The 71,920-nt window shown below is 38.8% G+C and overlaps 2 protein-coding genes across 3 annotated transcripts; one reads left to right on the plus strand and one right to left on the minus strand.

Moving 5' to 3' along the window:
• Positions 1-2,315: 2,315 nt before the first annotated feature.
• FBXO15 (F-box protein 15) lies at positions 2,316-59,510 on the plus strand. Of its 2 annotated transcripts, none has more exons than XM_009101688.4 (10): positions 2,316-2,397; positions 37,190-37,303; positions 39,113-39,217; positions 43,183-43,425; positions 43,683-43,892; positions 45,727-45,856; positions 48,136-48,218; positions 49,356-49,501; positions 55,020-55,144; positions 58,284-59,510. In XM_009101688.4, exons 3-10 carry the CDS (start codon positions 39,114-39,116, stop codon positions 58,551-58,553), a joined length of 1,311 nt encoding a protein of 436 aa, XP_009099936.1. In that variant the 5' UTR covers positions 2,316-2,397; positions 37,190-37,303; position 39,113; the 3' UTR covers positions 58,554-59,510. The 2 variants fall into 2 exon arrangements, with proteins under 2 accessions (XP_009099936.1, XP_018763827.2); XM_018908282.3 differs by lacking the exon at positions 2,316-2,397 and adding an exon at positions 33,607-33,787.
• On the minus strand, positions 26,397-32,430 carry TIMM21 (translocase of inner mitochondrial membrane 21). Its single transcript, XM_018908190.3, has 6 exons — positions 31,896-32,430; positions 30,613-30,675; positions 30,419-30,516; positions 29,053-29,126; positions 27,162-27,267; positions 26,397-27,067 (listed from the first exon to the last, which is right to left on the minus strand). The coding sequence occupies exons 1-6, from the start codon at positions 32,182-32,184 to the stop codon at positions 26,975-26,977; spliced, it is 723 nt and encodes a 240-aa protein (XP_018763735.3). The 5' UTR covers positions 32,185-32,430; the 3' UTR covers positions 26,397-26,974.
• Positions 59,511-71,920: the final 12,410 nt, after the last annotated feature.

Below are 71,920 nucleotides of genomic sequence, written 5' to 3' on the forward strand. Positions count from 1 at the left end.
CTTCCCTGATTTGTGGTCATCTCATCATGAAGCTGTCTCACTTGGCCACTGCTCCATGGAGAGAGCATGGAGTGAGCACTCCATGGAGTGCTGTGTCAGGGGGAAGTGACCTCCTTGGATATGCTCATTCTCTGCAGGCAGTCTGGCTGCTGCTGTGGGTGTAGCGCAACACACAACCCCTGAGATGAACAGAGCTGCCTGGACTAGGTCTGTGCAGTGGGGGCCTGGGCCTTGATCCTGTTTTATTTCCTGCTGCTGATGTGCTGTTGCTGAGGGTATAAGAAGCTAGACAAAAGTATTGCCCAATGTCCAAAACTAAAGGTCCTAAAACCCATCCCTAAGTGCTGCCTCTAAGTATCCACAATAAACCTTTCCCATCTGACTTTAGTTTTCTGAATGACTGCAGTAGCATCTATACGTGTTTCCAGAGAATTCCCAGGAATTACTCAGTCTGAGCAGATTGACACCTTGGTTATAGGGACTGTAAAATAGATGTTCTTCTGCATAAAGTCCCTGAGGGCATGATCTGGAATAGCCTTGGTATAAACTCGGCTGAACTTGGGATACACTTGGCTGAACTTGGTTCAAACTTGGCTGAACCTTTCTTCTAAGAGATGAGAGGCAGGTAAAGGGAGGAGAAATCTGAGGAAATCCTTCATTTGGGGAAAAAATGCTCTAAAGCATACTGCTGATCCTAATAGCTCTGAAAGATAGGGACTGGTGGGTTTATCTCCCTTCTGCTGGAGGTGTCAGCTTTGTGCCATGTTGGTATATAACCCAGTTTACTAAGCAGCACATTAGTACAAGACCATCTTCATAGGTGAGAATTTTGCAGTGGCATCCATGACTGTGATGGATGAAGAACAGAGACAGGACAATGCCTCCAGCAATCTTCACTGGTGAACTATCCACCTTTAGCAGGATAAAGAACATCTGAAATGAGTTTGACATAAGTTACAGCAGTCTTTGTTTTCCAGTCTCATCCTATATTTTACTTGGATCCTACCTGTCTGAAAAAATTAGCATAACTATTCAATATTTAGTGTGTTTAAAACATTGTCTGTGCTAGTTTTTTCTCAAAACAATTATATTTTTAAGTAATTATATTTTTTAATGTAAAGTACCAACATTTTGCATAGCTTTCCAAAATAAATGTGCAACTGGTCAAATGCCTCATTTTGAAACTTACCTTGAAACAAACATATATTTTCACTAATTGATTTTATTGGTTTGCTTACTGATAACTCTGAGGTGGTGGAAAAGACTTTTTTCCCCAGGTAATTTATTAAAAAGCCTAACTAATTACATTTATAGCTCTCTGAAAAGGTTTCATCATTGAAAAAGTGCAGAAGAGTTCAGTCCTGCCAATAAAACTTTGGACTGTTTGATTGCCAGAATCTATTAATCAGTAAAAGAAGTGTTTTAGCTTCTGTCGGTGAGAGAGAACCTAAAAGGAAATGTCTTGATGCAATTTTAAGTTTAACCCTTAAATTGCCAACAATGTAATTAATTTTTCCCCCAAGGGGAAAAATACCTATGATTTTTATGATATTAGGGAGAGAATAAAACACTGGAATTGAAAAAGCAAAATTAATCATCAGAGCAGTAGGTCATAATTGAAGTCCAGGTCTGGGTCTAGTGAATGGAATGAAGTGTTTATGCTTTTACATGATCCCCTCCACTAGTGTCCTTAATTTATTTTGCAGATAAACCCCAAAAGCTCAAGTCCTTGAGCTGTCTTTATTCCAGATCTAAGCCACTTGTTTGTTATGGAAAGAGCATATATCTCCATCCTTGGAGATAATCAGAACTTGACTAACATGACCCTGAGCGATCCCATCTAATTTTAACACTGACTCTAACTTCAAGGTTGGCCCTGCTTTGAGCAGGGATCAGACTAGATGAGATCAGGAGGATCCTTCTCACTGAGGTTTCTCTGTGAGTTTGTCTACATGTGTATGCAAACAATACTGAAAGAGCTTACACCTTGGCTCCAGGCTAAGGATATAAGTTTCATACTGAAAGCATCACTATGAAATTTGTCAGAGGGCACTTTGGCTGAATCAGTGAGTAGAGAAAATTATTTATTTTGCTATTCTTTAAGTTTTAAATTCTGAATTCAATTCTAAAGCATTGAAAGCAATTAAATCAGATACAGAGCAGCCAACCCATGGGAATAAAGGGCCACTATTCTAAGATTTCTGCAAGTTAAATTCCTTTTTCCCAAGATACTTGTTTTTTGAAGGGAAAAATCTAGAAACAGTCCTGAATTCTTTTTTTTTTTTTTTTTTTTATTTCTCACTCCCTAACAGATAAATTTAGAAGTCCTGCCTGCCTGCACAGCAAAAAGTGACCTGCAGCAACAAGACAGAGGTGGTGGCCTAAGACAGTGTGGAGGTAGGTTGTTGGTGTCTCCACCAGTGTGACTTCATCAACTGTTGCTGGTTACCTGATTACAATCTCCCTCTTTTTTTTTTTTCTTTTCTGCCCTCTATTCCTGTTCTCCTTCATCTTGTTCTTCTCTCTGCTAGTTGCTGTTATCTAGGAATAGAACCTAAAACCCATCTAAGCCATTTTAAAATGGCCATAATATGTCTGCTGAAGTATTTGTTCATAGGAGATGAAATGCCATTAGGAGAAAAAGCCCCCCGGGACACATGATGTATTGCTGCATGTTGGTTTTTCAACATGCAAACACAGAGCTGCTCCAGTTTTTTGGAACAGAATAAGAAACTGTGAAAGTTGGATGGATTTGGACAGTTGTTGGAAACTAGAGTTACAGCAAGTGTTTCTTCAGTCTGATCTCTGAGGGTTTAATGAGGCTTAGGTTCAGGCAGTCATCTGTGAAGCCTGAAAATTTTGTAATCTAATCCTCAAATGCATTCAAATAAAGTTGTGTAAGAAGATGAAAATGACTTTGCAGTGGGTTAAAGGAACGATATAATTGGGAAATTACATGGAAGCCTGATCAGAACTTAGGGTGATCCCAGTATAAGTCAATGTAACCCTGTGTCAATCCAAAGATTTATTCCATCTTTCAGCATCTGTGAGTAGGATGCCAGAGCAGCAAAGTAGTTACTGGTGTGTAGTACTGCAACAGAGAGGAAAGCAAAGCAAAACAAAAATCCTGAAAGCATGGATGGAAAAGTAAAGATTTCTCCATCAAGAAATCACTCAGAAATCTCTTTATTATTTCTTTCATTCATAGCATCAAGTTCAGGATTTGAAATATCTTGATAATTTGATTAAATATTTGAAGGTTAAGGAACACAAAACTATTTAAAAAGGAAAAAAAAAGTAAGAATTGATTTGTGGCAACTCTCCCATTAAAAATGAGTATTTGACTGAATACTTAATGCCAGATACATTTGCAATACTTATTTCTGTAGCGCTTCACCTAAGAAGATCACTGTAAAAACAGTGAAAATTATGTTTCTGGAGACAGAAGTCAAAATTATCTTGAAATTAAACATTTACACTAGAAATTCTCTCATTGACTCACTTTGACTTCTGCCAAATTAAGTCAAAGGTAAAATGTGCCATAAATCCCAAAGAGACAGCACTGAAAATCAGGTTTGCTCCCTTGTTAGCATTTCTCTTTCATTTCTCTCTGTGTCATAGGAATGTAGATCACCCTCAGGGATGTGAGGGCTGGAGCAGGGCCTGGGGCAGGTGCTGACTTTTGCATCCCAACTGAAACCTGTTGCACATTTTGCAGTTCTAGAGAACAGTGTGCCTACCAGCATTGCTGAGAAGAGCACTGTAATGATTTCCCTCTAGTGATGAAATATGTCAACTACAGATTATTCTACTTATCCAAAGTGCTGGCACAGTACAAGTAGCTGTTTCTTCCTTCTTTTGAACAGGCACTTTGGGAGGGGAAGAAAAGAGAATCAGAAGCTTATTGTTGTCTGGAGCTCTATGAAGTCAAAGTGTAAATAACAGCACTCTCTGCCATGCAAAAAAAAAAAAAAAAATCCCAGCAATCAAACAAACCCAATCAAGCAAAAAAAAAAAAAAAAATCCAAAACCACCCAAACAAAACCAACAAAAACAAAACCAGAAAAAACCCCAACCCCAAAACAAAACAAACCCACACATCGAACATCAAAAAATCTACCCTCAAAGTAACTCTTTAAAGTCAGAAACACAGAAACAAGGTTTTGCACTAAATACACCTCTACATTTAGTTTGGTATTTTGGATAGAAAATGGCTGCCTCTTAAACTGAGTATCATACTTAGGCACAAAATGCCTTAACCAACCTTTGATTATTTTCTAAAGAACTGCCACTTTTGGCATCAGAAGTCTGTATTATTCCCCCTGAATAATTCTTAAATTATTGGCTATTGTCAAATGAATTTGGCAGTGGGAAAAAAGGTTTTGGAAATACTAAGTCTGACACTATTTGTAAAAACAACTGGATAGCTACAAAGGAAAATTAATTAAAGAATGCCCTGAAGGGCATTAGAGTACTAGTGGAGTCTGTGTGGACACAGAATGCCTGTGGGAGGCTGACATGGAGAGAACCCAGCCACACTTTCACTGGTGTCTCACAGCAGATTAGAGAGCAGGTAATTTACACCTAGCTCAAGGTGATTTTCTTGGCCACAAGAAGATGTGAGCAGAGGGGAACAAGGTTAGAATTAAAAAATGTTGAGAAATTTGAGACAGGGATGACTTTTATCACAGTGATAAAAAAAAAAAGTGGTACAGTTGGGCAGGAGTCACAGTGCACTGTCACTGCACAGGGGAGGATCAGAGGACATTTGGGCACTGCAGGTCCAGCTGTGCTGCAGTGACATCCCAAGGATATGAAGTGGTGGAAGAGCCTGCATGGCTGGTTGTGGAACTACAACAGCCAAAGGTCTTCAGATTAGGCAGTTTATTTTTACATGTCATTTTCCCTGGCCTTGGTGCAGGGAAAATTACATGTAAATGTAATTTACATTTACATGTAATTTTCTGACCTCTTTAGATTTTTTACTGCCTAATGACTGCACAAATTATATTTCCTGGGGTTAAATCACAAAGTTTGCTGCCTGAGGATGAGGTGATGGCATTGGGATCACAGAGTTTTTCATGTGAACAATCAATCAAAAACGAAACGTAAGGAAATGGGGTCTCTCTAGTCCTGGTTAATCTGACAAAGGCAGAGAATTGGGTGATTACGTGATTAGATACTAAAACTTTTAATGAGTTAATTTCTGAATTAGTCACAATTTATTAAAGTTGAAACACTGGATAGACAGCCTGTAAAGTGGTTTGTATACCATACATACTAACAGGCCATAAATGGCTTGTATCCTGGTTAGAACCACTTTCTTATATGTTATCTTTAGTTTTGCAGGAAAGGCTTGAAGCAAAGAGTTAAAGTGAGGTGAACTGTGGCAAATTTTTGGTTGATCCTGACTTGTACAGTCACTTACAACCCCTGCCCTGTGTCTGTGTCCATCAGATGACCTAAGATATGGGGACAATAAGGGGCAGAAAAGATAAGATGCTTTCAAATAGTCATTGGGGACACAGTTTTGGAGGGTTGCATTGCCATAATGTGCAGCTTTGGAGAGGGAGGTTCATGCCCTTGTGTCCAGTTTCTTGGAGAGGGAAGCACCCCACTGCCTCCAGCCATCTGGGCTGTGGGTGCACGGATGCAATTTGCTGTGTGTGAGGTGACCAGTAATACTTTAGGCATTCTGGTATTTATGAGCCCCAGTTTTTCAAGATTCAACTGGACAAAGCCAGCAGCAGCTAAGTCTGACCTCAGGGCTGTGAGGTTGGGCTGAGACCTCCTGAATGGTGCAGTGAGCCTGTGGCCAAGCGCTGGGCTGCTCTGCAACTGCCTCCAGGTAACATTGTTCTTATACATAATCTTCCTCTCTCTTATCCTCCTTTTGTTTTTGCTTTCCTGATCACCTTTTTAACTTCCCTCTTATATCCCTTTCCCTACCTCCCCCTATCTCCACTCAGATAAACAGCCTGCCCCAAAACTACTTTTCCTCACTGCTCCCAGTTTTCTGCATCCCCCTCAACTCTGCTATTGGTGATATCCTCAGCCTTGAAGGGCATTACCAAAGTGGATCCCCAGGTCCTGGGAGGTTTAATGTACCCAAAAGTCCTGGCACATCCTTCAGCTGTCATGTCTTCCCCTTGCCCTCAGTGCCCTGTGAACTCAGTTTGTCCACTGTCATCTGTCACCACCAGCAATTTCTCCATGTCCTGCTGAGAGAGATGGCATCAGCTCAGGCCAGGGACCAGCTGTCTACCTGCAGCCATTAGAAAGCATCTCCTTAGCATCCAGCAGAAAGCATCCAGCTTGCTCCTTAAGTCATCTGCCTCTCCTCTGCCCCTGTCTTCTTCCCCACACATTTTACTCTTTATTATTTAATGTGGGTTTCTTCACAGAATATTCAGCATGTGCGGAAAGACAGTGTTAACAAATATTTAAAGAGGTGGAGGAAGGAAGGACATTATAGATGCCAGATACTCTGCATAACCTGTGTACTGAGGTCATCACAATTGGAAGAAACCCCCATCATTCTTTTAATTTTAAATTTCAGTCTCAGTGGTCATGAGATATCTATGTGAACACATAACACTCACAGCAAAAATGTCTCCAAAAGCTGGAAGGCTGCAGAATCTGAAAAATAATTAGTATCACTTTAGCAAGACCTGCAAATCACTAAATATTTGAGCAAGTTTCTCAGAGGATTTTAATTATATTTAAAGAGCAATTCTTCTTTTGCACAAGAATGGTGTCTTCTGTGCCAGTAAATTTGCATCTAGTCTATATTTGAAATCAATTATGCATATTTTAGAAATTAAAATAAATTATTTCTTTGTTTTAGAGTTGTTAGCATCACAATACTGATGTAAAAAAGCCATACCTATAATTAGATCTTTTACCTTCCCTCTAATGAGATCACATCTCTAAATGTTAATTTAGGATATATTGCCAATACAAAACTTAAGTGCACCTCCCTTTTTTCAACAGCACATTAACTATGTATCTTCTCAGTTTTACTTGAAGTGACTGTGGATTTTTGTCTTAAAAAATCCCTACTGTAGGCAAGACCCATAAACTAAGGTGCTCCCAACAAATTATTTTTCCACTGCAAGTGCACTTGGGACAGGAACTGATGTTCTTTGTGATCAGGAAGCCAGTCAGAAACCCTCGAGCCACTTCACAGTTTTCAGGATAGTTTAAATGGCTTAATAAAGAGCAGGATACAATTGCTGGTGCTGAAAAATGGAAACCTTTTCTCCTGTAGAAACTTAATTAATGAAGATTTTTAAAAAATTAAAAAAACCCAAACAAACAACCAACAACAACCACCCCCCCCCCCCCAATTTGACAGCTCTCTGGCTAGGCTTTGCAGGGCTGGCTATGTAAGAACTGTCTGACCTGCTGTAAACTCAGCAGATCCAAAATGCATCTGAGAGACAGGGTAGGTACCAAGCTTCATTCTCATACTTGCTTAAAACCTATCTGTTCAAACTTACATCTTTAAGTACATATAAACCCTTATTTAAAAAAATAAAAAGAATTTAAGTGGATTTTGGCCAAATTAACTTTTTTTGCCTAATGATACCCAAAATACCTATTTTGGTATTTTGTAGTTACCTTTCTGTAACTACATCTATGCAATGCTGCATGATTTCAGTCTCTTTAAGGCAAGAATTGTTCTCCTATAGACATTTTTACTTAAGGCTCCTTAAATCAGGAAAGTTGGATCAACTCCTAAGTACTTTACAGCTTTACATTTCAGCAGCAAGATGTCAAAGCAGCTTTGCTTGGCACATTGATTAACTCCTGTGACAGGGAACAAGAACAGACCACAAAAGCTTTAGATATATACAAGAAGAAAGCTGTTAAATGTGTTCAGTGGATCTTTATTTACCTGTGTCAGAGTACTACAAGGCAAGGCATACACAACTGTAAAAACCAGGAGCTCCAATAGATGAGGAGCGTGTCACTGCATGTCACGGAATCAAAGGTATTTTGGAGAAGGGTGAACACATCACGTGTGTTTTGGAGGAGAGTCTAAAACACTAGCATGCTGAAATTTCCCAAAAGCATTAATCATCAGCTAAGGTTTAGGATCCAAAGTGATTCTCATCTAAACTCATTCCTGCTAATTAAGCTGAGAAAGTGAGCAGAATCCATGAAGCAAGCACCTAATGCTCTTATGGCAAAAGAAAGGGGCTATTAATTTTCTGCTAGTAATACACAAAGGTTTCTGTGTTTCAAACTATCAAATCAATCATGTACAAAAAGTGGCCAGCAATTCTTCTTCTTTGGGATTTATTCTCTTCTGAAACTGTCCTCCCAGGCCTTGGCAGGAGCTCAGAGTGAACTAGGACAAGCCATCACCTCCCAGGGACATGGATGAGAAAAATACCATCAAACTTTCTTTGTAGTATGGCAGCAGACCCTGCAGCAGTTCAGTCCCACAAATGGCTCATTTATAAGCTGCTGATCAATATGACCTAATGGCGATTTTGGGAGAGTGTTTCCTCTAAAACCCAGGGGGAAAACAGTCTGAACCTGCAGATGAAAAATGTTTAAAGTAACAGCAATAAAAATACGTGGGTTTTGTAGCAAGAATGAGTTTCCTTTAATACTGGTACCTCATTTTCATACACATAAAGCACTTCTGGAAACACTTTTTACCATATCAGAAGTTGATATCCTGGATGAAACCAAGGCAAGCAGTGAGGTTGCTGGCATTTGCAGAAGACAGATTCTGATGTCTGTTCCACACTGTGTATGTCCTAGAGAAGGTACAGAACAGCAGTGCTGTTGTGCAGTTCCCTTCAGGTTTCTGCAGGAAATCTCTCTTGCACCCTTGGAAAGTACTTATTTTACAACATTGCTGTGGCCTTTGCTATTGCAGCTGATGATTTACTGATTAACTTTAAATTAGTAGAATTTAAAAGCAAGATGTTCTTTCCCTATTAAACATGGCAGTTAATAATATGGTATGTGATGACAAATTTTGTAAGGGTAATTTTGGGTGAAAGATGATTCGCCTGCATTCAGAGGTTGTTTAACAACTTTCCCTCTGCTGATAAAAAATATTTTTTTTTACATTCAAATTAAATAATTTCCAGTGACCTTCTACTGTATCTTGTACATAAGAATCCTCCAGCATTTCTCTGCCCTTGTTCATTAGTTTCTTCAGGAAAAAGATGATCCTGTTTTACGTTTCTGGAAAATCCCTAACTGTTGTTTATAAACAATCTTCAAATATTTCACTTACAACACACTTCCCTTTCATTTATTTTCATTTACCATTTGTTTGGCCTTGGCAGTGCTGGCTTTGGGTGTGGGATGTGTTAGCTTCAGATTACTTTCATAAGAGCAGTCTCTCCCTTGACTTCTCAGGTGCAGAAGCAGTTGGCAATATCAGGATACAGTGGAAGCTGAAAGGGTGGGTGTGCACGCACTGGCTTTCCATGACAAACCTTCTGTCGTGCAAGCATAGCAAAAGGTCTCTGGGTTTGAAATTCTTGGCAACCTGTGCAGCTGAATACACACTGAGAACAGATGCTCAGGAGAGACTGAGTAATTGCTGTGGCTGGTGCCTGCAAAGCAGAGAAGTGGAGTATGGAGATGAGTATGGAGATAACCTGATGTGTGCGTGGGCAAGTCCCACACATTTCCAGATTTCCAGATGGGGCTACGTGTTCTGGTGAGTGCACAGATGTGTTGGGTAGCTTTGCATATGTTTCTCTGACAGAGTTCTGTTGTGCTGACCTTGTGCTGTCCTGTGGGTGCTTTACCCATAAATATGAGTTTAGCAAATGGAGATCTAGGCACTGAGGTCAAAGGCAGTAGGAACAAGAGAGCAAAAGTCAGCAATGAAACTATGACAGGTTGTAGCAGGCAGTTTGAATCACAGACATTCAGGTAGTCTGGCCTGTGAATTTAGAAAACATTGTAGGTTGTCCTCCCCGCACTGTGCAAAAGTGACAGGTCCCACACAGGGTCAGCATGGGCTTTTGGGCAAAGCTGAAGCAAAGCTGTTGAGCACAGTTTCTGTGGGTGCTGATCACTTCTTAAACTGAAGTAAATTATTTTTTTAAACAGAGCTTTTGTCTATACACTATGAAGTGTTTGTGGGCTGAGGGTGCATGATATCTGGCCTGAGCCAGAACATGCTGCTTCAAATGTCTCAGCTATTGCAGATACCTCCCCAGTACCATGCTGTAAAGATATATCCTTAGTTTTTCATGCTGCCACAATAATCCTGGAAGGATCTGCCTTCAGCACATATGTGTCTTGTGTTCTTTCTAACCCCCAGTGTACAGAAGTGGGGCTGACTAGTTTCAGTACCTGTTTGCTGCAACTTTCTGCATGAACATGTTTCAATGAAACAACAATTTACATTTTCTAAATACTCTGCTCCTGTGCTCTAGCAGCAAAGCTAAGCAATTCTTACAAGTGTTTAATCATAGAGGGATAGGGTATTCCCAGGTACTACTCTGGAAAATAGACATAACACATCAGCCACAATTGTAAATAAAATATTGAAATGTATGGTATGAAACTATCCAGATGCCTGTTCAGTAATTGGTAGTGTAGAGTTTTCGTTTATTACAACTGCCAGGTGGAAGTTGAGGTGAAAAAGTTAATCTGAGTGAGCCCCATAGTAATGAAACCCAATGCAATATTCTTTTTTATGATGCTGCAGCCTAATGAGCGTCAATCTCTGTGTATTTATACAATGCCTATCTAGATACTCAGAGGGTGAGAGGAGATTGAATTTCATCTTTTTCTGGTGGCCTCCAAGGAGCCTGGAGCCAGCAGGAGAACAGCAGCATGAGACCAATCACTTCACTTTCCTGCACACTCCCCTCTCCCTCTGCCTTGCAGAGGTACACAGCATCACAGACAAGGGCAAGTGACTGCTGGCTGCATGACTTCATTGTGGAAACCAAGAGCAGTTAAAGTTGTGGGTGTAAAAAAGAATTATGTTTGTGAAAAATACTCCAGTTTTAGTATAGTATTTACCAATTGAAAAGATGCATGACTGTGTTTCAGGAAATTAGCAGGTGACTATACAAGAGCGAAAAGCTACTGTGATTTCCTTTAATAGTCTTAACATTTTCTCCTTAGTGAATAAGAATTGCACTAAGAACTATTGCATAGCTTGTAAATTTGGTATATGGTAATTTAAACTAGTATACACTTTCTTTTGAATTTTGTGATGATACACTAAAATATTTTGCAGCTACACTAGAAAAAAGGTGTGTGTCCTGAACTATTAGGCTACTTCTGCTTTACTGGCAAAACAGAGAAAGATTAAAAGTTGTTAACTCTCAATAGTTACTATGGTTTCATGTGCATGTTCTTTATGGTTATTGTGCAATGTAACACAATTTTATTATTATGCGTGCAGTACACAACACGTACTGCATAGCCAATGTAGCTATCGCAAATTCTTCTGTGTTATTCAGGATCAGTGCCTGCAGGCTGACCTGTCAGGATGAGTTCCAGGCAAGTCAGCAGTTAAATATCTGGGAACATCCATCCAATCAGCAATAGCTCAGTTAATTCAGTAGGATTTTTGCCATGACCTACTGATTCTGTGGTAATACCCATAGGCTCTGAAGGACATTTTGTCCGTTCTCAGAAACCATGAGGCATATCCAACCCAACAGCTCATTTCTCTGCCTGCTGTAGCCACTTCATTGCTATGTTAATCTAACAAAAATTTGTGTTGGATCTGTTTCCTGCTCACACACAAAGACTTTGAGTTATTTGGCTTCAGCCAGAGTTAATATTATCCTCTTAGGGGCTATGTGAATTTGGTACGAGTCATAGTTTGTTGATGTATGGCACTGGGAAAAAAAAATCACTAAACATCCAGCCATATTTGCTGGTTATCAGGGAAAGTTGGTAAACTTGTGAGCATTGTTTGGAAGTTATCTTCCCATTTACAGTATGTCACTGAAGCTATGTAAGAAGTGATGCATGATGTACACAAGAACACTATGAAAACTTATACCCGCTCTTTGTAAAGATCAGCTGAACAACTTAGGATATGAATAGAGAAAAAATAATGATATTGTTCAGGGAAAAAAACCAAAGAAACTGCATTTCCAGCTACTTTTCATCTATTTTTCATTCAGGGTAAAATGTCTGTCATTGCAACACTGCAATACTGTACTGGGAAGCATTAGATTACCACAAAACAGTTTTGAAGCAAAGTCATAATTCACAGGACTGATTTTTATGTGGTGATCAATCCCCCTCAAAATGGAGCATCAGCAGATCTGAGGCAGCAGACATCACTGTGTAGGGTTGTTATGATCCCTTCTGCTGTCATTAAACTCAAGTCTCCTTCTGAATGTTATAAATTCTAAAGACACAACCAAAGGGAAGAGACTTTTCCATTTCCAGTGAAGTAAGTTTAGGTTTTCTGTACTTCTGCCTGAAGTAAGAAGCCTTGCTTTACTTTTTTTTTAGGAATTGCCATGCAATTTTCCAGTGTCCTCCAAGACATACATGTTTCATGGCCAGCACATGTGACTAGGAACTCTTAGTGGAACCACAACCGGGAAGATTAAACAATTAAATTATACTTTCAAATGTAAACAATCCTCATCTTATCTACCAAGAGTTCTGACAGAAAAAAGAGAAACTTAAAGCCTCTAATCTAGTTTTCCTCCTTTATTTTCTTGTCTACTCCTTGAATTTGATTAGAAACAGGTAATAAAATTTTCTCTCCCTTTAGTTTATAGGCTTTTACTTGCAGTGCTACTTTTTTTTAACAGATGCATATAAATCTTGAATTTCTAGAGTCAAGTGATTTATCCAAGATTCTCAGTTTATGAGTTTGTAGGCTTTGTGACTGTGCTGAAAATCAGAGCCTATTGGCATCTAATTCAAAGCCTAAGTAGATCAATAAGGAAAAGGATTAAAAATGTTTTTTAAGAGCCTTAAGCCATAATTAGTGAATGGGCAGTGTTTGGTTGTGATAAAACAAAACAACCACTTCATAAAAGATGTGGTTGATAAAGCTCCATTTTCCTAAAAGTATGATGCTTTTTCAAAGTCTTACATTCTGGGATTGTAAAATCTTGAAATGTCCTTTGAAATGTAATATTTATTCCTTATGAAGAATCTTCCTCATTGGAGTTTTTATTGAAAACACTGAAGACAAGAAGAGTTCTTATATGCATCATGTCTCAAAGAGTCTTCAGGGACCCAGGGAAGACACAAAGACATATAGGGACACAAGGATTTTTGGAATAGGTAAGGTTGGACCTCAGAATTCTACTAACACTTTCAAAGTCTCAGGAGAACAGATAATGAGAGATCCATTCATATTTATTAAAAAGTTTAGTGAATTACTGGTCTTCTAGAGTAGATAGAAAATAGAAACGTTTAGAAGTTTTGTATTTTACAGTTCTTTACTAAGTTCTGAAATGCTAATCAGAGGTAATGACTTTAAAAATAATAATGTAAATATTAATAATTTTAATAGCTACTAAGAATATTATTTACAGAAGCCTGAAAATAAGTTTCACAGGCCATGGAAGTTCAGGTAGTAGCAGAAAGACAAATAGCTGTACCACTGAAACAATTAATGAATATATATTCTGAGTGAGCACATCAGGTGCTGATATTACCATTGGTTACCCAGGCAGGGAAGGCTGGCTCTTACCAGTTCTGCATGGAAGGAGTAACAGGGCAAGTAGTAACAGAGCAGAAGACAGAGAAAAGAAGGAAAACCAGTTACTCAGGGCATGTGTTAGTCTATTTCAAATTTAGACTGAGAATGTTTACAGCCTTCAGCACTGGTGGATGAAGAATTCATTCACACATTCAGCATACAATTGCTGCTGCTCATGAAGGATAAATGCTGAATATGGCAGGAGCTGTTTCCAGTAAAGCAATTAATTGTACTTTGTTGAACACGCAATTGCAGACAGGCACCAGGAGGACCAAAAAGACAGAACCTGGCAGAATATGACAAAAATTTTATGAAATAAAAACTCTAATTCTTTACTCTCAAGTAAATTCTCTCTAATACCTTCATTTTTATACCTTGACTTTGCGTGAATGGGGAGCTTGGACATGGTGAACTCCAGAGCTCCCTTCCAACCTCAAATGCCATCTCAGAGCCTTCCCCTTCAGTGACAAGGGTCAGGAACTTCTACCCCTGGTGAAGGCCTTGGAAGAGCTGAGTTGCTCCATTGGCACTCAGGAGTTCACCAGGGCTCCCCCACCGTAATGTGGGGCTGCCTGTTTTCCAGGTCTCAATCTTTGGTACACTGGCCCCATATCACACATTGACCCTGAGGTTCAAACCCACTTCCAGCACTTCTAGCTCTACTCAGCTGTGCAGGGCTGTGCAGAATCCTTGGTGCCCTCCCTAGGACCAGACATACCAGGAAAAGTGCCAGGGATTTCAGCCGTGCTGAACATTGCCCAGATTTTCTGGCACCTCCTGAAAGCGCATGCCCTGTGCTAATCCAGACGGTGTCTGGTGAAGAGCACGGTGCTTTGGGGGCTTGGAGGCTCCATCTCTCCTCTCAGGTCCCCCCTGACAGCTCACCAGAGTTTGCCCCAGGCATCTCGCCCCAGGTGGCTTGAAAGCAGGGGATTTGCTGAGGAGATCCATGTGGGCTCCCCCCACAGCTCTTTGGGCTTTTCTCTCCTCCTCTTTTCTCAGCACCAGAAAATCTCCAGCCCTCTGCATGACTCTCTTGGAAGACACAGCATTGGGCACCATTGAGCCAGACCTGCAGGAGCAAGGAACAGCAGCACAAGCCACAGGCAGGCCTGGAGGAGCCATCAATGCCCCCTCTCCCTGGAAGATGTTGAGCACTTAGCCTGTGTGCTCTTCTGCTTCCATGGGTTCTGCTCTGCCTGCATCCAGCACTGGGCCAGGCAGAGTGCCATGCAGCTCTGCAGGCAGCCATTCCAGCTGCTCCTGTGCTTGGTGCCAGCAGCCAGCCACTCTAAAGAGTACATGGTCCCTCCTACACATCCCCTACAGCACCACTGCCACTGCACCAGGCCCAGAGGGGAGGCACAGTGCCCAGCTGGAAGCTGCACTGGCAAAGCACATCTGCCAGCTTGGTGTTTTGCTGGCTCTTGCCCTCAATAAACATTCAGATGCTTTCCAAGGGGTTTTTTTTTTTTTTTTTTTATTTTATTTTCAACACCAGAGACCCACCCACTCTAGGCAATGTTTTCCAACACTGGGTGGCAGCGAGCTGCCCCAGGCTGGGTATTTTTCAAACTGAGAACGAGCATTAGGAGCAGGGAGGTTGCTCCTCTGTCTGCCACCAGTAGACACAAACTGGGGAGAGCACAGTGCATAGTTCTGACTGAACTTATCTGGCCCCTTGAAGGTGTCATTCCCTTCACTGCATCCAAAAAGATATAGCATTCCATTGGGTTCTTCATTTCTTTGCTTAGCTCCACTATTTTGTACCTTGCAGTATTTTTACGTTGTGTTTAATAGCTGTGGACACAGAATGCCATGGAGCTAAAACAGACACTGAGACAAGAATCAGGTTTACTCAGATATCCTAGAAATACGATGTCATTTTAATTTTTCACTCTGAAATGAAAGCGTATTCCAAAGCAGTCACAGTATAGCCCCTCTTTCTCCCACCACTCACCCTAAGTCAGAAGATGTCTATAATGCTTTTTACAGCTTGAAGGAATGACCCAAAGCCACATTTAAATTTTGTTGTGACAGACCAGGAGAGACAAAGAGCATATCTCCTGCATCTTACTGCACCTGGCTCTTTGATGTCATTTTCTGACACTTGTTTTATAGCTATTCAGCACTTTTATTGCCCTGCAATTCACAGAAAAGTTATTCCCTGCTGCTGGCTATAAATGCTGTAGGAAAGGGTGAGATGTTGGAGAAAGGCTATTTACAAAGCCCCAGGGGATCTCCTGCTGCCCAGCAGGACATCCACATGGATATGACCCAGCAGCATGGGGCATGGTCACCCTGAAATGGTTGGGCTTGAGTGCCCCAAGGCATTTGGTAGCTGCCCTATCCTGGGGGTGCTGTGGAATAACCACAGGCAGGAATAACAGACCAGGCTTTGGCCTTGGTCTGTTCAAAGCAGACAAATACAATCATCACTTTTTTATTTATTGGAAACATTTGCCTGGATTTTCATGGGAATAAAAGTGCAGATTTCTGCTGCATAAACTACATGAAGGAAAATCCAAATCCCTACTTCAAATCTGAGGTTGCTGGAGCTGGTGGAAGGTCTTGGTACTTTACATCAGCAGAAGAAAAAGTGACACATTGTTTTCCTCAGCCTTGGCCCCAGAAATGGGCAAAGTATCTTGACTGAAGCTTTTGGAGTGTGGGGGAAAATCAACTGATAACAGATGCTCCTTGTGTAAAATTTAATTCCAAGTTGTTAAAGAACTGTAAGCACAACTTTTTCAGCTTTAATAGCTGGTGCTATCACTTTGTATTCATCAAACAATAATTGCTAATTCTGTGTGCCTTCTGTTCTCTCTGGATGCTTTTTGTTCTGTTCAAATTTCTAACAACACACAATGCCATGAAATTTCAAGTGCAGCAGCTGGAGACAAAGAGAGCATCGTTAATGGAATGATTTTCATGCAAATACCATGCTCAGGAGCTAATTGGGAAGTTCACTTACCTGAAAGATGGAAAACTGCTTGGCAAACAAATGTCTTCACCAGGCCAGTACATTTGAGGCAAAAATATCTCACTGCTCACAATAGTTTGACTTCCTCATCTGCCATTCATGAGAAGAGATGGACTGCACTGAAGAAAAGCATTAAATCAAAGTGACTGAAGTCCATAACTCCTGCTCATGGGCAGCCCACAGATCCTTCTCCAGGCTCCTCTTTCACAATACCCCAGAGTCCCCAGGTGCTGCTGGTATGTGACCTCTGGCACTGCCAGCAATGCTATGTGTGAAGGAAGATGGGGAGGAAGATGAAGTACTTACTACCAGCCCAGGATGGCTGCCTACTGCGCTGGGTGTGCGCTTGTCAGAACTGTGACTTTTGATGGACTACAGCTGTAAAGGGCTTTTTCATCCAGTGCCAACACCTCTGAGATACCTGCTGGCTCACTTACAGAACTAATGTTTTGCAAAGAGAAGCCAGAGCCTACCAAAATCATCTTCAGGAACTGGGGATACAAATCTTATGACTGGAAAATGCCATGATGCTCAAGTCCTCCCCAGGGCTTTTTTGACTAAACTATCTGTCCTACACTGTGGCTGGTCTGCATCTGATACTGGAGAATCTCAGAGGGGTTTTAGAGATAATGATTGCTGTCTGAGAAAGTCTGGACAGCCAGGGAATTACAGACAACTAAAACCAGTTTCTCTGCTGAATAGGAGCTAATCTGTTTGCATAGATATGAGTAGTTCCTGCAAAGGTAAATATCGTATACAGTTGAAAGAATACTCTTCTATAACACATTTTGTATGCAAACTCCAGGTGCAATTACAGTAAAATTCAAATTTTAACAGAAGCATCAAAAATATGGGCCATATGAGCCCAGAGCTGCACGTGTTGATGTACTTGCCTCTACTGAGTAGAAATGTCTGTGGAAATATTTGTAGACTCCATTAACTGGGACAAAAATTAATATATATTTGTCTAGCATTGCAGATTATCATGATATTCTTCTCAGTAATGCATTTGGTGTTTGGCTTCTCAGGGCTGCACTGGAAAAGTACCCCCAAAATATTAAAGATGTGAATTTGAAAAGTCAAGAATTAAAAAGTATTAAATCATGCATTAAAAAGTATTACATGGACACTCCTAGCCAGAATTTTGGTTTCCTTAATTCAATCTGCTTTGCTTCTCCTTGGAAATAAATTAAATAAATTAAATTAAGGCCACTTTAGGATTTTTTTTTTTAATTCTGAATGAGAATATCCAGATAAAAGTATAAAGGAATTAAACTAATACACCTTAAAAGACTCATTCACATGCATTTTCTTGAGGTAGCCTCCAGAAACCTTACCTGATTCACGTGTGGAGTTCAGGGAAGATTTTTAAAGGCTGACACCTGCAGCTCCTTTCTTATCATTTACTTTTCTCTTTGTGTTGTTGCCCACAGTCAGCAGATATTCAATGAGTGTCCATTTCTCAACTCATTACCTTAATTAAAACTGCCATCATTTGCCACTGAGGTACCGATTTTGGGAAAGTGAGAATGTGATAGAAGGATGGATACCTAGCAGGGGAAATGTTGCTTAATATGTAATATCATGGGGTTTTTTCCTCCCTCAAAACCACAAAAAATGAGGGGTTGTTTTATATTCACAGCCAAATTACACTTGAGTGATTGCATAAGCAAAGAAATGAAGGAACAAAATGCCAAAGAGATCTCCCCAAAAATAAAAGTGTTTTCTAGTTGGTGAATAAAGTAGAGAGGGAAGCAAAGGCTTAAGAGGGCATGGAGGTTGAGTATCCAACATGGCAGTGAGCAGCTTAGCCACAGGACTGTCCTGAGAAACATGGGGAGAATGGTGATGGGTCACTCAGAATTTTGTGACCACATCTTAGGGAGCACCTCCAGGGACTTCCTCACACAGTGCTGATGGAAAGTACCAAGCCAAGCACCAAGAGCACAGAACTCCGGGTTGTTTTTAGGGATCAATATGTGAGAATTTTCCAAAACAGGTCATGTCATGGTGGGTATTTGCAGCTTCTGGGTCACAAGATAAGGAGATAATCCTAGAAGGAGGTTTTGCAGGGGGTGACTGTAAGGTAATTTTGTGATTAAGCTTATTCTTGGGTAGCTGATCCTGGACATATCCCATGCAAATGAGGGCATGCTGGGAAACACACAAAAAGGGAAAATTGAAGAATGAATTAAAAAAAAAAAAAAAAAAACCCGACACACTTTGCATGAATTTTCTTTGAGGTATGGGTTTGTCTTTGACACCAAAGCAGGTCAGTTACCCATGTGTCTGTCACCTTTACCATTTTTCTTACCAACTCCTTGGATTATGAAAGAAAATATTTATATTTTGGACTATGAGGCTACAGACTACCATTTTTTTAGTGAGACATCAAAATGCTCTCCTTAACAGCAATTTATCATGAAGTGCAAAAAAGAGGTTGAATTTTGTTGCCTTTGAATGTTGAGTGAAAGTACCATGTTCATCTCAAGCATTCACAAGCTCATTTTTAAACATTAAAATACATTATATTCAGCAGAAAAGACAGTTAACATTAGAAATATCAGTTTTCATGACTTGGAAACAAAAGCGATGGGCCCTGAAATTGTGTCAGCACAGAGCCACAGCCATAGGGCCATAAATGAAGTGCTACAGGGGCATCAGTCTGTGGGATGGTTTCTGAAAACTGATGAGCTGCAAAAATTGCTGAGGACAGGGCTATCTTGTTAAAAAATGTCTAGTCATTAAAACAGATAGGGAAATAACCACCTTTATTTGCACTTTCCTTTTTGTTCTAAGGCTTTCAAGCCAAATGTTCTGGCAGTGCAAAGCTGCCATTCTCTGGTGTCTAGGAAGGTGGTGCTAAACTACAAATTATGGAAAAAGCTGCTGGAGCTGCAGGCCCTGCAGCTAAAGGATTTACTGATGGTTGTAGCCATTTCTTAAAATCCAGAAAGACTGTAGAAGGAATGCTGTAGGAAGTAAAAGAAAAGTTCCCAGTTCAGTGTTAGGGAAGCTCAGTCCTTTCTGTAGCATCTCTTACTTTTGTCATGTGAGAATCAAGATCTGCTCTCAGCTTTGTGGCTTTTAGGCCATTTATACTGTAGACTGATGTATGTGCTCCCACACAAAACAGTGTTTGCCTCATAAGAAAGATGCATCCAGCTCAGAGAAATATATTTTATTCTTCAGATACATAAAAGAATTTTATATTGTCCTCAAGTGATCGGCTTTGTTCTGCCATGCATAAAATCCTTTGGTTTGCTGTTTTTTAGCCTGAGTTTAAAAGCGAGCTTTTGCTTCTGGTCATGTTCTTTTATAAATCTGGAGACTTTTTCACTAAACCCAGAGATTAATTGCAGTGCAGACATGTGGGATATCCAGGAATACCAGGCTTGGGCTACTGGACACTTTGACTTTTTATTATCAGTGCTAATAATTATCAGTTTCCTATGAAACTTCCTATATGATAATGTATTTTTTTGAGGAATGGCCTGAGAGAAAGGTTAAAAGTGTTTGTTTCCTTAGTGTTGTGACATATTACCAAACCATTTCTTTACTCATCACTTTGATAGACAAAAGTGATGAGATTTTCCCGGAAAAATGATTTCAAGTGCTGACTTGAAATGTGTTTAAATATCAAGGATTTGTGAAAATAGATTCCTCTGGTTTCCTCAAACTCATTGTTTTGTTCTGAGGGCTCCTACTCACCTGCCCAGACTGTCTGCAGTTTCAGTTCCTTACCTGATTCTCACAACATTTGTAAGAAGTGATTATTATAGCAGAGAGAAAGACAAAAATACTCACTCCTGGTCCACAGGAGAGGAGGGTGATAGAATCTGTCATAGAATCAGTATTTTCTGAATGCCAGCTCTGCGATCATTACCTATTTTTGTGATGAAAAAAAAAATATCTATATCATTGCTAACATGTCCTTCTTTCTACTAAGTAAATTATTTCAGTGTGAAATAGTGATTTGCACACAACCCTGTATGATGCAGTGGTAATGTAATGTACAGGCAGTTCCAAAAATACCTGTTATTGCTTGACTTTAAAATCCTAGTGAGATCTCTGCAGAGCTGCTGCAGAAAGCATGGCCTGAGGGACATGTGTGGTATGCAGAGGTCTAAAAGACCAGCCTGCAGTTGTCCTCCAACAAATGGTCTCCTACTCCCTGAGAAGAGATGAATTAGAGACAAGAACCATTCCCAGGGCTCCAAAACTGAGAAGAGTGTATTTTTAGAAAGCTGTCAGATGTCTGCCATTTGAAAGCTGGAGACTCCCATGAGCAGGACACCAGCTGGCACAGCAGCAGAACCCTTTATAAAAGTCATCACAATGACCTCAACAAGGATATGTAGTGTTGGCTGCTCCTGAACTCTGTGGTAAGGGACAGCAATGAAACCACATACAAATGGACACACAGCAGTTTATTTTATGCTCTCACGCAGCAAGACTGCTCAGTGGTCACAGCTTTACCTGGTAATGTTAGAAGTGTGCTAAATCTGAAAACATTGATTTCAGTCCACGGAATACATATTGTTTTCTTGATGTTTCATTTTTTAGAGTATTAGTTTTCCCTTGATTTCGTGTATGCATTGATATTTATGCTGTGGTGGATAGCTATTTTGGAGACATTATGCAGGAACACTTTGTTTAGGAAGCACGGAGCTTGTCCCCTGTGAAAAGAAAGAAGTCCCTTTGTCACATCCCTTGTGTGAGCAGTACAGCATGATGGCCATAGGCCTAGTGGGTAGATGGGGCTGACTGTGACATTGATGGTTGCTTTAGGACTAATATTTCCCACATGAAAAATGCATTTTTTTACAAAAGCGCAAAAGCCATGTTCACATACTTCCACTTCTAATTCCATCCCAAAGGCTGACAACCACCAGCAAAGCAGGACTGTTTTACTGGCCTTTACCACTGTAATGCAGGATGGCTTATCAAGAAGGAACTGCCATCATGATTCACTCAGTACAGAAGAGATTAGAATTGACTGGCTCTAATCTTGGCTCAAGTCACATCCTTTTGCTTATCTGATTTCTTCATAATTCACCTTGAAGTATTTGCCACTGAGAGATGTCTGGAGCTTTTGTACCTGTCAGTCATCGAAGGTTTGGTTGGGGGGCTGGAAATCAGTTAAAAATGAAGGTGTCAATCAGACCCACCACCCAGAATTCAAGACTTGTTTGTTCCACGTGGCTTACAAGGAGCACAGTACTCTCAGGAACACCCCTGGAGACCAGCTCTGCAACATTACTTGGACAGTAATGGGAGGTGTCTGTTCTGGAATGGCCCTAGAAGCTGATTTATTTTGATGTTACCTGAAAAGCTTTCAAGATGAAGTCAAGAACACAAATATATACATATATGTAGATAGGCATAATTTTGTCAACTTAATATAAATTCTATAAAATATATGCCTCACATTATATATTTATAGTGGTTTTTAGGGCTATATATGTATAAGGGCAATGAAGCTGGTGAAGGGTCTAGAAAATGTCTTATGATGAGAAGCTGAGGGAGATTAGCTTTTATGCTGGTAAATTAAATATAGGTAAAGAAAAGACATGCAGACACAGAAGTTAAGCACAGTATTTTGAAGAAAAAAATAAATATATACAAAGGCAGGCAGGACTCCCAACAAAAAAGGTGTTAAAAGAGAAATTCAAGGAAAACAAGGTGAAAAAAAAATTAGCACAGCAGGACAGTTTTCATTGATGTTTTCAGGGAAAAATAGTTGTGGCTTTTTATGAGGCTTTTATGCTCAAGGCAGTTGATAGAAAGCTGCTGTTTTAAATCTTGAGATGTCTCACTTATTTCTTTCCACCACTATTATCCTTACAACAGTGTCATACCCCTGAATGTGGTGGTTTTGCAGCCACACAGAGGAGGGGAGGGCATCTGTACCTCACCAGCTATCACATCAAAAAGCAACTGGTGGCATTTTGCAAACCTGCACTCCAACAGTGGGATTTGTATCCATTTTATTAAAACATGGGATAATGCATGGCCCCAGACAAAGTAGCAATTCACTTCCAGATCCTCTGTGGAAGTTGTAGCACTAATGAAGTGAATCACATTTTAGGGAATATAGCCATGATTTAGTACGTGTATAACTGTAATAAAATGTTGTTATGGCTGAGATTGTTATTTTTTAATGGAAAAAAGAAGAATTAGGATAGAAATTGAAAAACAACCCAGTTCCCATAAAAGGTAAAAATGTTCTTGGATAAAAGGTTAATAGAGTTAATTGTGGGGAGTAATACAAGACAGCAACTCATGCTAGAGGAGATAATTGTGATTCTGATAAAGGGGAATTGTAATTAAATAGAGGTTGGATAAACATGATTATCCTGAAAAGGTTTCCCAGCACAGTAGCGGGAGGTTTTAAGATGTGGAGGCAGACGCCTGTACGTGATTTGGAAGTAGAGACACCGCTGCTGCCAGCCTTGCTGGGTGCTCACCACTGCGGCACGCTGCCCACACTGCTGCCCTGGCCTGCAAAATGCAATAAATTGAGCTCATTTTGAAGTTTAGTTCACCTGCAACACCAACTGGCAAGTGATCTTTCTGTCTTGCTCTTCTCAATTCTGCTGGTGCCCATTTCCACCCCCATCCTGCTGTGGGGGGAGCAGCTCTGGGTGCTGGCCAAGGTTGATCTGCTGCAGGATGGCTGTGGGCTGGAGCAGGTGAGGACATCTCTCCCATACAATGCTTTTTCCAGAACTGATAGAATTTGTTTACACAGATAATAAAATGAAGTGCAGTACTTTGATACTGAACCCTGACAGACAAGAGGCTTTCCACACTGATCTGTTTTACTGAAATGGGTATCTGTGCTTAATATTTTTATTTGTTGAGTTACCGATGTTTCACAATAATCTATGAGATGAAGGGAATCAAGTACAGCATATTCCTCCCAGGACAACAGAAGAAGTCCAAATAGATATTTTGTCTATGTTTCCTTTAAATTGCATAACATTTTTGCTATACTTTCAACTTTTAACTATATATCATAAAAAATATAAATGTACTGAATTTGAATACAGGTATTAATTCACATTTTTCTATAATTCCTATAGATTATTTTACATAACAAATACAGAAAAACACTGAGAATTTACTATGAAAACTATCATATACTTCTGCTGTTCAATTATTTATAGCACTGTTTGGAATCACTGTATATCATGATGATAAAATGACCTGATGGCTAAGGAAAAATTCTACCGGAGTTCTATTATTCACTATTCAGAGCAAGTGAACATCTCTCTAGGGACTAAGCAGATTTCTCCTCTCAAAAAAAGGAGGGAAAGATCTTTTTGCTTTCAAATTTTTGTTTTTCCAGTGCCAACTTCCAGATCTTCAAGGAGACTTCACAACCCCATATACAGAGACTAGTTATGAGCCCTTACTGTCACCTTTAAGCTTGCTCCTTCAAACTTTTTTCCCCTGATATTTTCTCTCCAATCTCCGTGCTTACCTTACATACTTCTGTTGGTTTACAAGCTGCAGTGAACCCTAAAAGCAGGCTTGGACTCAAAATGTGTCCTCAATGTTTTTTGGGCATAATCTGCAGCACATTATGTTGCTGACCATATACATATTGGAATAATCCCAAAATATTCTACTGTTAGGGTGAATAGCATCTGTTGTGTTAGTGAATGAGACTGAGCGCAAAGTGAATTGAAATTACTTGTGGAAACTCCCAGCACAGTTTCTTTGGCTTTTTATCTCTGCAGCTGGCATGTGATACAGTAATTGTCTTACTCACATTCCTGTCTTCTCTGCTTGTTAAGTGAGTTTGTTGAAGTTTCTTGTACCAGACACGCATTTATTTGCAACCATTTCTAAAAGCATGACCCTATTGCCAAAATCAATTGTTGAAACTTGAATTCCATACAGAAAATATTTAGGTATCAAGGGTATTTTTAAACTCAGTCATGCACAACACCTTTGCTTCCTTGTCTACAACTATTTTTTCTTTGCAAGAGCTTCTGTTTATCGAAGTTTATTGAAAGAGTAATGATTTCTTTTTTATATATTTTTAAGCTTCCACTGAGTTCATTTTCTGGTGGGATATTTCTTTTTGTCACTGTACAGCAAGTATACACAGGACCTAGAATCAAACACAGGATATGACACAGTAACATTATTCCCACAAACCACCTCTAAGGATATTGGCTACCTCTGCTGCACACACAGGTTTTGGCATCCACAAAAATTAATGTAGGGATGGGAAAGTTAGGATCAAGTCGTACACCTACTCAAAACATGTTTTGAATAGCCTGCCACACGGTGTTTCTGGAAAAACAACCTTTCACTGGTGAGTGACATATTTTAATTTCCTAAAGGAGAGAGGGGGTTTGAGAACATATATTAATTCTGCAACAATCAAAACTGAACTCTGTAAAATGTGTTTAATTTCTGTGAAAATGTCATTCCTTTGGCTCTGACTTGCTAGCAGTGATTTTTTCCCAACATTTTATTAACATGACACTTTTACTTGAGAAGGTAGCTGGCACATGCTGTAAATTTTGTGTTCTCCCAAGAGAAAATGAAGCAAGAGCTTTAAAAAAGAAACAGTGAAATGGTTACTGCTTGTGTTTACCAACAACTGAAGGTGAACCTTTCAGTTATTTTGCTGTCTCTCCAGCCTAACAACCTCCAGTGAGAGGATGGAACACTGAGCTCCCTGCCATGGAGAAGGATGTCTGCATGACTTACTGGTAGTGCAATGATGCAGTGAAACAGGGGCAGCTTCATAAGGAAAACTGAGGCTAACACACATCAGAATTACAAAGAGGGTTTTCTAAAACAAGTTTAAACTCAGTGAATGTAGCTGTTCCCCACCAGTGCAAACTACCACAAGCAAAGGTGATATGCACAAGAGATCAATGTTCTCTATTCCAGATGTCTTGTTCAACTAATCTTCACCTAATTTTGATTAAGGTATCTCTATATGTGTTTACATAAAACAGAATTTAAGAAAATTTTTTAAGCATGGGCACCAGCCCAGTCCATAAAGACCAGAACTTCAGCCTCAGGAGGAATATGGAAAGAAGGTATCAGTTCCCAAAGCTTTAATACTCTTGAAGTTTCAAGCTTAAAAAATCTTGGTGGTGATAGATATCTAGGTAGTACAAATTTGATAAATCAAGCTATGAAGTTCTTTTTTTTTCTTCACTGATGAGATGTTCCTAGAAAAACAATTCCAAAAAACCTTCCTCCACTGAGATTGGAAAGCATTTGAGCCTTGTATTTATCATTTGTTCAAATTAAGGTCAGATAAAGGTGGATTTCTTCTGCTACTTTTTGTCTTCATTTTATCAAGCATACTCTCAGCTTTTTCACAACACAGGAGAAGTGATGTCCTTTGAAGCTGTATCCCCCTTTCATGAAATATACAGAAGTATCTTAGCTAGAAAGGTGATGCAGGCAGTAAAAGAAAATAATGTGGAACACTTTACGGACTAAAGACATGCCCTGATAAACACCACACGTGTGTTTATCACATGGAGGTGCAGACAAGGTAGGAAAGAGAGGTTTAAATGGAATATTTTGGTTTTCAAAATATTTTGAAGGTAATGTCCAATCCAAATGCCCCTGATACAGCTCAAGGCCATGTCCTCTTGTCCTGTCACTAGCTGCTTGGGAGAAATGGCCAACCCCCATATTGCTAAAACGAAGCGGAGAAGAATGGCAAACACTGGAAAGAGCAGATGAAGTGATGTTCTCCTTGCTAGAAATTTATTTAGAAGACACCGGTATTGAAGTCTTTATCTTCAGTTGTTTGTTACAGGTGTGTGCCTCCACCATTCCTACCCTGACATGCCCAGATCTCTTTTGCATCACTAACATTTTATATTATTACCTACAAATGTATCCAAAATGAAAACAGTAGAATTCTGTCTACAGTTAAACTACCCCTCTCTTTATTGCAGTGGTAGTTAGAAATCCAAGCCAAGGAAGACAAAAAACGCCCCCCATCCAAACCTGAAACCTTGGAAAACTCAGGTTTTGGGTGTGCAGAAGTATTATTCAGCATTAAACTGTTTATTAGGAGGCATTATTTTCCTATGCCAAGAATAACTATCATGATAGTTTGGCTATATTTCATTGGTTTAATTTTAAATCACATATCTGTTATTATCAAAAGTCCTTTGTGGAGGCCCTGAGAGGCTATTTCCCTTAACACAGCCCTGAAGCTGCGAGACACAATTGGCAACACCACACAATCCATATGTAGGCTGTCTACAACATTTTCCAATGTGAGGTAAGGCAGCAGCTTTGATCCTTGGCTATCTGTTGTCCTCTATGACAATGGTTCTTCTCGGATAGGTCTCAACATCCACAAATATGTAGCGAACCTCGAATCTCCCTGTTTCAAGATTCTGGAAAGAAAAAAATATCAGAGTGTTTTTTTTCTCTTTGGTAGCTTAAATTCAAGACTTAAGCTTCTCAGGAGTATCAAGCAATTGTACATACCTCTTTGACTTCCACATGGACTGTTCCCTGTTTCCCTGATTCAGTGCCCTCAATATAGAACTTCAAACGCATGTGTTTCAGTCCATCCTTTACGTACTCAATGTGACTAAAAACAGCAACACAAAGCAAAAAACCCAACCACCCAGCAACAATACAGATTATATGCTAGTTAAGACTTCAAATTTAAACTTACTTAGAGGAGTTGCTTACTTATTTTGTAAGAAAGTGTACTCCGGTGGTGTCCTTATGCTACCTTGGGTTCCTTCTCTACTGCTCCTCTCAAGCTTTACTGTGAGTGCCTAAGGACTAGTGGAGTTAGAAGAGCTAATTAGCTGCAGAGCATTAAGAGATTAAATGCTTAAATGTCCTCACCCCAGTCCTCCCCTCAAAACTGAAAAGCAATCCACTGCTGAAGACTATGGAAATTCCTTGTATTTATTCTAAATAAAACCCCAACTTGGATATTTGGAGCCTGACATCTAGAAAGGGACCCCACATCACCAAGACTTCCAGAGTTTTTTTAGGCACTTAAACTAAGTCATCAAGCCAAAACATACAGAGCATGTTTTTCCAAATTAATTATCAGGTTGGTTAAACCACATCAAAACAAACAGTTCACTATGTGCTTTACTTACTTTGGCAATAATTTTGTTCTGCTGAAATTGTGTAACTTTGGCACTGTTTGAGATCTCCAACCTAAATGATGGTATTTAGACTGGATTTGGGTTATGGTCAAGTATTAAATAAATAGCACATCACTTTCAAAGTGACCACTTTGGGAAACTAATGATCCCATGAGAGTTCTGGTGCCAGTTTGTGTTTCCTACCAAAATTATTAACTGCTGTTTATCACCAATCTTTATTTCTATGAGGCATGCCCAGGTACACACTGTGAAATAAACTTCCAATACAGTTGAAAGTGACATGATGGGGTAGAGAGAACAAATACAAAGAGCCTTACTGCAGTAAATTTACATTCAAGGTGTTTATACACAAAAAACCCTATCTATTTTTGAGACAAATATTTAAAATCATTCTTATACTGCAGATGCAAACTCTACAATCTTACCCAGTTCTAAGCTCAAAAATTTATTTAAAATACGAGGCATTCAAAGTTATGGAAATTAAATACTAGGAAAGATGATTCATAGTAAATTTACTTATTTACAGACACATGCTCAGAATGTGTACATCAATTTCATTTAGCAGCTTCACTTTAAACATTATTTCACATAGTCTGGTGAAGTGATAAAGCTTCAACCAGTAAAAGCCACTTTACAAAGACAAAATAAGAAATCTCAATTTTATGGTTCAAACTGTGTCTGGGCTTATGTGTCTCATTCTATATGAAACCTCATTGAATATATTCCTGCCAAATAACCCAATAAAGCAGGGAGAACTTATGTTTTGTAAGAAATAATTCTGTTGTTTCTTTCAAAAGGAAAGTAACAGACACACTCATGAAAGGTTTTGGTGATAGATGATCTGTTAAACACACAGTAGAAGTGTTGCCTCAAGTACTAAAAAGCATTCTGCGTATAAACTCAGTATAGTTTCAGACTGTAAACTTCGGTCAGACTACTGCTCCCCCCATGCAAGCCTAGGCCTCTGTACTACTCTTTTCAGACTCATCCTATTTTTTGGAGAGCTCTATGTCTACCATGATAACCACTGCTTGTTTTGAGGCATTCAGAATTGGCATTTTATATTCTATGTACACTGTACTTAGTGGTGTATGGCACACAAGAGGAACTGCAAAACACTTCTGTGCTCAATCAAAAGTGACAGGATATGTCACAAACAGTTAATCACTCTAGAACTAACTTGTGATCCAAAAATATCTTTGCTGTGCAAAGACTGATGTCTTTATGGGGCAAACACCAAGGGGTACCTGACATGCTGTCGTCTTCCTCTTCTTGTTGCCTCTCCATAACCTTTGATAGAGTCACCAAAACCACCAATTATCTACAAGAGAAAAGAGGTTTGAGCTGCTGTCAGAAAGGATCACATACAAACAGGTATTCCAGTATCAGCTCCTGCTTCTGCTGTGAATGCACCTTTTTTTAACAAAATGCCCCTGGAGAATTTAACATGTCAAGAATAGGAGTGTTTATGAAAGAAAACAGTTTAAGGAAAACTCCTCTGTATTCCAGTCCTTTTTTATTCTTTACAGTCCTGTATTAACTGTCTAAAATAAATCCTATTGCTATCCTCCATTTGTACTGTTCTCTGAGATGAAGACATGTAAACTGACATTTTGTGTAAAAAGAAAAAAAAAAGCGCAAAATATTTGCTCATGTCTCCTCCAAGAGAATATCTTTTGAAGTTTAAAATGCAAATGCACTTCCCTTCATATTATCTAAAAACCACTACTGGATAAGAAATTTAGTAATCTTTTTTCAGATCTATAGAGTCAGAGTAGATCAACTTAGTCTGAAACTTACTTTAAATTTGGTTAGAAGTGGAGGTTAAATTTTACTCTGCAAGTACTGGAAAGAAGTTTTAATTCTACAAACTCCTTCCAAAGCAGTCTTCATTTTGATTTGAGCAACAACTTGTCACTTAATTTCTAGGTTTTCCTCAAAGGCATCTGTGGCAACCTTGTTTGAAGGATGTTTTGTCTGAAGTAGTTTTTTAAAAAAAATCTAGTTTAATATTGATTTTTGTTTGCACCTAGCTATGACAACTGTGTGATCCCATGACTATTCTCCACCTGTTTTCTGTTAGCCAAAAGAATGCTAATTGTGCTCCAAATGAAAAATTTAAATTCCTGGGTATCAGTGCAGTGCCTCACAGAATGACAGAACCATAGTGAAGTGTCACAACAGAGTAAGTGTGGTGAGAAAAGGCAGCAGTAAGTTCTGTAAGATCTACAGAACTTAGCGGGACAAGCTGCCTCTCTGACCCACAGAATTCAAGTGCTACATTTAGCAGGCACTCAGAAAAGACCCCAAGACTTTCACAAACACATGCTTTGAAGGACAGACTGTATTTCAATCAGTTGTTTTGCTGTGGCACACTGACTTGGCTTCCTGCAAGGTAGTTCACACAAACTCAATGCTTGCACTGACTTGTCTTAATGGAGGCTCTGCTCTGGAGCTGAGCCACCCCATGTCAGCTAAAAACACTGGCAGAACTGCTAAAGCACCACATGGGTCTTCACTTAGCTTGTGAGATTCCTTGCACAAAGTTTTGACTTGAAGAGAGCCAGTAACTACTGAGAAAAACAAACATAGGACTAAAGTTCAAAAACCAACCTCAGGGTGAGATCTGCATTTCTCCAAGGCATCTCCATAGATCTTATTGGGACTAGAAGAAGAGAATAGCTCTTTAAAAATCACATAGAACAAACCACCTGTAAGAGAAACATTAGATGCAATGAAAACTTCTCAAACCAGATGGAATTAATGAAAATTGTCTTCTGATAAAGAATGTAATTTAAAAAAATAACCTGTAACACCAATTCCAACAAGCACCACAATAAAATAGGTGAAGTCTCTTCCAGCTTCTTTCACTGAAATTAAACAGAAAACAACACATAAATTACGACCTTGGATAATAACACTTGTATGACCCTCTTACATGAATGTTCTTCTGTTAGTCTGCAGCTCAAATAACATTTAAGCAGAAGAAAAAATTCCAGTAATGGTTTCCATAATGCATCATTGATGTAAAAGAGACCATGGAACATCTCTTATATTGTACAGGGCATGTTTTTATCTCTGTTAAACCTTATTACTTTGTTTGCCAGAGGTTTTCAAGATCCAAAGTAGCAATTACTGCTAGTTTTTGGGCGCATGAGAGCCAGATTTTTCAGGAACTAATGAGGTATTTAGCACTGCAGTATTCATGCTACCACCTAAACCCACAACCACTGAAATCCTTATGCAAAGAAAAGAAGTAAAAATAAAAAAGTAAAAGCTTATAAGTTGCACACTTATAAGCTTATTGTAAAATAACTGATTTTATGAATTTGCAATTGACAGAACAATAAAAAGGGGAATATTAGACCAAAATAATTTTTTAACATAATTAACTGCTGTTTGTCTGATTAGACTTATCTTTCAATTTTGGTCTAAAGTACAAGCATCAGTATATAATGCAAAATAAGTCATAGGAGATTCTCTGTTTCAAAATATTGGAGTACTTGGAAAGAGACTACTATCTTTTTGTGATAAAGTGTGCATTTCAGTGGAGTACAAGTTATGGAGGAAACATTAATAACTATTTCTCCTGCAGTCTTCTAATCAGTTGAAGGTGTTTTTCATAAGTCATTTCAAAGTACTCAAATTTTCTGTGGCTAATTATGTACGAACCACTTTTCACTGAATGAGACCAACTAAAGTGAAGGCAATCCACAAAGAAATTACCATCACATGTAGAGCTTTGACAATTTTGTTGGAGGCGTACTTATTTCAACAGCCGAACAGACAGGCTGCATGTGATAGGTTTTCCTTCTGAAAAGGAAAATGAGAGGCTATTATATCTTGTGCCTGATAATTACTTAGATCAACAGGCTGTTTAGAAGAGGTCATACAATTTATTCTGATCGTGCAATGCATACACAGAAATGTAACATCTGCTCCACACAATACGACGGGAAAAGAAACCAGCTTGGTGTGCTGAGAGTGTTTTTTATTTAATAGATACTTGATGTTTGGAACTACAAAACTTTAGCTGCAGAAGGACCCCTCTCCAGCCCTTCGGAGCAGCACAGAGCATCCTCCGCCTTACCTTTCTGAGCCGCCGACACCAGCGTTTCCTCGTTGAGCGCCCTTTGCACGGACACATCTTTGCTATTGCCGCCAGATTTTGCAGCTTTCAGCCCTCCCGCCTGCGTCCCGAAGCTCCGACGGGCGGCCCCGAGCAGCAGCGGGGGCTGGTGCCGCCACCGCAGGCAGGAGCAGGACCGGGACCGGGCGCCGGCCCCCAGGAGCGCCCACCCGCGAGTGGCGAGCAGCCAGCGGCCCAGGCAGCCCCGCCCGAGGGAGGCGGGCAGTGTCCGGGGCAGAATGCCGGGCATGGCTCCCGCCGCCCTGCGAGGCACGGCCGGGGCAGGCCAGCCGAACGGAGAGTTTGTGCCGCTCGGTACCGCTCTCCCGGGGAGCCCTCGGGGAAGTGCCCGGGCAGCCTCCCGCTCCGATGGCCGCTGCTCCAGCTCGGGAGCCCGCCTGGACCTTTGCCGCCGGCGGCCGCCGCTGGCCGCTGTCCCGGCGGAAATGTTTAGGACGGCGGAGCAGCGAGCGGCGGCGGGCTCTGGGAGCGGTAGTTTGAGCGGGCTCCCTCTCCCGCCCGCCGCCGGGAGCGGCTCCCAGCGAGGTCACTACAGCGCCCGCCATGCCCAGCGCCGCCACAGCCACAGCCGCAGCCCGCCCTCCGCGGGCGGGGACCCCCGGCTCGATTGGGGGGGTGGGAAGGCGGGGAGGCTGCTCGCCGTGCCTGCGGTGCCGGTCACCCTTTTAAATCTGTGTTTTCATTCATGTTTTTCTCGGTCTTGCACACGTACATGTGTTAAAGCGATGCAGTTAAGGTTTCCGCGGCTAGAGGGATTTGGACAGGCTAAATCGATGGGCTGAGATCGACGGCATGAGGTTCAACAAGGCCAAGTGTCGGGTCCTGCTCACAACAACCCCAGGCATCGCTGGGGACCGAGTGGCTGGAAAGGTGCTGGTGGAAAAGGACCTGCGGGGGCCGATCGATGGCTGCTGAACGTGAGCCAGTGTGTGCCCAGGTGGTCAAAGCCAATGGCTTCCTGGCCTGTATCAAAACCAGTGTTGTCAGCAGAACTAGGGAGGAGATTGTCCCACTGCGCTTGGCACTGTTGAGGCCACACCTTGAGTACTGTGTTGAGTTTTGAAGCCCTCGATTTAAGGACATTGAGCTGCTGAAGCAGGCCCAGAGAAGGGCAATGGAACTGGTGAAGCTGGAGCACAAGTTTTATGAGGAGTGGCTGAGGGAGCTAGGGATGTTTAGCTTGAAGAAAAGGAGGCCCAGGGGGACTTCATCGCTGTACAAATCCCTGGAGGGAGGCTGTGGCCAGCTGGGAGTCTGTGTGACAAGAGGAAATGGCCTCAAGTTGTTCCAGGGGAGGTTTAGTTTGGATATTAAGAAGAATTTCTTCACAGAAAAGACGATTAGGCATTGGAAAAGGCTGCTCAAGGAGGTGGTGGAGCCACCGACCTGGGAGATTTTTAAGGAAAGATTGGAATTGGCGCTTAGTGCTGTGGTCTAATTTACATGGTGGTGTTTGGTCATAGGTTGGACTAAGTAATCTCAGAGGTATTTTTCAACCTAATTAGTTCTATGATTCTGAGGCGAGAACACAATGCCCGAGAGCTCCGAGCTCCCTCTGGGGCGGGAGAGGAGCCAGGATGCTCACGGCAGCAGCACTGCCGTTCTAACTCGGGGCGTTAACGCTTCTCGAGTACCGCGCACAGCCGTGCTCCCGCCCCGCCTTCCCGAGTCCGCGCCCCCGGGCACCGCCTCCTCATGCTGTCGCCGTCCCTCCCCGCCTCAGGGCGCACCGCGGGACGTGGACGCGCTTGTTCCTCCCCTGCCCTCCCCGCTGGGGGTGCGAGGCCGCCGCTGTCCCGCGGCGCAGCGGCCATGGCGACGGGCCGTGGCAGGTAACCGCGGGCGCGCCGAACGGGGCTCTGCCGGCCCGGGGCTGCCTGCTCGGCCTTCTTCACCTTTTCCGGGGAGGGTGGTTTGCTGTTTTCCCTCAGCTCCCGTTGCTCCTCTGGGAAACTTTGTTCACTTGCTCCACGACTCTGGTTTCTAGCTCTTGACTCTTCACGGCGAGGGCTGTGGCCATGGTGCTTTCCTCTCCTCTTCCTGCCCCTGGCCCTAAGGACACCTTGCACCGGGACAACGCTGGTGTTGCAGGTGCACGGAGGCCTGAGTTTAACGCTTTATTTTTTGTCTGGGAAGGGGAGCTTAGACTTCGGTATGTTCTTCTGCTTGGAGGAGGTGCTATAATGAGAATACACAAAATTAGCTTAATGGCTACTTTATGTGTGTTCCGGGTGCTTAGGCCTTTGTAATAAATAAGAGGGTTTCACTGTGGAAGGTGTGAACACCCTAGTTCTTACAGTACTGGTTCAGCTTTCAAAATTTTCAAAAGCATTAGTCTGAGAGGCAAAGTTGAGAAAGCAGAATTTTCTGCTAACCTATTTCTTCAGCGCAGAAATAATAATTTCTTCAGCGCAGGTTTCAGCGCAGTTTCATTTCCCCTTGTTTGTTGTTGTTGTTGGTTGTTTGTTTGTTTGCTTTTAACCTGTAAATGGATTGGAGTAATCCTTTTAAAAAGACTGAAATTGTTAGCTGAGGGAACAAAACCCAACCAGCCCATGTCAAAACATTATTGTTATTTTTGTTTATCCCCAGATACACTTAAAAAGGTGGAGGAGACAAGTGTTATCCCTACTTAAAACTTTGTTTATGTTATTTGAAATGTTTCTTGAAAGACAATTGTTTGCTGACCATCAAAAAACCAGGGCACATTGCAAGTATTATAGGGTGTGAAAATGAAAATACTGGTACAAAACCAAGCCACACAGGTTGAAAGCTAATGAGAAAGCAGTTGAAGTTGTGCTTCTTACATAAGATCATCTTAGTGGTTCTAGAAGTTTCTAAAGAGGGGGTGTAACAGCTGTCATTGATTTTTATCTTAGGCTTATCTGCCCAAGCTGTGTCAGTGCAATGTAAAAGCATTCTGTTAATGCTAATTTAAAATCTTAGCACACACAGTACTTGAAAAGTAATTTATGGGTTGGGTTTGCTGTTTGTTTCTTCACACCTTGAGAATATTTTTGTTTTGGAAGATGCAAAAGTTTTGCAGTTTTTTTTTAAATTGAAGCTTACAAAAACAATAGCTGTTACATTAAAGTTTTCAAGGCATGTGTGGGCAAAATGTTTCTTTCCTCAGATATTTCTCCCTAGGGTGAAGAAGTGTGGGGGGGTGGGGGGTGTTTTAAATGAGCAAGAAGGACTATGCAGGCTATGCAGGTTATGGTTGTCCAAGGTAGTGTGTTTTAAAATCCAGAATCCAGGTTCTTTTCTGATTTAGTCCTGTGGCTGGAGTTGTGTCCCTGTAGAGTATGCCCAAACTCTCTGCTTTCAGCATGGATTCAGGGCAGAATAGCCTGGGATGTGCTGCCCTGAAACATACAGAAGTGATAGCTCTGCTGCTGTTGAACTCAACTTGTGTCTCTAGAGCCCTTTAACGGCAGTTTGTTAGTGCCTCATCATCTAGGAGTTCTTGATAATGATACATGAGTGAAACACTTGTTTGATCTCCAGGTTGTAAGACTACTTTTTTGTAGTTGATAATTTAGTTGGTCTATCAGTGATTGGCACCCAAGCTGAAATGTGAATGTCTTTTTGTTAAGCTTATAATAATTCTCAGTAAAATGTCTTGGATTGCCTTTTTTAAATTTTTTTTTACATAGCCCAGTTGGCAATGTAGACCAGAGTTGTTAATTTATTTTGATTTTATTTTTCTTTGAGCATGAATCAATCTTAAATCAAAACCAGTAGGCATTAAATGTATATGGTACCCATATAGTTTAAAATTAGCTATTTCCCCCTCCAATATGGATTGGTTGCCTAGAAACCCAGAGCTGGTTTGGCCAGGTGTTGGAAATCTGCTGGCAATTTAAAACATCAAAAATGCAGTGAATGGGGAGCTCTGCCTGCATGGTGGCATCAGTGGGTATGAAGTGTAAGGATTTGGTTTAAGATTGACACTCTGTCTCCATATTTCTCTGTGTATTAATGACAGTATTTGTTTGCAATTAGAGCTTACAAAGTCCTTCCTATCAGAAAACTTGGAAAAATGTATAAGTGGTTGGATTGTAAGAATTTGTGTTAGAGATATGCAAAGTTCCTTTCTTTTCTATCCAAATTGTGATGTGGAACACAGGGTTGAGGTATTTGATATATTTACAGTTCTGCACAGAAGGGGATGCTGGGTGGAAAATCCACAGAGCCAGCAAATCCACATCAGCTATCAAAATGTTTTGCTATTTTATACATTTTAGCTAAGGATTTTCATTTGCTACAAGTTACATAATTCTCTTATTAATTAGTTCTCTATCTTCTGTTGGATAATGATTCCCTTGCTTCTCATGCTAATTTGCATGCTTAGTCTATCTTTTTTGAGCCAGTGAGTTTCTTGGGTCAGTGATCACAATCTCACATTTCTGGAAGCTGGAGCTAATTTCAGTACAATTGCTGAATTGGCTTTAATAGTTTCTTCCTTATCTTGGGAGTTGTTCCAGGTATCCTTGTGGCCTGTAAATTCTGCATTCTTTGTGTCCACTAGCAGTGGCCATCCTTCTTCCCAAGCTTTGTCAACCTCCCCCTAGGTCTGAAGCACGTCAAGCCCTAAACCTTAACAAAGCAATTCTACCAACGAGTAATTTCTCTGTCTAACATCTGGACATCTTAGAGATTGTTAGCTGCCCTCAGTTTAATGGATTTGTTTCTTCCTGTCTATGCAGGTAAACAGCATAGTATAGTATGAAAGTATACAAATTCTTTTTGAACCACAACAGTTTCTGAGGAAGTTTCAAGGTATTGTTATTATCTGGTATCTTTTAATAACTTAGTAGATTTGGGTGGCTCAGAAATGTCTCTGGATTAATGTTGTGAGACAGCAGATTAATCAGTGAGTTTGACTTGCTTCAGGGGCCTCAGTGGAGCTTGGTTGTGGTGGCCAAGCAGTGGTGCTGCTGTATAAGGATAATAGATCTCTACTGGATTCAAACTGATTTGGGGGAACACTTATTCCCTTTGCCTGCTGTGAGAGATCTATCACAGGATTGACAGCTGTGAGTTTAAATCTGAATCTTCCTCATGCCAGGTATTTTAACTTGGGTGTAATTGTTCAAGTAATAATGGTTGCCCTGTGATGTATTCCCTGCATCCTGTGTTGGTTGCAATATTGTGTCTAGGTGTGCGCAGTATGTGTATTTCTTCATTTTGTGAATATGTGACTCTTAACAGCTTTTCCTTCTTACAAGTAGGTTAAAGACCTTTGCTGCCAGGACTGGGGAATGTTCTGAAACTGTAAATGCTGGAATTAAAAGTCTGTACTTGACAGCTCCCGTAAAACCAAAACCAAGGGTGCGCTTTGAGAGGTGAGTATGTCTTTATGTCAGGAGCAAGAGTGGAAGTCCCCCTGTAAGCTGTCTTTTGACTGCTTGCAGTAATTATATTCGTATCTTGGAGATTTCTAGTCAGATACTCTGAGTTGAAAAGATTTGCTTTCCTGGCTTACTTTAGGATTCTGTGTTCACTTGCTAATGTTTTCTGGCATGGTTCTCTTTTGTGTTCTTTTCTAAGTTCATAAGGAATATGTACATTTTCCAAGGCATGTGAAGCCTTCAGCAACTCCTTTGCTAGTCATGGGTAATGTTGTTACTTGAGTATAAAAATTGTTATTTTTTTCCTTCAATGAAAGCCAGTTTGGAATTAGACTTCTGTTTCTCTTGGTTATTGGTTGCCTTTAAGTGGATCTTAGTGAGATCTTAGAGAGGCTGAGAATGGTGGATTGGGATGAGGGGGGAGGAATAAGTGGCTATTGCATATTTGCTACAAGGTAAATGTTTCTCTTCCTGTTTGACGGTGAAAAGGCACTTTCAATATAATTGTGAGATGTTTTCTTTTTGAAAATTAATTACATTTTCACACAAAAAAACCCCTAAGAATATGTTACTTGAAAAAGTAATTAGTTTTCCTTGTTCTATACATTTGATAACTTCCTGTGTATTGATTTCTCTGTTTTGCATTGTATGGCCAGTTTAGGATCTCAGTGCTGTCAGACAGGTGTAATGGTGAGAGAAAAAAAGAAAAAAAAATCTTTCAGCTTCCTTCAAAGGAAAAAGCAATCAGTTATAAATTCTGGATCAAGTGTATTATTTTAGCTAATCTGCAGCTTTTTAAGGTATCACTTCTAAATTATCTCTGGAATGAGTGCACTAACTGCTTTGGGCTTACAGTATATGAATTATTTCACATAATAACAGTGCTAGTTTTGGCATGTTACTTCTATGTCAATGCAACTAAGATTCTGAATTTAATGCAAACACTGAGGTATTGGCATTATATGCTACCCTTTAAAGCTCTCTGCTTCTGAAATAGTGTTATGAATCAACAAGTGTTGCAAATAACCCAGTAGTAAAAGGACAAGAGGCACAGCTGGGGTATTGACTTTCAAAGCACCTTTTATTTTCAGTGGTGATTTTGATGTGACCATACTCAATGCTCAAGGAAATTAGGCTACAGAATGCATGTATTTTAAACTCTGTGCAGTTATGAGGTACTGCTCAAATGGTATGAGGTTCTTGTCTGTTAATGCAGAAATCACATTGGCTCATCTCCAGGGTATGTTCTGCTTGCCATGCTTAGACTGGCACCTGCATTTCAGGCAGTCTAAGACCCATGAGCATGTACAGTTTGAAGATTATGATGAGGTAGAGCATGATCTTGCTGTTAGACTAGGACATTTCTGTCCTGGTGCTTCCTGGCACCTGCCACCACAGTCAAAAGGGAGAGTGAATATATCTGCAGTTTTGCAATGCTGTTGGTTATGGTAAAATCATGGTACAAGCAGTAAGAAACTGAAGCAAAACAAGGTAGTTTCATGTCAAACACAGTCAAAGTTAACAAAGTCTTATGAAAGTTACCTAACTTTTCAGGTAATTGTGCTGTGCCACTTGAATAAGTTGTGATGAATTATTGTAGGCAAATGCCACATACCAGAGAGTGAAATTAGAACCCAAACTTCACAGTTTATTTCTTCGGGTGATTTTTGATTCATCTGTTTACAACCGGCTGGTTTTCATGTCTTCTGTTTCTGTCTGGTTTGAAATTAAAATTCTCTGCCATTGTAATTTCTGGAGTTTGCAGGCATGTCTAATAGCATTCATTTTTCTTTTATTTTCCAGCATGCCATCAGAAATGCTGCTGAAGATATTTTCCTATTTAGATGCTGTGTCCCTATTGGCTGTTGGTTGTGTGAATAAGCGCTTCCATGAGCTGGCCAATGACAAGTAAGGAAGAGGGAAGGTCTCAGTTGTGCAGTAGTTGTGTTTACCTGAATTATGAGTCCTTCTAATTTAGTTTCTCTGATGCCAGAGCACTGATGCATGCACCTACGGGCAGTTACTCTGCCGAAGTTCCCCTGAATATCCCACAGCATGTGTTGCATGGAATTCTAGCTGTGCAGGGCCTGTGTTTAATGGCAGTTAAGAGGCAAAAACTAAATCCAGTGCTTTGAAATGCTGCTATCACTTATTTTTTGTTTTAAAATTTCTGTTTGTTTTCACATGGACCTGTGTCACAGACATGTTTTATGAACAATCCTTCCTTAGGATTTTTTCTCCTGAGAAGCCGAGAGGCCTCAGAAACAAAAACCATAATTATCTGCTGCTGTAGAATGTAACAGGTGGATCTGTGATTGGTCTCATGTGGTTGTTTCTAATTAATGGCCAATCACAGTCCAGCTGTCTAGACTGTCTTGGTCAGTCACAAGATTTTATTATCATTCCATTCTCTGCTTTCCTTTCAAGCCTTCTGATGAAATAATTTCTTCTATTCTTTTAGTATAGTTTTAATATAATATATATCATAGAATAATAAATCAAGCCTTCTGAAACATAGAGTCAGATCCTAGTCTCTTCTCTCGTCCTGGGACCCCTGTGAACACCACCACAGACCTGCACAAACTTCTCAGTTCAGGTGATCCTTAATGGTGTGTCTCCAGCAGCTTTATGAAATTGTCATAGCTTTCACAATTTTGAAGTCCTTCTTACTTAGTTCTTTCATCAGTTTTTTGCAGGGGGATTGATTCAATCGAGTAATCCACTAGTGGTTTTATCTGTTGCTCTGTTGGTGAAGTTTTGGTGATTTCTAAATGGGAGCAAACGAGATGAAGATAAATACCAACACTTTTTTAAATGAGGATTGTTTATACAGAGTTCATAAATTGCTCCTACCAATATGATGATAATTTTGTCAAAGGGTAAAGAGGAGAGACCTGGGTTGGGATGTGATAACTAGGACCTGGGCATCCTTTTCTTTCTAGGATTCTACTGCATTAGTGTTATTTGAATGAGAAAATGTCTTCCTCTGTAGGAAGTTGCAATACTTGGTATGAATCTATTTTTCCCTGACTTACTGAAGCTTGTATGATGAATCAATTGGTTTACCTTGGCATTGATGCCTTTGGAACTGATGAATTTAAAAGGAAGATCTGTAATCCAGATTTAAGTTTTGAGGCTGTCAGCAGGCAAGGGTAGATAAAAATTGAATAGTTGACACAAATTACCAGTCTTGGCATGTGTTTTCCACGTCAGGGTGGTAAGGCAGGATAAAATCACTGTGGCTGTCCAGGGGAAGATGATTTATCTGTCTCCATCTCGACAATCTCTGTTTCCATTTTCTAATCTCAACAGAGATTAGTGTATGTGCACAAATGGGACTTGGGGAAGAGTTACTTTGCCTTATCTAGGAGCCTGACTGGTTCAGTGGGACCAAGTCATTTCTTCCTGATGGATTTTAATGGACCTTCTTAGGACCCTGAGTCTTGCAGTGTATGAATAGAAGTTTTAATTGAAGTCCCTGCATATTTTTGTGATAAATCTGACCTTGATTTTTAGACTGAGTATCTTTTTTAGGCCATTTCTGCTGTCCTTGATGTACAGGGTACTGTCCTTGATGCAACAGGACTATCAGTCTTTCATTGTGGTATGTTTGTGCTGCCTAATGCAGTGATTTGTCTTTTGGCTTTTCATATAATGAGTGTGCTTGAGCAGTTCTTGGCACTGATGTCTCCAATATAACTGTTGAAGACAAGGAGATGTTTATGACCCTCCCCCCTTTCTGCACCTTCTGTGCCCCAGCATGGGCTATTCCAGCCTTCCTGGCATGCAGTGTGGAAGGTTCACAGATATGGTCTGCCTGCGAAAACTTGAGGATTCTGATCACCAGCAGAACATGTGTGTGTGAGAGGAAGTGAGAGCACAGGGTCTTTTTGGCATTGTGGTCAAGTGATGGCTGATGATGATGTGCCCGATTCTGCTATTTGAGTTAAAGGCTTGTTGTAGTAATGTCCAGTAATGGCCTTGAGATGAGTATTAACAGTTTGAAGCAAAAAGGGCATATATTCTGTTGTGAAAGAGGCAAACTTGGGCTTCCCTGTTGGAAGCCTTTTTGATTTATCTGTCCTGAATTCTTCAGAAGTTGAGGATAAAGGGGCTGTGATACCTTCCTAAACACTTGTGATTCCAAGTCCTCCTTCATCTTCTTCTCAGTCTCCCTGTCCTAGCTGAATTTTTGAGTTTCTTGAACTAATTTCTTTGCTTGCACAACACTGTTTTGGGAAAGGAAGAAGCAATATGTTACTGAGAGTGAGGATGAGGATGGTAGGTATTTGTCATTAGTCTGTCTTCAGTCAACTAAATTGCTTGAGTCTGCAACTTCAAAAAGCAGGAAATGCCTACTACTAAGCCCTGTCTTTTCAGCATCATACAGTAAGATGCAGAGTATCTCCTTCAATCAAAGGATGTCTCTCTTGGGAAGGGGTTTCTAGTTAACAGGAGAGTTTTATAGGAGGTTATTTTACTGGACTTTTTAGGTTGATGAAGTTGGATGATACACAACTCAGATTCCCCTGGTGATGTTGTGTTAAGGACATCTCTCCTTTTTTTCATCACTGGACAATTCTAAACAGCTTTGTAGTTAAAAAAGAATTTCCCTTCTCCATCATATATTATCTGGTAACTTGGCTGCCTTTTACGATCTTAAAATGGAAGTATCTTAAAACTTTGTTTCAGTTATGGGATTGTCCTTTATGTTATCCTTCCCACCCTGCTTTTGGTGAAATGAAGGTTGAAAACTCATATTGACTGTGAGCCCACCTTTACCAGTCACAGTAGCTTTTTGGTCTGTGTGTTTTAGACACTTTTGTCTCAAAAAATGGCAGTGGGGAATTCTGTATATCTCTGCAGAGCAGCGGGCTGGAAGGTTTTTGCAAAATCCCTAAATAGGTTTGCATCAATAAGCAGAGCCTGGCTCTCAGCATGTGGGGGCTTATTCTCAGTGGCTGATGAATTGAGAATAGTTTTGATGGGTAGGAGGCAGTGTGGGATGGATCTAGTCCTTGAATGCTTTGAGGAGAGGGGAAGATGCCATACAATACACACTAGTGTAAGTTTGCCTGAGGATAAGTAAGAAGTGGTAAAGGTAATCTTCCTGATAAGTGGTAGAAAAGAATTAGAATTAAGAATTAGAATTAAGAATAAGAATTAAAAATTCTCTTAAGAATCTGTTGCCCTCACTATTCATTTTTTTTTAGTGCAGTTATGTACACTATGTGTCTAGCAGTTCAGCATGAGAAATCTTACTGGCAACCTGTATTCATAGGTTATTGTTTGAATTCTTGGAGGTTCCTGTACTCAATATTGTGTGAACTGTCCTAGAGACACTGAGGTATGAGAGGCTGAAATGTGACCTCATAGTTATCCTGGCATGAAAGACATGAAGCCATCATTACAGTCACATATTTCTTTGACTTCAGAAAGTCGTTTCTTCTCTGGGCTTTTCCAAAGAGAGTGCAGAAGGGATTGTCATGACATTGGTACTACCAAACAAAGGAGATTCTAAATTGTCCTCCTCCACACCATTTTCAGCTGGATCTGAGAAACTTGAAGTGTCTTTGTTGAATAGGAGGTATTAAACCACTTTTTCCACTAGCTGATTTTCTACAAGGAAGATGAATCATTGTTTTGGGGTGGAATTTTCAAAGTTTTCTGCTTAACCTTAATCAGTTTTCACTTACTTTGTTGACTATGACTGTGCTATCACAGAGCTTCATCCTGACTCCCGTATCTTTGGGAAGACAGACAAGACTGTTTTTGTGCTAACACTATGCTCAGTGGTAGCTGAGATGTGCATATAAAAAAATGAAGTGTCTATTCTTGAAATTCATTCCTCTTTATTCTGTTTTTATTTTCAGTGGAATTTGGCTGAAACTCTATTCCAGCTCTTTGCACCCAAAATGGACAGTTTGGAAAATGAAGTCTAAACAAACAGAAACTGTTTCTTTGGGCTGTGCTGCTTTAAATGATAAAAAGCCTGGGTACTGGAAGAAAGAGTACATCTTCAAACAAACATCTGCCTTCAAAACTAGAGTAATGCGCCTCGTTAAATTTCTAGATCCTTATACAGGTCTTCCATGTAAAAATAAAGAAGCTATGAAGTAAGCAATGCCTTGTCACAAAGATTTGGTTGAGAACAATGTACAAAATTTTAATGACTTGGGGGATATAGAATTAGAGCTAAAAAATTTATATCATAATGGGAAGATACAATGATAGTTATAAATGACTGAAACAGAGGAACATAAGTAGCTGCTAGTAGAAATTTAAAAATTCTGTTGAAAGCATAGTTTAAGTTTTATCACTTTGGGAATTTGTTTTTAAACACCCCTCTCCCCTCTCAATTCCTAAATAACAGAGTCTCTGGGTTAAGTTGGATAATTGTCCTAAAGGATAAAAATGGAAAAGAACATGTGGTAGAAAAGCCAAACCTATCATTTAAGGACACATCTGTTACCGTACTTTGGCATGGTACAGACTGGCCATGCTTAGACATCCTGTCAACCCTAAAACTGTTCGGAGTTACACCACTGCTTCCTGACCAAAGCATACCTCCCAACAAGAATGGGTGAGTTTTAACATAGGATTTTTTGAGGATTTTTGGGGTGCAACTGCTTGATAATGTGTCTGTACAGCCTATCTGACATTTGTTTGACTCAGTAAGTTAACTCTTCATTAGAAAGCCTCCCTGCAGTTTTTTTTCTATGTTCTTCTCTTCTTTGGTTGAGCTTTTTAGCAAGAAATAGTATAATCCAGCAAGCTATGACATTAATTGATAGGTTAATGTAGCTATTGGCTACATGTAGCTAATGTAGCTATATGCAGACTGATAGGTCCTGACTTGGAAAGCTGAATCTAAGATATAGACACCAATGAGCATGAAAGAAAAATGTAAATCTAGGAGAACTGATTGTGAGAAATTTAGCTTGGAAAAGTTAATCAGTATTTGTGTGGCTATAATCAAGTAATCTATGTTGCTAAAATTTATTTTCTGTCTGGTAGGTGAGTGTGTGAATTTAGAGGACTTGGTGTTTAACTATGCATGCAATCTTCAGTATGTGCATATAGAGTCACACAGTCCACAGCATGTCCCTTGTTTTTTAACTTAAAAGTGTACAATGGTTTTTGTCATAGTCTAAAAATATATTTAAATGAAAAATGTCTATTTGAGGTATTTGTTTGCTGTCAAGGAGTTCAGCACACATCTTGGCGTATGTGTATAGTAGGTGCAGTGTCAGCTACATGTTTCTTACACAAAGCCCCTAGCCATAGAGCTCTGAAAAAAGGAAGAAGTTTTCACCTAAAACACACCGGGTTCCTCAACCAGAAGAAAAGTATTTACTTAAAAAATGAATCAAGAAAAACTTTTGTTTAAAGTTAGCTGAACAAGTCTTGCAGTCAAATGATGTAGGAAATGTAGTTGTTTTACCAAGATGATGATTCATATATAGAAAATGAAAAAGAAAGCTTGCAGGTGATTGATGTATTTATTTCACAGTTAGAGCTTTTTACAGATTGTGACTATAGATGAAGGCAGTGCATTCACCAGTTTCAGTATGTCATTGTTAAAACTGTAAGTGCAGGGACAGGCCTGATTGACATAAAGATGGAAAGGGTTGTTGTTGATTAGGATGAATTTTTTTACTGTGAAGGTGGTGGGACACTGGAACAGGTTGTCTCGGAAGGCTGTGGATGCCCCATCCCAGGCAGTGTTCAGTGTGTAGTTGTAGGCAATACTACAGTGATACCAGTGGAAATCTAGGAACTGTTTTGACTATAGTAAGAGCCTAAGTCTGAAAAGGATTTTAGAAAGACTTCTTTCTTCATTCTGAATAGTTAATGCAAACTCTACTTTCTGCTTTTTTTTTTTTTTAATGTGCCATTGGTTAATAAGAGTGTCCATGAACTTATATTTAAGAGTGTTTTGGAGCTAAATGGCTTTAATTATAGGTAAAATATAGAAAAAAAAATCTAAAAAAAGAAAGCTTCCCATAGCACAAACTTTTAGTTCATTATATATACAATTTGATCCTTTCCTTTGAATTTTCCTTCACAGTGATAAATGTTCAGTGATTCTATCTAGTGTCAATAAAGTATAGAAAACAAATTGTAAAGTAATTCTCTGTTTTGAAATGTTGGGCAAGCACATAAGTTCTTTTTTAAAGAGTGTTTTAGAAGATCATATAGTGGTTTTGTTTCTTATCTTGTTAGGGGTTCAGATCCTGCTAGTGCACTGTAGTTGTTCAAATGCATAGTTTATGACTGCATGCAAAATGCTTTCAAAACCATTTTCATCATGTGCTGCTGGTCAGACTTCAGAGTTAGAAATGTAATTAGGCTGAAATTTTACATTAATAAGGAGACATAACCTTTTTGCTACATTCTGTATGTTCTTTTCCAAGACCTCGTCGATTTTCCTTGATTGCTGAGTACCATCTTGCTAACCTGACTGAAAATAGTGTAGTGGTTGGTGCTGATGAGCTTGTCCAGCTCTTCAGTCTGAGTCCAGGACTGTTAGTAGGAATTTGGAAGGTAAGAAAACATTTTGTTTCAGTATTTTATTATTATTTGAGGGAAAAGATTTTTTTTTTCTTGTAATTTGGGTTTGGGGAGGGTTTATTTTTTTTCCCTTTTGTATTTTGAAAGGTTTTGTCGAAACTAGTAACCATAAAACCCATGTAGGGACAGTAAGTGGATGATTTATTGTATCCTAAAGAGCTGTCACAGGAGTATATATACATAAAAAAATCCACTTCTAATTAAAAGATCAGTTATGTATTATTCTGTACTAGATACTGTGTTCCATTTTACTTATTTTGTGGTCTTCACATGCCCAAGTTTGATATTCTAGGGTAATTTTCACTAGAATGGTTTGAGAAGTGCTTCTTCCTGTGATTCATGCCATTACCTGTTCATATCACTCAAAGTGATGAGTTCCTACATCACAGCTTGGCTTAATCTACATCACCAGGTAGCAGTATCCTGCTCCAGCAGTAGGAATGGTGTAAATCTTGCCCATTTGGGGGTATTAAATTCTTGTTATTAAGAGTCTAAGTTAAGCAGTTAGCCTCTGTAGTAGGGTGTAGACATGAATGTCTTTAAAGGGCAGTGCAGAACATCTGAAGTAGACTTCTACACAAAAGGAATCTGCATCTTTGTACAGAGACCTCTGTGTCTGCCTGTTGCTATGCAGGGCTTGGTGCTGTGGAAGCCTATCTCAAGTGTGCTGCTCTTGATCTGAATTCAGACGTGTGAGCTCTTTTTTTCTCCCCTCAGTCATGCTATTGATGTCAGCTTAGGTTATTTGGCACTGGCAAGGAACTTTTCTTCTAGGAGGCTGCTGTGAGCAGTTCCTCAAAGTTGTCTAATTTCCACTTGCAAACATGCTGTCTCACCATTGCCTCTGGTGATTGTGATGTGCACAATCACCAGAGGCAATATTTAAAACTGCAGAAGGACTATTTCTTTCACTTACTCAAAGATAAGAGTGGAAGTCCGTTTCCTGGAAAACTTAAGACTGCCTGACCAGCATAAACCTGTTACAGGTTGTTTCAGTCTGTGAAAAGCTCTGCTAAATGAACAACCATTTCTCTCATATCTTCAGAAGTTTTGTAGACTTGTGTCCCTGTATTGTTGGCTCTGTGGTCTTGCTTATGCATTGGCCCCAGCCATGCTTAGAAGAGAACTCTTTCAGTACCTGGAAATGGTTCAGTCATAACCAAGTTCCACATAGTTGTTAAGAATCGAGTGCCTCACTCTAGTATATTGTCCCTGCTTCCTTCTCTGAACAGCAGTTCTTATTCTCTGTGTAGGCAGAGCAATATGAGGTAGTTAAGTGTCAGTGGGTGTAATAATTGTAAATGCCACACATCTTGTTTTTTTGCACATAGCTGCATAACAGAAACCAAGGGCAGCTTACGTGGGCCTCCTGGTATTTGGATAGAGAAAGACTGAGAAATTATGGGATTGATAGATCTCCCTTGTTAAATCCTTTATAGCAGTAATTTTGTACTATGAAAATACAGGAGTAGTTAAAAAGCCAAAAGTTTGAATAGAGGATGTAATTTTCTGGTAACCCAGAGAGATGAAAACAGTAGTTGCCCATATTTCAGGAGAGTAATAGACTTCTGGCAGTGAATAATTTTCCTATTGACTTAGGTGTTTGTAAATGTAGGATTTAAAAAAAGCATTTAAAGAAAAAAACCTGATATCCTAGCATTCTCTGTTCTTGAAGTAAATACATACCTCTGTCTCTATTTAGTTTTCACAAAGATATTTTCTTTGACTATAGAAGGTTATGTTTTTAATGTTTTCCCAGGAGTAAATAATCTGGTGAAGACACGATTTTTATTTTGAAATTCACAATTTCTGTTGAATAATTCTGTATTCCTCACTGATGTTAGCCCTCTTTGGAAACAGTTCTTTACACATGAAAATAAACTTTATGCTTCAGTAGCTGGGAGTAAGTGCTGTTTGGTTCTGTTTAGGTATCTTTTTAAAATGGTAAGTAGAAGCTAGGAAAGTACAATTCTTGCATTGCTCTCATAATTTTTGCCTTGGCATAGCGAGCTTCTCTCTCTTTCCCTGTAATACAAAAATGCTGCAATCTTTTAAATATATTCTGTACTCTTGTGAAAATTCAGTAAAGGTTTTAGGAGTCCAAGTGTTAAAGCAAGCCATTACTAACATTATTATAGTAATTGACAGAGTAATAAGCAGCAGAATTTATCTACGAATTTTAATGCTCAGAAAGACCTTGTGAAAAAAAGAATTTCCAGATGAAAATACATCTACTTTAATTAACTTTTCAGGGGAAAAATGAAATTGCTTTTGTTATGGCGAATCTTCATTATAATCAACTTCTTGAGAGAAGCATTTTGGGTTCTGCTACTATGTAAGTTTGGTTTTCCTTTGTGGGTAATAAAGATAACCTTTTGAATAAAGATTTGAGTTTTACAGTTAAAATTTGCTTCTTGTAAAAGGTTTATATTTAGATAGTAATTAACTATTCTTGTTTAATATAAACAACAGTTACAGTAACTAAATAAAAAACTGTAGAAGCATTTTCATACTAAAATATGACCATTGTTATGCTCTTAAGGAGATGATTTAGTTATACAAGTGTACTGGTACTTTCTGTATTGAGAAAGTTAGAAATACACTGTACACACTTTCTCCTCTTTCACAAGCATTCTTATTTCCTCTTTCTGTCTGAAACAGAAAGAAAAGAGAGAGACATTGCTGGAAGTAGGGAAGTATTCTTTAGCTGTATAAGAGGGGGGAAAACTCTGGTAAACTGGTGAGGTGCCTGCATTAATCTTTTAATCCTTTTGAGAAAGTAGCTGAGTTTCCTATGAAGTGTTTGTATATGTGTATATTGCAGTGTATAATATAATACCTGTTTATACATTGTAAGCTGCTTGAAAATATGATTTTCTTTCAGCTTTAGAATAGTATTTGGGGAGTTTATTTCCCACTCAGCTTTCTGGTCAGATACTGTTGTATCTACCAGTAGTCTTAAATGCCCGCTATAACTTCGTGTGGCTCTTCTCACACAGAATGTAAGATTTAACACCATCTCCCTTAATACCAAATTGAATCCTATGTAGAAGTTGCTCAGTTGCCTCTGGCATGTGGTCTCTTTAGGTTGCTTATGTGCAGCACTTATTTAGCTAGGTACAGACAAAATTATTTCAATATTTGCTATTTCAGAGAAGTCTCTAGAGCTAGTGGACTTTAAGATTTGTAGTTAAGCTGAGGCTTTTTTCTTTTTCATCGACAAGTCCATGTTTTGAAGTTTAAGATATGTACCTTTTAAAGTTGACTGCTCTATTTTCTGCTTTTGGCTGGGCTGAACAGCTGATCAGCAGTATTAGGCACTGTATTATCTTAAAAGAAGCATGATGAGCTAGAGATGATTGATTTGGAAACTGACTTAAGATGACAGTCTCGATGTAGGCCTATGTGTTATATATTTACTAAGTCATACCCCCTTGCTGAATTCTATCTTTTTTTTTTTTTTTTTTTCAAGTCAATATTCTCCTCCACCTAATAAACCTTTACTGGATGATATTGACTCAGAATATGGTCTGCATGACTACAGCCTGCATCTGGATCTGCATGGCAGAAACTGCATGTACCTGTGTGGGTCCTTCAAGTGCCTCTTCTGCAGAAAACGTAAAGTTGATGGAGCAATACTGTCTGTTTTAAAAATGATCCCTGCTGTTAAATCTTTCCTTCTTATACCCAGTTTCTCCCAGTTGTTTTAAGGGCTGAAACTGAAATGGAATTTCAAGAGTTAGTTATCTTTCTGTTTGTGATTGTGGTTTCTTTATATCTGCATGGTGCTTTGTGTGGTATCCTAAGCCTGCTCTGTAAGAGGTCTGCCTGCTGGTACATTGACACTGTCAGGCCTGGCACACAAATTGTGCAGATTTTCAAGGTCTTTTCTTTTAGTTCTGTGCTACATTAATAATACACTGGCACAGTTCTTGATTCAGGTTGATGCTTCTTTCACATGTATTTTATGAAGGAGAGATGGATATATGGGTGAATCTTGTTTCTGTAGAATTCTCCTCAAGCATACAGACAGATTAAATATATACATATGTTTGTAGAAGTTATTATGAATTTAATATTTAGAGTTTTTATTTCTGTGAGCTTAAGGTTGCCTGTTTTGACAACCTTTCATTATGTGGAAAACAATTTCAGTCTTCTGCTGCTTCATTCTGTTCTCAACACTTCTTTCCATGAGACATTATTGGACATCCCTGTTGTTCTCATACAGCCCAGATTCATAATTGTACTGGGGTTTTGAAAAATACATGGATGATCTCCCTTTTGACTTAACTTCAGCATAACTTCCTAAGCTACACAGCTGTCTTTATGTAAGCAGAGACTGATTAAAATTTTAAAATTAAACACTGCCATTAATTTAATTAAGAATTAAGTACTGTAAATTAATTATTCCTCCCCAGTGTTTTTTTTTTTTTTTTTATACCGGCACTTCTGAGCGCTGTGGATTTCAGAACATATTGTTTTTCTGTCAGTAGAGGGCGCTGTTGTCAGGCGTGAGTTTTTTTACAGGGCTGCAGAATTTCACCGTGATTTGGTTTGGTTTTTCTCATTTCTATTTGGCGATTGCAAGAGCTGTCGTTTAGACTGCAGCCTTATGCAGTGTGGAGCGTTGTAGTCCTTGAACCTGAAATATACATGTTTTCAGATTCTAGAAAAGTGCCAAGCTTGAATTAAAGGAATACTTCTAAGGATAAAACTTCAGTGAAAATCTATGCATGTAGCAAGAGATCTTACCTGAAGTATTGAGTAGTACAGGAGTCCTCTTTATGTTCTCAAAAAATAAAAAAAATTTCTGAAAATTGGCCAGAGGGTTGGGTTTTTGGGATTGTGTTGGTTTTTCTTGTTTAGCTGAATATCACATTTTGTTTTCTAAAATGAAAATGTTATGCTTCTAGCAATACAGTTGCACAAGAAAAAGGATTATGTGGCATACTTCCTTTCTTGGTATCACTTTCTTGCTGCTAGTAAGCTACTTCCACAAAAGACTAAGCTGATGTTTATGCAAATTGAAGCAAATGTCCATGAACTACAGTTGTGATGCTGTCTCACTTTCCAAGTTACAGAGTCGGTTTTATGTTCACAAGTGTTTTCTGAATTGCAATGGTTTTGTCACCTTCAGCAGTGTGACAGCCACCAGAATCTGGTCTCAAAGGACATCAGCTGAAGCTGTGGTTCTGCAGACAATAAGCTCATTTGTCATCTAATCCCTTCCATGTGTTTGCACAATAATTCCTTTTGGAAAATGCTTGACTTCTTCCAAAAAGGTGTAGCGAGGCAGAATATGGCTGTCTGCTGTCACGTTTTTCATTGTGATTTGTTATTCATTTTTCTCAGTCTTGTGAACATGGTGTTGCTGAATGTGGCCAGGTTTATCCAAACTGGTTGTGTTTGATGGTTTGTCTTTTGTTTTTAAGGTCCATTATAAAATTGGACCATCCTCTGGGAGGACTCTGAGGCATGGAAGTCCTGCAACATACTGGGAAGTCTTGCTATTTCTGAAAATTCTCTACCCAGTCCAGTTTTATTTTAAATTACAGATGGAACATGCCCATGGCAGTTTCCACAACTTGAGGCACATAGCAGTTTTCAGCTAGTTCTGTTGTTGTGCTTATTTATTAGTTTTCACTAGGAAGCTTTAGGCATTCTTAGGTTACCAGAGAATGCTCATTTGCATTTTGCAGAATAACTGATTTATTTGTTCAAGATTAATTTTTGTCTGCTTTTTGTTAGTATATATTAATATTGTGCTTCATTTTGCTACTCCATTTTCAATTCATTTTGCAGAATTCTTAATATTAAATTTAAAAAGGTTATGTTACACTTCATTGGACCAAGCAGATGGAATGTATATGGCTATAGATTTTTTTTTTGTTGTTACACTTGCACTGCAGTAACTAGCTGTTTTGCCACTGGTTTGGTTGGTATTTGGCATTTTATTTTATGCTCCCTTTTATGTAAACATAATTAGTAATATGGTTTCATTGTCAGGTACTGTAGGTGATTATGTTAAATACTTTACAACTGAATTGAAAATATTTAGAAAACTTGTTTTCAGGAAGTTATGACAGGCTTTTCATATGACTCCCAGAAGCCATGAGTCCAGGTTCATAATAAATATTTTTGAAATGTGTTTACCTAGGTTTTCTACTTTTTAAGCACAGCTTTGTAGCCACTTGGTAGTTTAAGCTTTCACTTTTCAATGTCATTTCTTGTTGATGTAAACTGATGTGTAGTGCTTGCAAAATGTAAGGGTTGATTTTTGTGTATTTAGAGAACTTTTAAGATTTGTTTGTAAAATTTCATGTCAGGCATTTGAAATATTTTGCTTGACCTTGAAGATTGATTTGCAAGTTTAAATTATGATTTCAGTGTGATAAGGCTGGTTGTTGGCATCCAAATTATTGTTAAACACAGCTTTTCCTCCAAAAATACCAATCAAATGACAACTTGCAACAAAGGCTTGGTTAGCAAAACAAACGTTCTTGGTTTTTAGCTGAAAGTAAGTGCTTTGGAACTATTGGTCTATTTGTTTCTTTCCCCTGTGGTTTGTCTACATGGTATATGTTCTCTTTGTTGGTATTGCCCTTATTTAGAAGTATTTGTTCCCTATAACTTACTCTGCTGCTTTGCTTGCAGTTGCTATGTGTGTTTTGCATGAATCAAGGACTAGAGATATTATAAGGGGATAATGAAACAAAGTCTGGTTCAGCCTGAAGAAGGCCCTGTCCAATTTTCTTCCTCTGTTTCTCTTCATATGTTTAACATAGCTTGTCCTGTCCTTAAATTTCATTTTCTCATCTGTCTGGGGTGAGGAAGGGGGGATTTACTTAGCCTTCAGTTTCTTGCTTGTTTCTAGGCAGGCTTTTCCTTCCTCCTGAATGTGAGCACTGAAATTGAGCTTTTATATTAAAAAAACTCCATATATTAAGTCTGGATTAACCAACCCATTAATAATTAGCCTTCAGATTCTTGATCTGTTGCCTATATCCATCCTGGCTAAAGTTAAGAAGTAACTGCAACACATCATAGCCAGATGATCTATCTAGCAATGGTGTTTTAATGCCATGCAATAGTAGTGATGTCCTGCGCTTCGTTAATTTATTAGCAGCAAAATGCTTTTTTCAATCCATTTTTATTCCATTCAAACTTCATTTGTACTGAATAAGAGAAATAGCCACTTCCATTCAGATTGGAATTGTGTATAACCAAATAGTCCTTTTGGAAAAAATGCTTGTTGACTGATGTTTTCAAGCCTCTTGTATAAAAGTTCACCTTTAAATGTGGACTTTCAGTGGTTAGTCATATCTTATTAAAATAGTTTTATTTTAATAAGATATTTTTACCTTGAATGAAATTTTGTCATTGAATTTGATTTACTGAGGTTTTGGAACTGAACCATTTGGACAGGTGTCATCTTATGGCCTTTTTCTACTTTGAGCTGGATACTGGAAATTAATTCTGCTTACATTTTCTTCACTGATTGCTTTGGCACTTCACTGCAAGGACATTGGGTATCACAGTTTGGAGGACTGCATTTTCCTTCAACTATACAAAGCATTTCCTACAAAATTTTTCCTAGGCAAAGTCATGTTGGTTTCACTGTATTCACACTCCTATTCCAAACAGTGTTTGTACTGAAAAACCTGCAGCTGTTGTCCTCTGCCATGTGCTGGGCTGCTTCCTTTCTGGAATAAGGGCTCTTTGGACTCCCCACTGGTGAGTGATGCCTTTCCAGCATTGGTGTGTGGCCAGCTGTATCTTGGGAGTTGCTTGGCTCTACAGTACCAATTCAGAGAAGTTTTTGGCCTCTGTGTTAAAGTGTGCGCTTTCTTTCTCCATCACTGTCTCCAACTATCTGCTTCAAGAAGCCACCAAGCTGAGGTTTTGCTGCCACTGCATGCTGGATGCAGCCATTGAACTCACAGCCAGCCTTTAGGATGTTGCTGCTTCTGTCTGTAGCCTCGTGCTGCTACTTGGGCTTGATTGAAGGAGAATCACAGGCAAAACACTTCTGCCTTTTTTCACTTCTGTCACTTGCATCTTAAATCTCTGCAAGCCCCTTCACTTGTTACCTTACCAGTCACCTGCTACTGGATCCTGACAAGCATTATGTTCCTGGGAATCCTTCTCTCCTTTGTATCTGTCTCCTGCAAGTGCTAGATACTTTCTTTTTTGTACTGAGGTCTCTAGTGCTTTTGTTCTTCTCTTTTGAGAGCGTATCTCTTGTTCAGGAGACTTGTTTAAGGAACATCCTACCAAGAAATCTGTTTGTATCATGATGTGATTCTTTTATTTTCACTTTTCTTTGTAGTCAGATCATGTTCACTATGATGTATCCCAAGTTATAATTAGACTGTTGGATTCCCTGGTTAACTTTCCTTCTCTGATAGCAAAGGAGAAAAAAACTTAAAAAATGCGCCTCTTTTGAGAGGAGAGGAAGAGATCCCAAAGAAATATGGTTATATGTAGTAATAAAAAAATCACAAATCATAGTAATTCTGCCAAAAAACCCCTAGGGGCCTTGGAAAGGTATTTAAAAAATGAAAAAATCCATAATTTAAAAACTTGATTCAAATAAAATCATACTGCATGTCAATTTAAATGATGCATTATCCTTTCTGAGGAGGACTAGTCATCTGTATACCCTTTGTATTGGGTTTTTTGAGTTTCCAGTCAGAGCTGAGAGATTTAAATAACTTGAAAAAAAAGGTTGGGGAAGTATCTCATTGTTTCATTTTATGTGTTAGTGTTGAGCTTGACTTCTGGGGAATGGGAAGTGATGGAGGCACTGGTGGCATGAAATTGAAATGCTGAATGTGAAATTTGCTCCTTACATCCTTGTGTAAGTTCTTTGGGTGGCATTCCTATTTTTATACTAAAAAATACAAAAGAATTTTTTTATCTGCAGTTTCTACTGTGGATCACAGAATCAAAGCTCCAAACTGCAGCTTAATTCCTCTTTAAAGTGCTTGATATTTAGCTGTTGGTGTATGCCAGGGTTTCTTATTGGTAAGTGGGAAGAAAAAGACATGGAAAGAAGATAAGTGAACATTTACAGTGTACTTGTGCTCAATTTGATTTATGCTGCTGTAATATTGTATATGGTTTATATTTTCAGGTGACATTGAAAATGGATACCTGAGGCTCAGAGTTGTAAACTTAAAGGATAATAGGAAGCACTTGCCTATTATTGGGACACTTGGCATATGCTGGGAAACAGATGTGTTTAAAGGCAATGTAAAGGTCAGAAATATTTTCTGTTTCTGGAAATGGTTACCTCAAAACAGAATTATGTTTGTGCATCCTAAATAGGTTAATTTTTAAACAATCTTTTGATTTCTAGAAGCTGTTTGTAACTGGACAAAACCTCTATTCCAATATTTTCAAAAAGGGTGAATTTTGAGGAAAAGAGTTTTCTCCTTTCTCTCATAAGTCTGAATTGCATGATAGACCCATTATCTGTGTGTAATTACTCCTGTGCTTTCCTCTTAGCAAAGATGCTGTGACTGACCAGCCTACTTGGAAATGCTGGACAAAAAAATGTACTGCAGATATACTTTTTGTGAGGATTTTTTTTAAAATTTGGTGTGAGAGTGTTATTTTTTGTTTTGTGTTTTTTGTTTCTTTTGTTTTGGTTTATTTGGTTGGTTGATTGGGTTTATTTTGTGAGCAATAAGCCTTGAACCTCTGGGGAAATACTCTGCAGTTCTGTGCTGTATGTGCTGTGAAAGTTAGGAACTGTTGGGAAATATTAAAATGCCAGTGGACAGAGGAAATTACAGTCCACATCAGCACCTAGCTCCAGTCAGGTACATCACTCAGCTGGATTAACTCTTTATTTTTTAGAGGAATGCTCACACATTCTATAAATTCCTAAATTAAATTAGGATAAAATTCCTAAAAGAATTGTTTCAAACAAAGTTTCAGAATAGTTCTGTAGCTTTTGCAATAGTGGTGAAGGCACTTATTTTTAAATGTACTTCATCAGCATGAAGTCGTGAAGTTTCTGATGAATATAATTTAAGCACTACTGAAGTATCATCTAGTTCAACATTTGATTTCAATTTTGGTGTTTCTCTTGAAAAAAAAACCATCAGAATTAATAAAACTGTTGTTTCTGCCAATCCTGTATAAATGTGGAATGGAATATTGTTTGATAAGATGAGACTTTTTTTACCAAGGCATGTAGTGACAAAACAAATGGCATTGTTTTTAAACTGGACATTGGGAAAAAAAGAGCTAAAAAATTCTTTCTCCATGCTCAGCATGGTGAGGCAGGGGAGTTGGAATTAGGCAACTTATCAAGGTCCCTTCTAACCCAAATCATTCTACGATTCTATAGGATTAACAGCTACTTGGCAGAATCTTTTATTTTTTTTGATGAAAAAAAATCCTGAGTAGTACATAAGAATTTGGGAAGTTATCTGTCAGAGGAAACAGCTATAGCTGTAGTCTTTACTTTTTTCATTTTTAATCATTCTCCTATGTGCTTACAGCATAATTATACTTAATATTTGTTTCTAGGACAAAATAAAGAATGCAGTATTTTTTTAAAATCTCATTTTGTGATGACAGATGGAACATGTCAGCATATAGCTGTGGGTTGAATTCAGTGTAGTTTTTACCATAAGTCTCTAAAATTCTTAAAGCATGTCAAGGCCAGATAACATCAGCCACAGAAGTAGGACATTCCATTACTTTGAATTTATTTGAATTTTGGTTAATACTCTAAGGAAAACAAAAAAAACCCAAAAACTTTCTTGGCACTTCTGGGTTTTTTAATAAAAAAATTAATTGCTGAAGTACAGATAGTTGGAAATCATCATGGCTTAGGCATGTTATTCTCCAGTTTAGGATTCTCACTGTAACCACTCCAAGTCACACTCCACTGGCTTGCCTTCCCCTTCCTCTCCCCTGTGTTGGACTGGAGAGGAGAGCTGGAGGCACAAAAGGTAAAGATCAAGGTTGAGATAAGAGCAGTTTACTTGGAAGCAGCAATGAGATAAGAAAATGGAGAATAGCAGCAAAAATATTAATAACAAGAATGTACAAGAGAGGGGAGAGATTCATGTACAAATGCTCACCATGGAGCAAAACCTGACCATTTCACAATACTCTAAAGAGAAGAAAGCCCTTTCCTTGCCCCGGAAATGAGGTGAGGTGGTAGAGAACAACCAGCATCTTAGCCATGCTCCCTCCTGGCTACTGTAAAAATTAACCTGATCCTGACCAGAACCAGGACATAAATGCATGGGGAGACCCCACCATCCCACCACCCAACACCACCCCACTTTACTATTCATAATTGGCCTTTTATATGCAAGTTGTCGGACCAGAAAATAGTGATTCTTTCTTGTTTCCAGTGATTCTGTAGCTCATATAGGTTTATTACACCATCATTAGGTTTGGTTTGAATTTTGTATTTTCAGCATAGTCTACAGTAAAAAGCTTAGGGAAACTGTGTGCATCATATTGCCTCATGTTCATGCCATCTGCCCTTGTGTTGTTTGATTGAAGTAAAGTAATAGTGAAAGCAATGTTAGAGCAACAGAAGCACAACTATGTAGTACAGAGAAATAAAGCATTCCAAATGAATTTTTTTGGCATGGAATATGTGGTGTTGGTTTGTTTATGCTTTTGGAGCACAGATACAACATGATTAAGATAATTTGATTCATTTAATATTCAGAACTCATGAGAATAAGGAACAGCTGATACTAACAATTACTCCTTTGCTTCCAAGGGATATGTCAAACTATCAGTTTGCCAAGACTAAGGAATTGGCATTAGCATTTTTAAATTATCTAGTGTGATCTCGTAAAGAAATATTTTCAAGAATTTTTAAGAGGAGGAATTACATCAAGATTATTAATATTACTTTTTTGGGAACTGAAGCTGTGAGCCTTTCAAAGAGTACTGTATACAGCTGGCTTGGAAGGGTAATTGTGTGTACTGCCTTGGGTGGTCCCTGAGTATCTTTGTAAACATTGCTGCATTCACTCAGGTTTAGCAGCTGACTTTAAACTTAGGTTGCTTTCTCGTATTGAAGGGACCATCATTATTTGAATGGTAAAGCAACTAATTGTTGAGAAAAACAATTAGATGTTAAAGGCTTAAAAATGTTCAAGAAGTAATGTCTGATTTGGTTTGGCACTGGTGCGTTCTGTAGCGCAGCGTTTGATGTGTGTAGGTTGCAGTTTTGGTTTCTGTAGGAAACCTCTAAGTATTTGTTGCAGTAGGTCAGTGAAGCACTATCAGTTTTTATTTTTTTGAGGTTTTAGCCTTTGTACAAAACTCTCTGAACCATTGATATGTCTTCTAAAATCAGGGACAGATCTGTGTTATGACATAGGGAAATAATCTCTTCTGCTTGTGTTTGTAGGACTGCTTTGTGATGGATCTGACACTCTTGGATGAAACTGGAAAGCCCTTCTGGTGTTTTAGTGCTCCAGTCCACATGGAATTATCTACCAAGTCGTCCGGCCTTTATGACTACATGGGTCATATCTATACTGCAGACTATGCAGATTCAGAGGGTAAAGTCTGTGTTGAGTTTGTATGGTTAGAAGAAACCAAGGAATATATTATAGTCAGTTTGGTGCTTTATGTAAGCACCAAAAAGGTGAACAGCTGGTATGGAACAAACTACTGACTGAATTAGATTACTAATTTTCTTTGCTTTAAGGACCAAACAACCCTGCTACAACAAAAACCTCAGTAAACCATTGATGCTTAAGATTGACACCAACAAGCAAGACTGTTCCTGCAAGTTTTCCATTAACAAGTGCAATTGCCTAAATATTTTTAATAGGCAGTTGAGGAATCAAAGAGACATATTGATATAAGTGAGAGGTTTTCTTCTTTGTTGAACATTACATGGTTAGTCTGTTTCTCACTTGCTATATTGAAATTATTTTTAGGAAGATTTTTCTTCATAGACACTTGTTACTATGGTTAAGGAATTGCTTCTTTTGAGAGCCAAGCTGTGAAGATGCCTTACCTTACATAAGCTACACTGGTTTGGAGAACATTGACTTTTATGCTTAGTAATAAAAACAGCATATGTGCTGTTTTTATTACTGTTTTATAACTAACCTGTTCCCTTCAGGTTTGTTGGAGTGTAATTGGTAAATGAGAAGTTTTGTTAAACACATTTTGTTAAATGCTTTTTCCAGAAAAACTTCACTGAAATATATTTTAGTAAAAGATTGAGAGGCTAGATGGGAAGTCAGATCTGAAAAATGTGTCAGTCAAGGCATTTGTTAAGAAACTAGTGTAAAATCTGTTTATGACGTTTCTTTAAATTCCTGTTTGTTCTGTTTTCCCATGTTCTAACCTTGTCTGATTGAGACTAGATACTTGCCTCACATATTGGCCTATGAATAAGTGTCCCAATTATCAGCCAACCTGAGTTGATATCTATTCTTACTGAGTGTATGTAACATTCAGTTGTTTTGGAAACATTGCATATCTGATACTACTTATCTAACAATATGAATCCATATAAAAATTGAATATATGTGCCTTATCTTTCCAGTTCCATGGAGTAACTTTAGAATCAAATTTTCTACTTTCTGTATTAAAAAATAAATAAATTAAAATTACCTGATATTGTGAGTCCAGTGTCATTACCTAGCAAGGACAATTATATTGTTGACTGCTCTGACTTTGTCATGGTAGTGATTTTCTTAAAAATAAATTCTCTCATTATTTGTTTATATACATTAATTGGTTTGTGCAAACAATGTTCATATGCAAGCACTTGTCTTCTATGCTACAGAGGTAGATAGATGTTACAGCCAGAGAATTGCTTCTTAATTTAACTTTCAAAGACAATAAGCTGAGGCTGATACAATTCTAGTTCACCTTGTTAACCTTACATAAAGAAGCAGCGGAAATGGTTCTGCATTTGGTTGTTAGCCAGACTAACAAGAGTGATCAGCTGCATTTTGTCTTCTTTCTTACTGACTGCTGATGGGGACAGGGATCCCTTGAAGTGATATAAAGGTTTTAACATGTGGACTAGGAGTGATGAATGAATGCCAGAATGACAGACACTGAAATTGATCTGTGCAGACAAATGGCCAGTCTAGATTTTTTGTTTTGCCCAAATTTAGTCTTTGAGATACTAGCTTTAGCAAGGAAATAGTAGCTCAGTCCCAAAGTTTTCTTAGTCATTGGACTTGCTGCTAAGCTTGTAAAGAAAAATGTAGAATTATTCTGGATACTTTGTTCCTTTGAAATGTACAAGTAAGTTCTTTCCTGCTGCTACCAAAGACAATGGGCACACAGCAGCCTTCAAATGGTGAAAGGTCTGTCACTGTTCATTCCAGCTGAATTTTTATTGTATTTCCAATATTTTTGGGTTTAGTGTTTTTTAATAAAAGTAAAATACTTCCTTTTATAAGCAATTTCAATTTTGAAATTTAAATTTTATTATTTAATTCATTTATTTGATTCGTTTGATTATTTTATACAATTGAATGTTTTATAGAAAATGCTAGCATCATTGTTGCAAGTGGAACAAGAGAGTATGCTGTCCCTACCCCTGACAAGCTAATCTAGTAGCCTGAAAGTTTACTAACTGAATTGATTAGGATGAGAGTAAATCTTTAGCAGCACTGTCAACCTAAAAGGTGATACAAGGCAGAACAGTTTTGTCAGGTTATTGTGGGCTTACTTCTGCTATGCATAAGCTTGTGTGTGTATTCAGCAAACCCAAGCAAACTGTTCCAAGATCTTAGAAAATGGACCCAAGTGTTGCAGAGCTCTTCTCCTATGACTTCACTGGCCATAATTGTGTCCTTTCTGAAGATGTGAAGGATGTGTCCTGAAACAGGCCTCAGATGGACCTAAACTTGATTTTGTATTTATGCCACTCCTTTGATTTCAGCTGACAGTTGCTTTTAACTTGCACAACAGAAGTAAATTCCATAGCTACCAGCTGTATGATCAAACCTGGTGAGTTACGTATGCCGTAACTGAAGCTTCCATTTCTTCAACTCTCATCTTCTTTTCTTTATATAAGTAAGGACATGGACTGAACTTCCAGGAAGGAAAGGGTTTACATTAGGTAAACTGAACCAGCCCATTTCATGAAAGAACGCATTGTTCCAAAAACTGATGCGTTCATAAAATCGTCTTCTAAGATCCCTTTTATATACCTGGTGCAAAAGGTGGTAGAGTGAGTTGCATGTACCATTCTACAGTAAAAGATTCTTGTTGTGTAAAAGACAGTTATTAGAACAAACAGGAAAGATGTAGGCACCAGTTGAAATCTTGTCATGTCACGACTGGTTGTGACAATAAGCCTTACAGCACATTTTTCCTTTAATGCCTCAAGATTTTTCTTGCAGCTGTTTTTAATAATTTTGTGTTACATACTGAAGACAGAACAATGTGTTTGTTTTAATTTTATGCTTTATACAATTGTAAGACAGTTTCTGTGAGACAAGTATAAACACTTGTAAGTTAAAAATTTTACTTGTGTTTGGGCACTTCAGGTACCAGTTCATCCAATTAAAAATAGAGCAGCCCCTTCCAACTTCTAAATGTGTATGTTTAACTACTCTGCAGCGGACAGAACTGTAGTATTTTTAGAGAGTGATTTACATGGTAGGCAAACATAAAAACAGTACTTATGTTTATTTTAGTGCAGATATAATAGTGCTCATTTAACATAATGAGTTTAAATTGCATTGAAAAGGAATCAGTGTGAAACTGATTTAGTGAAAGGGCTTTCATGAGATTATTGTAGCAGTAGAGGAGTTGTCATCTAATAGAGCTACATCTAAATGCCATTTATCCTTGTTTTGCTAGATGTCTGCTGTGTACCTAAATGTTTCTCTATTCTGTGTTACTTATTTTTTAAAAATTATTTTTAGGAGGTATTTCTAAAGGGAAAATGTCTTCAATGAGCAATTCGTTAGTATTTTTGGGTATTTAATGTGATTATCCATTGATACAAGCTGGAACTGTTGGTTTATATCATCTGAACAATTGTCTTTGATTTTAACAGTGCCACTATGGAATCATAGCTCTTTACTGCGGTTGGCTTACTGTAGTTGGAAGCTAATAGCAACTATAAATTCTGAAGTCTTTGTAGCACAGGCAAGTAATCACAGTATTTTTCTTCCAACTGGCATGTCAGTTGCTTTGGTTTTTCTTCCCTTCTTTTTGCAGTCGCTTTTGTAATACATTTTGGTTCCAATGTGCTTTTTGGTATATCTGATTTAATATGGAAAGCAATTGTATGCTTTCCATATGTATGTGAATGACTTCTTGACTCTGCTCTTCTCTGTCTGGTTTCTTTCCCTGTTTAGCAAGTATGTTTTGATTTGTATTCATCCACTAGGTGTTTAGGTATGGTCTTGGTTTTGTTGAAACTGTTCTCATTATCATGTGCTTGCTTTTAGAAACAAGGACTATCTTCCTTTGTTTTTTTTTTTTTTTTTCCTTATTTCCCCCCCTCCAGGTACATGGCTACCTGATCCTAGAGATTGAGTGCTTAGCAGAAGTATATGAATAGGATGCAGTCGGCTGAAATGGATTAATTCTGTTTCAGATTAAGAATCTAGGCAAGTGATCAAGTTTTATATGTTAGGTATATCTGAATGATTTACTGCCTGGCAACAGTTACGTAGTAGCCTATGTTGTATTTACCAGAGTGTGCAATGTATTCAAACAATTAGAAGAAGATGTAGCTAAAGCATTTGCTCTTCTGCCTTTGTTGCATATTACTGTGGCTCATCTGATCTGCTGTGTCTAAGTTGTGATCATCAACAACAGGAAACTATACAGGAAAAGAAGGTGTTTCAAGAAGTTAAAATGAGAACAAGTGATGGGTTTTAATCTCTGTTTGTGTGTAGTGAGTTGGAAGGACATCAGTGTGAAAAGTTAAAGCCTGTCTCTTGCAAGCATCATAAATCAGAGGAGGAAATGGTGGCTACAGGGATAACTAGGGAGTTGAGTGTGGTGAGGGATTTATCATTCTGAATGTCAAAGCAGTACTTATTCTATTCTTTCTGACTCTTATATGGCTTAAATTTTTTTCTCATGCTGTGCCTCTAAAAATGTTGGTGAAAAAGGAGTAATGATACTTTACATTAATGCACTTCAGTTGTGGAAGGTTTATAATGAAGTTGAAAACTAAGGTTTTAAATATATTGAAAAAAAACAAAAATGAGAGTTATTCTTTCTGGGTTTAAGTTGCTAATCTCCTTTTGAAGAGCAATGAACCTTTTGAAGGGAAATGTGTTTCTGAGTCAGACACTGATCATTTGTTGGTAGGTAGAATTACTTCTGTTCTGCATGTCGGCCACTTAGAATATGTGTTAACAGTTATTTCCATCCTGAATCAGCCATAAAGTTAAATTCAGCTGTCTTGATGAAATGTTATCCAAAAAATGCAAGGTAGAGAAAAATGTGCAATAGCTCTGTTATGCCCTGTTTATTCACTGAAATACTACAAAGTTTAATCTGCAGGGGTTAGAAACTATTTAACCACTGAACAAAAAATACCACCACCAAACCCCTCAAGCTAATGCAAATGCTTAGCATATCAGAGCTCAGAATCATCAATATCTCTTTTGTACCAAACAGACAATATACTTAGAAATAGGGCAGAAAAACCCTTGTTTAGAAGAATCTGAAAATAAAGATTATAGATTTAAAAAACCCTAACAAACCCCTAAAGCCTTAGAAATTATACTGAAAACTTTCCATGTTTGGAAAAATCTGGAAATAATGAATAAAGGTGTTCTTACTTGTGATTATCAGTGGTTCTTTGTTCATTGTTTTCTCATTTGTTTTTAACGCCTTGATTTGCAACTTCGCCTTTTCTGATAGAAATGTGCAAAGACAGGTACACTTGTGTACCTAGTGAAAATGTTTAACAAAAAACTTGAAAGAGAAGTAAAGTTCTCTGTAACTAAATAATTTTATTGTGGTTTGCTGCCTGAATGACATAGTAAATAAAACAATATTTTTGAGGAAAAAACCCTCATCATAGTAAATATACCACATGTCCACCATGTTTTGTTCTAATGACACATATATATATAAGGATCTTAAAATTTCGGTTTTAGTTCTACTGTAGAGTAATGAGTGGAATATTTGTGTGTGAGGAAAGACAGAACTTTGTAATACTGGTGTTTATCCATCCTGAAGAGACATTTAGTGAGTAAATAATGGTGTAATAGAATTACTTAGTAATTTTTTAATTTCAAGTTTTGCACCTGCTTTCACATATTGTAGGACACATTGTAGAGACTGAACTGGAAATAATGCTGTCTTTAGGAAGTAGTAGAAGTAATTGATAGCATGCTCTTTTTTAGAAACTCAGCATTTCATGTTTACAACTTATATATTCAAAGCATGAGCAGAAGGCAGTTATTTTGGCCTTCAATTTTCCCTGTTTTTTGTAACTATGTAGGAATTTGTGGAGCACGAGGATTCTTGCCCATATTCTTCATTATTTCTGTAGGATCATAACTGGAGTCCCAGTCATAAGGATTGGAACTCCAGCTTCATGCAGCTGGAGACCTCTCTCTGTGGGTTTAGGGTATTCTTTTGGATCAAAGTGGTAGTTAAACTGCTGGTTGTTGAACAGTATATGAAAAAGTTTCCATTGTTTTATGCAGCTCTGTTCTGTTAAGAGCCAGCCTGCAGTGAATTCTTTCTAAAAATTCCAAATGTATTTGGAACTCCAATGAATTCCAAATGTATCCATTACTGATAAATACACTGCCTAATTCTCATTAGCCAGCAAGCAGAACTGGAAAAAAACTGCCTCAAAGATTATTAGTTTTGAGAGACAGAGGCTTTTTTCTGGCATCTCCCCTCAATCACTGTTTGCAAGTACAGCACAATTGCTAATGTACATGGGGCCTTCCATTTCAGCCACCCAGTGCACTTATATGTGGAATTTAAATTTACTGTCACAGAGCTCTCCTTTATTTCTTCTGCTATGCCTTGGTCCCTCATTTTGCACCTGCAGTAATTTGGTGGAAATTGTGTACTGTAATATTACAGTGCAAAGAGGAAAATGTCTGCAAATTTTGAAATCCAAAGAGAGCCCCATCTGCAAATCAGACTGCACACTCATATTTGTGTTACATGGGACATTTATTTCAGGATTTATTTAAGCTGGAGTTTTGGTTGGAGCTTTAGCTCAGCTCTTTATGTTTATTCCTACTAATCCAGCAGTTAGAATTTCCAGTGTAGATGTTCTTTATAATGGCCTATCTCTGTGAGGGCTCAAATAAATTGTCTTGCAGTGAAACTGGACAGAATTACATTCAGTAAAAAAAGAAGAAGAAGCTTTAAATTTTTGATTTGTGTTGATAGTTTTGTCTTGACTGTTGAAAATTCTATTTAAGCAAATGGCTTGTTTCCAACTAATACTTGGATAGTCACATAAAACCAGTCTTGATTCTCACTGTTTTTGGCCAAAATCTCTACAGAAACTTACTGGACTACCTCAAATTTATGACTTTGTCAACTGAAAGCATTGCATACCATCCAAATGTTGTAGCAGCTACTATGGCTTTCTCTGAGATTCCTCTTCAAAAGAGTAATTTATTCTGTTTAAAATAAAAGAATAACAGAAGTTGATTTACCCTTAATTAGTCATTATAAAACATTTTTATCAAGCTCTTGTTAAACTTATATTCTCATAGTGTAGACATTCTTACCTAGCTAAAGCCTATGTATGTATCTGTTTGTGAAAACTGATGAACAGGGAATTATAACATTTTCTATCTGTAAATATTTTGTTGCCTCCATTAAATCTGCAACTCAAAACCTACTTTTTGAAAAATATTTTTTTCAAGACCCTAATGTGATTTTAAACTACAAGATGTCTGTGTTTTCTACCTACCACCCTCCCCATGGTGGTGTTCGCAAGGGTCCCAGAACAAGGGAAGAGATGAGAATCTTGACTCTATGTTTCAGAAGGCTGATTCATTATTTTATGATAGATATTATATTAAAAGAAAATGATAGATTAGAACTACACTAAAATAATAGAAGAAAGGATTTCATCAGAAGGCTTGAAAGGAATAGAAAGGTATGATGATAAAATCTTGTGACTGACCAGAGAGTCTGAGGCAGCTGGACTGTGATTGGCCATTAATTAAAAACAACCACATGAGACCAATCAAAGATGCACCTGTTGCATTCCAGAGCAGCAGATAATTATTGTTTACATTTCATTTCTGAGGCCTTCAGCTTCTCAGGAGAAAAAATCCTAGCAAAGGATTTTGCAGAAAATGTCTGTGACACCTCCCCCCACCATGTTTTTACCTTTTTTTGTTTGTTTGTTTAGGGTTTTTTTGTTTTGTTTTGTTTCATCCCTAGAGGCCTATGCCACATCATTGTAGCAAATAATTCTTGTTTTATTCCCCTAATGAATTTTTTCTTCTAGTCCTGTAGAAGCACCAAGCATTAGACATTCCCAGCATGACTTGTGTAAAGCAGTCTAATCCTTTCATTCCCTTTTTCTTGTTTTGATGTGATGCCTAACATACATTAATGTGCACACCAAGCCTTGCTCATAGAGAATGGCCCATGACATTCGCTCTGTTTCTGTCACAGGCAGCAGCTGGCACCTCTGCAAGGTCATCTGCAGTTTAAGCATTCATTTTTTCTACTGTTAGGGTGCTTTGTAAGACTCCCAAATAAGTGGTATAAGATAAGATGGTCTGGCCATCTTTGTAATCTCTTTCTGTTGAATAACTTTGTCTTGCAGATGCTTGCCTGCTACTTTAATTTCTTGCTGTTTCCTGTAAAGATGTTGGTATGAGAAAGCAAAGACTTTTGTTATTACTAAGGGGTTATAGTGTAGGCAAAACATAATAACTTTTAGGTACAGGTCTCTACCAGTGTTTCCCATGTGGCGTGCTAGGACTTCATCTGAAGAGCTCAAGTTCCAAAGTTCTGCTCTCTTGGAGGAAAATGAATGCTTCCCCCTCCTTGGCTTCCTCCAGGTACCTTTTTCTTTCCCATGAAGGTAGGAAATGACTGTAGTAACAGGGGATTCACTAAGGTTCATGGAAACAGGTGAGATAAATCTAAGTCCTTTGAGCCTTAGACATGAATTTTCTTGGACCAAGGAAGAGTAAAGAGCTTATCATGGGACAAGTCCCAAAAGAGTGATGGAGTTCCAGTAGAAGCAGAAAGTCATTTTGGATAGCCCATGGAACCCATTGGTCTGTTGTAATCCTTATGGAGAGGTGAATTTCTTTTATTTCCAGCATAACTCTCAGAATGCAAAGTTTGCCCATGAGCCATTTACTGAGCAGCAAGTTGCTGGAGTTTTTTGACAAGGCTTTCTGTGATTTAATTGTGTTACTACTGACCTGTATCCTTTGCTGTGGGCCACTGAAAGATTCAGGGAACATGGTATAGGACTGGTACCACAAATGCAGCCAACACATGCTACTCTTTGCAGCTTGGGAACTGCAGCAGGAGTCTGCAAGATACAGGTCACCATGTGTAACAACATGGATAAGGGCTGCAGCTGAAAGTTGAAAAAAGTTTTGTATTTCAGTCTTTGCCTCTTTTCTCTTATTTTGTTCTACTGCTTTTGCTTCTTTACCTGCTTCTTCCCACACTTACGTCAACTTCTGCCTTGGTCATATCATAATCCTAGTGATATTCATAGAGGGATCATAGAGGGATTCATTTATCTGCTGAATTATTTGGCAGGTTTGGTGCTGGGAGCTGCCTTATCTTTTTCAGCCTCATCAGTGTCAGGCAAATTGTCTTGCCATATAGTGACTACCATAAATCTTGTTTGATCTCTTCCCACAAGCATGGAACTATCTTAAGCAGTCGTGGGGGCAATTCCTGATGTCCTTGATGAAATCAATGGTAGCTGCCTACTGGATTTCAGCAACTGAGACACAGAAGATTGCAGTGTAATAGTTTATACAGAGTATGTTACTTGGCTAGCATATTTTTACTTCTGGCAGAATTGGACAGGTTATAGAACACATTTCAGCCATTTGTAAGGAATATGTGAACAGAAGCATTAATTTAATATGTAGCTGCAATCTGGCAACAGGGACATAGAGAATAGATGACTAGAGGCTTCACTAAAGGACATAAATCATAAATCAGAACTTCCCCACTGAAACTTTCACTAATGCTCATTTTCACATTGTACTCCCTAACTTTGAGAGGCAGCAAAGAGAAGTCACCCAGGCATGTGAGATTTATCTCATCTAGAAGAACAGGATCTAAAATAGGGAGTGAAGAAAAGATGGGGTGCTTTTGAGAAGAAGTTCAATTTAACTTCTGTGGCGCTGATTGCCATGGAGGTACCCAAAAGCAACAACACCCCCCCTTCACCAAGCCCCTCTTACTTGGGGGTGCCTGGGTTTGCTTTGCCCAAAGGGTCACTAAAGGGTATCCAGTAGAAAAATCATTCCTACAAGAGAAGTCTTGAAGGCTCTCAGTCCCAGGAATTGTGCTTGCCTGGCATCCCAGTGCCAAGGAAGGGCTTCCCCTCAGAGACCCACTACTTCCAGGAAAACCCCATTGTAGGAGGGTTTCTGGCAGGGTGTGTATAATTTGGTCAGGTTGGGGCTTGTGGTCATGCATGGTAACAATCAAGAAACTTCTCTGAGCCTCAGTGTGTCTGTGTGTGTGTGTGTGTGTGTGTCTGTGTTCTGTCACTAAAGAATATTAGCATGAAGGGGAATTTAGTGAGAGTACATAAAAGAGTTTAATGAGTTAGCTTAAAAGGAATTTTGTAATTGACACTGAAATTGGTTAATTTTATGCATTAGATTTAGAAAACTCCTGTTGATGTTATAGGTGATGCTTTTCCTAGTTTGCATTTTAAGAGAGTGTAAGGCTGTGGAAAGTGCTTCCTTTAGGCAGAGATATTTTAAGTGGGTCAAGAATGGTGCAGGGTGCATCAGCAACTTCACTCTGGGAATGTCACTTTCAGAGGCAAGTAGCTCCCCAGTCATGTCCTTTCAGCTTTGCGTCTTCTAGAGACAGTAAGGAAGACGAAGCAAGTTAGCATCATCATCGTCATCCAGAAATTCCACCCCACAGTAGTAGAAACCTGCAGTTTAATTACTTTCACATTTCTTCAGGTATCTGTGAGGAGAAAAAGGTTTAGACATGCAAGCAGCTCATGCCTGTGTTGCCTGCTTTTCAGTTACGTGGCCTGTCTTATTCTGCTGCCTTGAATTTTATAAGGTAGTATATCTAATCTGATAATGAAAGAAATCTGTGTTGAATTTCTTTGACTGAATTTTAACCAGGGACTTGAAAGGTGCTTTCCAAAAAATATCTGAGTATCTATGCATATGTCTCGTGTAAATTTTTATGAATGAATTCACCATCTGCTTTTCCCTAGGTCCTGTTTTATTTTTTTTTCAGTGAGAATATTGTCAGAAGAATATCTGTGGAAAAGGGTTTGATCCCAGCAAAACTTAAGTGATAAGCATAGTTAAACATGTGAGCATACATTTGAAATGTCTGAAGTTCAGTCAATACATAATTTAGGTTCTGTGTTCACATTTCTCTCACTGACTTTTTGAGAAGGTCTGCCGTTGTGTTCATTGGAAAATTTCTTTATCTTTGTAACATTACATAGGAAGCACTGCAGTCATGTAATATAATGAATGGTAAAATGCATCTCCTTGCAACGGTTCACAATCAGTTGTGAGAGGGTAATTTTATGACGTCTCTCTGAAAAATACTTTTTTTTCTGAGAAGTGAAGTTTAATGATTGGAAATGGATGCTGAGAGGAATTCTAAAAGTAGCTGAACTGCTGCTCCAATTTTGCTGGGTTAGCTGAGCAAAGCGAAATGTTCATGTCCTTTTCCATTTCCCCTTTTCCAGTCAATGTATCCTGACACTGCAGCAGTAAACCCAGGGTTAGTCAGGCAAATGTCCTTTCTGGATATCTGCTCTCCCCCTGTGGTTACATAAATGCTCTCCCCATAGGGTTGCTCTGATGAAGAGTCTTTAGTTTGTAGGTCAGGATTTTTTGGTGATATGTCTTGGTTATCACTGCCCTAGAGTCACTCATTGAAGAGCCAGTTACTGAGTGTGCTGTTCTAGTTCAGTCATTGTTGGCCCTGGGGATTCTGAATTTTTGTCTTGAATAATGTGTTCACAGATTTCACAGAATATTCTGAGTTAGAAGGGACTCACATGGATCATCAAGTCCAACTTTTAAGTGAATGGCTTGTACAGGGATTGAACCCGCGACCTTGGCGTTCCTTAGCACCATGCTCTAAACAGCTTTTTCAACAGCAATCCATCTACCCTCTAGCAGCTCCTATCTCCTCAGTGAATTCTATTCCAGGCTCCTTATTTTCATTATACCTGAGCTAATCCCAGTGTTTCTATATCCTGCTGCAATAATTTTTATAGGATATATAAAGAAGCTTTCTTTGGGTGGAAGAGTCAGGGTTGTTCCACTGTGAAATGTTTAAGTGAGGTCAGAGTTGGACTTTGCTGCTAAAGATTGCATAGAAAATGGTTTGTATTTCACTTCCTGCTGTTTCCTTACTATGGTTGGAAAAATTGCTCAGCTAATTTGAAGCAAGAAGTGTTCAAAGATTGCTTTGAAGTGTCTCTTTTGCCAGCAGATCTTCATCAGCCAACCAACAATTTGTAGATTTTAAAACTCTTCATTGTCCCAGCTCTGCAAATGACATAGATATTTGGTTTTGATATCATAACAATGTTTTTGTCATGTTGTCCCTTAGAACTGCTCCCTTTTCTGTACCACATGAAACTGGATAGATTCAGAAAATGTTCTGATTCACTTAAAAACCTCAAAAAGGAAAAATTTTGGGGGAGAAATCCCAAATATTATTTTTATTATAGGGTTTAGAAAATCTCATAATTTGTATTAATCTTTTGGCAGTGCAACCTTTGGCAAAGTGGTTCCTTAGTGTAGATTTGTAAAACTGTGTGTACACTCAAGGAAGAGTATAGCTAAGGCAACACAGAGCTAATGTGTTTGTATAGGACTCTGTTGATACAATTCAGGAACTGGAAGCAAAGTGTTAGCTTGGGTATGCTTCTAACTATTCTGCACAGCACACAATGAAATGTTAAATAATTTGATTAAAAAACAGCCCCAAGGCTGAAAAATTGCAAGCATTCTGAGTTTTAGAAAGTCCTCCTCCTTAAAAAAAAAAAAAAAGGAATTAAATCTACAGGCTACACTGATTCTGAAATTGATGTGCTGCATCTGAAGGCAGCCAAGGGACAATCTGTTATGTATGTGATGAGGTTCAATGAGGCACAACTGTAATATGACAGAATTATACAATATTTCTTATACATGATAGACAAGAATAGTCCAGTTTATGTTGAAGCCCAGTAATGTGGCATAATGGATGTAACCTGCAGTAAGTAGAGTCACCTTAAGTAGTACGCAATGCCAGTGATAGCTTAAAGATTATTCTAGCGGGTAGTAGTAAAAAAGTGATTTTCTGAAATAAAAAGCAAGATATGCATTTCAGCAACAACTTTCTAATAAGATAGAAACATGATAAATCAATATGGTGCTAGAGAAAATGCTCTGAAGAATAGATCATAAATATTATTGTAAATATTAGTAGTATTACTAAATTACAATAGTTGTTTGGCTTCACTGCTTCCAAAAAATGGCACACCCAGTGTTCTAGTGTTAGGGAGTCATTGCATGCTGTATACTTCACTCAATCAGGCATTTGCATGGCTTGATTTGTTTCAGATGTTCTCTGTTGTGCATATGAGAGTAATTTATTTTGGCAGCTGGAAAATACACTTTAATCTGTGGTATGCATTGATTTGTAATTTTCTATTTTCTTTCATGCTGATGGCATTTAAAGACCTTGAATTGTTCACAGCAGTAGATGTTTATTCTAGGGGAGGTATAATAACATTCTTACACACTCAGTTGGATCTTGTTAGTGCACCCTACTGGTTTTGGTATGTGTTGGAATAAATGGATAGATATGAGCAACACAGGCTCGTGTAAACACATAATTATCTGC

Source organism: Serinus canaria, chromosome 2 (genome assembly GCF_022539315.1).
Source record: "Serinus canaria isolate serCan28SL12 chromosome 2, serCan2020, whole genome shotgun sequence".
Classification (NCBI taxonomy): domain Eukaryota; kingdom Metazoa; phylum Chordata; class Aves; order Passeriformes; family Fringillidae; genus Serinus; species Serinus canaria.

Coding starts and splice junctions, on each gene's coding strand:
- TIMM21 (XM_018908190.3), bottom strand. CDS start 32,184: ATGCCCGGCATTCTGCCCCGGACACTGCCCGCCTCCCTCGGGCGGGGC. Junction 30,517..30,612: donor TGTTGGAATTGGTGTTACAG/GTTATTTTTTTA, acceptor TTTCTCTTACAG/GTGGTTTGTTCTATGTGATT. Junction 27,268..29,052: donor GGAAGACGACAGCATGTCAG/GTACCCCTTGGT, acceptor TGCTGTTTTTAG/TCACATTGAGTACGTAAAGG.
- FBXO15 (XM_018908282.3), top strand. CDS start 33,651: ATGCTGTCGCCGTCCCTCCCCGCCTCAGGGCGCACCGCGGGACGTGGA. Junction 43,426..43,682: donor AAAAATAAAGAAGCTATGAA/GTAAGCAATGCC, acceptor CCTAAATAACAG/AGTCTCTGGGTTAAGTTGGA. Junction 49,502..55,019: donor GTGCCTCTTCTGCAGAAAAC/GTAAAGTTGATG, acceptor TTATATTTTCAG/GTGACATTGAAAATGGATAC.